Raw genomic sequence first — 70154 nt, forward strand, 5'->3', positions numbered from 1 at the left:
GGACTCGATCCCCGGACCCCGAGATCATGACCTGAGCTGAAGGCAGAGGCTTAACCCACTGAGCCACCCAGGCGCCCAGGAGGAGACCTTTAAAGAGAGAGGAGCCCAGCTGGTGATTCGAGCCCTTGAGATACCTGGGAAGTCAAAATAGGGGAAGCCATGGAGAACCAGCCCCTCACACACCACTGGAACTTCGGGGACCCGTCACCCATCTGAGACTCGGTTTCCTTGTCTATAAAATGAAGGATTTGGCCCAGAAAGATCTCCAGGTGCCTCACAGCTCTAATATTCTCTGGTTTGACAGCTGCAGCCTTCGGCAAACGTGCATAAAATAGATTAGTTTTAAGCAGTAGTAAAAACGAAACTGAAAATCAGATTTATCATTTTAATTAAATATACTTTACACTCTCAATTTCTAGGGAGCCAAATGCTACCCCCCCCCATCAGTTTTCCCTTCGTGGGAGACATTCATGCCTGATGCGCAATTTCAGAAAATGCCGAACCACCTCCTAAGAGGACCCACAATTAACAAGACCCTACCAGGTATTTCTTATCAGGAAAGTGGGAATTGTTGGGGAGAGGGGGAAGGACATAAAAAGGAAATGTCAGGGAGGGGAGGGTCAGGTGGGGTCAGGGTACTGAGAACAACTTGCTTTCGTCTCCTCTCTCCCCTCTAGAAGCCTAGGTAGCCCTGAAACTGGGTGAAGCTGGGATGGGACCCAGGAGCTAGGAGCTGGGTCCCCACCCCCATGACATAAAGCAAATTGCTCCCTGAACTTTAGACAATCAACTATAAAATGGTACTAAAAACACCAGCTTCAAGGAGAGCTAGGCCAGTGTAAGAGAACGTATCTGAGAACGTTTAAGAAAGCGATCAAGTGTAAAGTGTGTGTGCAAACGCTGTATTTTGGAAACTCGAATTGGGATCCAGAATGCCTGGTCCCCTCTGATTAGGTACTATGTCCTCTCAGCATGCTAGTCCTTCCCCCCTGCTAGTCCTTCCTCCCAGCCACACAATTTCTCCACTCAGACACTTGGTCCCCACAGAGACAGAAGAAAGCAGATTCACCCCGAAGGGTGTGTCATTTCCTGGGCTCTGGGCTCTACTGTCCCCAGCCCGTAAATTAACAAATGTGGTTGTAAATTACCAGATGACTCTGGGCTGGGGTCACCAGTGGGATGGACCAGAATCAACAGGAGAGATAAATCTACATCTGCGTGGGGCTCCCTGAGTCACAGGGGAGCCCCAAGATGGCTCAGGGTCAGTCAGGGACTGGGAGTGGTAACAGAGGACTTTCTGTTGTGAAAAACAAAAACACTTGGAAACAAAACTGAGAATCCCCACGCCAACCACTCTTCCCCCCAAAACAGTCCAGAATGAGTCAAGTGCAAGGCTTCTGCCTGCTGTGTGCCACAGCCTTAGCGACACGGGGCATCCCCTCAGTTGCCCACTTCTCATGATGAGAAGAGCAAATATAGATGCTTAGAAAACAGAGGAGAGACTAAGTGACACGAACGGTGTTTAGTCTTTAAAAACAGAGAAATGGCCTTTGCTGAGTAGACACTCCCCCCCACCCCCCCCACCCCAGCAGGAGCTACAGTCCCTCATCATTCAAGTCTGCACTCAGTTAAAAAGGGGAACGTTCTGGACTCTGCCCAACTGGCCCCAATTCCATTCTAATCCTTCAGGCCGCTGACGTTTGTCTGTTTGTCTCTCTTTGACAAAAAGTGGGGGAGGGGCGAATCAAAAGAGAAAAAGGATCTTCCATCCTGCAGCTTTCAGACAGATCTTGCTGAGCTGGGGCACTTGGTCTCTAAGTATAGGGTTGAAAGCCGAATTAATAGGGTAAGAGACAGAACAGGACAAGGAAGGTTTTGCATTTTAGGGGGAGTCCCGAATGGCTGCGGGCAGCACGTATGAAAAGCTGAAGTCACCAACACCTTCTAAAAATAAAAATGACTCTCCTCGGGGGGCGGTTGGTCTCTCTTTGGCCTTCCAGACTCTTGCCAGCATTAGGCTCAACCATTCTCCCTGGGACAATATTCCAGATGAAAGGAGGACTCATGTATTCCGCCTGGTTTAAAAACACTGAAAGGCTAGGTAGGGGCTCCCAGCTGGCTCAGTCAGCAGGTCGTGTGACTCTTGTTCTCAGGGTCATGAGTTTGAGCCCCACATTGGGTGTAGAGTGCAGAGTTTACTTAAACATATATAAAAAACAAAACAGAACAAAATATATATATTGGGGAGCCAGCTGGTTCATTCAGTAGAGCACACAGCTCTTGATCTCAGGGTTCTGAGTTCGAGCCCCACACTGGGTGTAGAGATTACGTTTAAAAAAAAAAAAACTTTAAAAAAAATTTTTTTTTTTTTTTTTTTTTTTTTTTTGTCAGAGAGAGAGGGAGAGAGAGCGAGTGCAGGCAGACAGAATGGCAGGCAGAGGCAGAGGGAGAAGCAGGCTCCCTGCTGAGCAAGGAGCCCGATGCGGGACTCGATCCCAGGACGCTGGGATCATGACCTGAGCCGAAGGCAGCTGCTTAACCAACTGAGCCACCCAGGCGTCCCTAAAAAAATATTTAAAGGCTCTTGACGGGGTTTCTGACAAGTTCTTATACAGCTCCCCCAAAAGATGTCTCCCCAGGAGGAATCCTAAAATCAGCTTCTCCCAGGGATTGGCTTGGCCCCATAGAGGTCACTGTGTCCGTCCCTCTCCTCCTGAGACTATCACAGCTGCCACACTGAGACGAGGGTCTCTCTCAGGAACTAGAGTTTCTCCCTCAGATTCCTGACTTCCAACTCCATCTACTATGGGAGAGCCACCCTGTCCCCATGCCCTGAGAGTCAGGGTGACATGATCACCTTCGATTTCTCCCAAGGTTCTTGAGTATAACCCACCACAATACCCAAGAGAAAGAGAAGCCTGGTCTCCAAGGATTCATCATTTTTTTTAAGATTTTGTTTATTTATTTGAGAGAGAGACAGAGTGAGAGAGGGAACACAAGCAGGGGGAGTGGGAGAGGGAAAAGCAGGCTTCCTGCTGAGCAAGAAGCCCGATGCTGGGCTCCATCCCAGGACCCTGGGACCATGACCGGAGCCGAAGGCAGACGCTGAAGGACTGAACCAGTGAGGAGCCCCTATTTATTTATTTCAGAGAGAGATTAAGAGCAGGGAGAGGGGCAGAGGGAGCAAGAATCCCAAGCAGGCTCCACGCTGAGCACGGAGCTGCATAGCTGGATGCCTGGATGTGGGGCTCGATCTTACCACCCAGAGATCATGACCTAAGCTGAAACCAAGAGCCAGACACTCAACCGACTCACCCAGAGGCCCCTTCTAAGACCTCATCTTTAGGACTTTTCTCCTGAGACAGCTCTCCTCTACAGGGTGCCCTCTGGAATTGAACAAGACATCAGTTTTATCTGTACCTTTCCTCTTAAGCCTGACACGCTCCCAGCCAAGCTGGCTAGAAGGGCTCTCTTTTCTGTGGGGTGTCAAGGCTTCCACTCAGGCTAAGTGGAAGGTGAACATGAGCAAGGGAAGCTGTTACATACCACCCCCACCCAAGCACATCCTCCAGAAATGGTGCCTTTCCAACCATTTTTAAGATCATATATATTGGCAAGATATTTGTAAAGACATCTGCGATGAGCGGTGCATCGGGTGGTTCAGTCCTTAGGCATCTGCCTTGGGCTCAGGTCATGGTCCTGGCGTCCTCGGATTGAGCCCCACATTGGGCTCCCTTCTCTGCAGGAAGCCTGCTTCTCCCTCTCCCACTCCCCTTTCTTGTTTTCCCTCTCCACCTGTCTCTCTCTTTCTCTGTCAAATAAATAAATAATTAAAAAAAAAAAAGACATTTACAATGCCATTAGCACAGTGGTTCTTAACCAGGAGGTGGAGGAGGTGGTGGGGGTTGATCTCAGACCTGCCCGGGTGATGACCCTGATGAAAGTCACAGCCCCTCCCATCTGCAGAGTGCACCAGTATGGCTGTATGGCCGGAAGCCAGAGCAGCAAACTGGCCTCAGCAGGTGGCACATCCATGAATCCAGGCTGCAGACACTCTACGCTTTGGAGGGAGCGATGTGAAAGTGGGACTGGGAGCCAAGGACAAAAGAAAGCCCAGGAGTGGCACTTTGTTTTCGGTGGTCCTGACCCACCAGTCCACGGGGAAGATCCCATCGTTCCCCATCCCTACTGCCTGACCCTGTTCTCTGGTTCATTCCCCCTGGTGACAGATCTAGTCTGGGAGCCACTGAAGGGGCATAGGACACCACTTGAGCCTGTTTATCTCATTCATCTGGCCTTACAGAGTTGTCTCCTTGGGTTACCTCCTGAATTCCACCCTTTATGCCACTGGGACTCCGAGCTCTTCCAGACACTGGGGAAGCCAAGCCTTTGAAGACATTTCTGTCCCCCCTAACAGGTAGACTGAACAGATCACCCACACCCTGCCACTACACTCTCTGAACCGGGCCTGGGAGAGCTGGCTTCTGACCTCCTTGGCTCTTGGTCTTCTTGTCTGACCCAGGTGCCTCTCCCTTCTCATTGTGTCGTTGCTACTGCATTCTGCCCAGCCCTCTGAGCAAGCTCCAGGCTGCTTTTATATGAATATTTGCATATCTAAAACCCACATTGACACTTTATAACTTAGGCTCCTGGGAAACAGGTCAGAGTCCAGCCCCAATATACTAGAAAGAAGCTTTTACCCAGGCGACCTCTTTCCAAGGCGTTTTGGGGGGGGGGTACCTGGGTAATGTTGGGTTTCATCCCGAAGCCGTGTGTCCAAGAGGGGACTTCGAACATCCTTAATCTGGGGAAGTTCACAAGTCCACGTCCTGGCTTGGGAGAGTCCCCCAGCCAACCTGTTGTGTGTTCCCTCAATGTATAGTCCCTGTGACAAAAAGTCAGCTTGGGGTGCTCTCAGCCTGTTGAGTGGACCCTTGGAATGGATGTGTGTTGGCAAGGCCTCAGTTTCCCCATTTGTAAAGTGGACAAGACCCCTTACAGGATCACTGTCAAAGCTGCACGAGTTAATGGAAATCGAGCACTGGACATGATGAGCAGGAAATGTTGCTTGTCATGAAGTGATTACCAGCCGAAACCTCTATTCCTTCCTTTCCCCAAGCCCAGGAAGAGGCTCGAATGTTCCCCCTGGAGATGTCGCTGTTCGGAGTCTGGGTGTTGAATCTGAGGCCAGGTGACAGTAGGGGCAACAGCAGTGAATGGCATTTTTGCCTCACTCAGCCAGCCTGCTGAGCCAGAGCCGGAGGAAGAGCCGGAGGAGGGGGTGGCTCTCAGCTGGGACCCCGGATGGGGAGTAGAAAGGGAATGCTTACTCTCCGGAGAGCTGGGGACTTCCGGAGAAATGCAAAAGCTCAGAACCACAGAGGGCCCTCACCTGGAGCGCCCCCTCTGGGACCCACAGGAATCTTCATCATTGTCATGGAGACTACTTTGGAGCTGCTTTCCTGGAAGAATCCTCTGTCCTCCTCCCCCACTTCTTTTGGCCCCGAGACACAAGCTCCTCCCTAAACTGGTTCCATCCAGCCCAAAGCTGGGATTTGCTGGGGCTTGTCTCTCCTGCTTTGGGCAAGCTTCCTGCTAAGCTCGATTAGTTTGGTCTTTATTGCACATATTCACTGAACTAGTATTTCAAGGGACTCTCCTAAGCATGAAACAGCTAGGGGAAGATTTTAAGAGACAAAAGAGACCTCCTCAGGACCTGGAGAGCTTGCCATACTTCGGGATGATTATGAGGCAGAATGAAAGACATTGACAACGGAGATACAGGCGAGAATGTTGTGTGGGGTCCTTAAGGAACTGACTCGGGTTACCTGGAAAGCTTCCTGGAGGAGAGAGCCAATAGACATGAACCTCAAAGAATAGTTCCTCAGAGAAGAGAGAGAAGTTTATTTTCATGTGTCCACGATGATCTCCTGGAATGAACACTAAATAAAATAAATAGCCCTAGATGCTAGAGGTTTGGTGTTCAAGTTCCAGTTCTAACACTGAGCAGCCTAAAGAGCTTACCGGTATCATTTCCTTCTCTGAAATGCCACTGCCTCATTGTAAAGTGGAGGTGTTAGATTAGACAAATTTTGTGGTTTATTACATAAACTCTCCAGACAACATGGGGTCCAAACTCACAACCCCGAGATCAAGAGTCCCATGCTCTAAAGACCGAGCCAGCCTGGCACCCCAGGTTAGATGAATTTTGAAAGCAGCCCCAACTGGCCTGCAGTTCAGCTATTCTCTAGTGTGTATCGCAAGTAGGCAGGGGGCAAAATCGGGTTCTCCTCAAGGGAGTGTATGGACTGTAGACCCCGAGATTGTCTCAGAAAGAGGGCCTGGGGGACTTCATGTCCTGTGTGCCCCTAAGGCTACGGCCTAAACAGCCCAGCTCTTATTGAAGGGGTCTCTCTTGGTCACAGCTTTCTGCCTGGCACCCAGCACTGTGTCTGGCACAAAAAAAAAATGTTTATCCAACGAATTGGTGAATGATTGAGGGACTAGAGACTATGACCAGCTTTTTGGCTACACTGAAACCAGTCCTACCCCCCAGGTCATCAGATGTCTTAGGGCTTTTCTCCCTAAAACCCTGTGTTTGCGCTCAGGATTAAGAGGAAAGATGGCTGAGAGGGAACTGCACTTTCAGAGGTCCATGCGGGACGAGGTGGGGGGGGTGCTCTGGTTTCTGCTGCAATCAACAGAAAGTGGGTCACAGAACAGCTCTGCTGAGCAGACCCTGGAAGAAAAGCCTGGATTCCGTGCTAACTTACATTTATTGAGGGCCTACTGTGTACCAGTTATTGTCACAAAGGCTTAATTCATTTAACTGTGGCCTCAAGGGGCGGCACAGGAGAAGGTGGGAGATTGGGGGCTGTAAACCCCAGCTGCCTGAGTAACGGCAGCCAAGTCACCACCCCTTACTAAGCTTTCCTTCTCAATCTCTGTAAAATGGAAACAATAGAATCACTTCGCCAGGTTATGGGAGTGAAATGAGCACGTGGAAGCGGAACGCTTCATAAACGCTAGTTATTATTGTTCCTCTGGGCACAAGTCCGCTCGCCTCCCCGCAGGGCGCACACACAGACATGTTTACACTCCCACGTACACGCAGATGCAGAGACGTGTGCAGGCGCCAGTCGGGTCAGCCCGAGGAGCTCGCCGAGCCTCACACCCAGGGACACCGCGGAGCCCCGCCACGAAGCCGTCGGGTTCTCGGCTTCGCTCCTTTTCTCCCAGCTCTTTATGAATGAACTCCGGCCGCTGAGGAGTTTATTTTTTTATGAATGGGAGCCCGAGCCGTGAATGAAGCCGGGAGCCAGCCCCTACGTTCTGATTGGCCCCCGCGTCTGGGAAACTCCGCCCCCCACGGCTCGGCCGGGCGAGTCTCCGGATTGGCGGGCGTGCCCGGCCCTGGGGTTTCATTCACAAAAGTCAATGAAACAAAGGGAAAGGGGTTGGGGCGGGGGGGGTAAGAGAGCAGAGGCTGAGGCGGAGGAAATGCACCAATCAACGGCTCCCCCGGGCTCACAACTGTCGGCGGCGCCCGGAAAACAAGCGGGTGCGCGGGGACCCGGGGCCGGGGCCGCCTCGCTCCGGCCTAGCCCCGCGGCCCTCGGTGCGGCCCCGGGGCAAGCTCGCGAACCCCGGCGGCTCCAGCTCCGACGCCCCGGCCTCAGGTGAGGCGCGGGAGGGAGAGGGAGGGAGAGCCTCTGTGACTCCTCGCCTCGCCTCCAACACACTCTACACTCTCTAACCGCCGCCTCCGCAGATCCTAGGGCGGAGGGCGGGGTGGGAGGCGCTGGGAGTCCGGGTTGGAGGGGGCGCGGGAGTTGTGGGCGTGCGAACGGTGCGCGCCTCGCCCGCTCCTCCGCGCACGAGCGCGCGCGCACACACACACACACACACACACACACACGTCTTATGTAACCGAGCTTGGGCAGAGCAGGGCTGCAGAAAGCAGCCGAAACGGCGAGCCCGGCTCCCAGGAGCAGGTGGGACCTCCTTTGGCGGGAGGGGAGTGGTGGCGGCGCTCAGCTCAGCAGGCGGAAACCTTCCCATCGCCTGAGTGAGTCGGAGAAGTTTTGCTGTCGGACCCGGAGCCTCGGGACTGCCCCTCCCTGCTGCCCTTCTTACCCACCCCCACCACGCTGCCTTCCCTGGACCGTGTGCGAACGCAGCCCACCCCCCACCAGGTCTCTGCCCCCGCGCGGGGCCCAGGCAGTGCGGCCGGAGGGAGCGGCCGGATGGAGCGGAGGATGAAAGGCGGATACTTGGACCAGCAAGTGCCCTACACCTTCTGCAGCGTGAGCGGCGCGCCGGCCTCCACGCTCGCCCCCGCCCTGCACCCCGCCCCACGGCCCCTTCCCCGCTGCCCCCACGGGGTCCAGCACAGCCCAGGCCCTGTGTCACCCCGGGACCCCAGACCCGGCGGCCTCAGGGTGACTCGGGGGCATTCTTCCCCTTCCCCTCAGAAATCGCCCGGAAATGGGAGCTTGCGCGAAGCGCTGATGGTCCCGCAGGGGAAGCTCATGGACCCGGGCTCCCTGCCGCCCCCCGACTCCGAAGGTAAAGAGCCAGAGAGTCAAACCGTGACCCTCCTCACCTCCCACACCCCGAGGGCCGATCCTGGAGCCGCCTCCCTGTTCTCCAAAAGACTCCCCTCCAAGAGACTCTGATCATTCTTGAGCCCCTAACACCAAGGCGGTGGGGGGGGGTCACCACCCGGATCGTTAGGGCTCCCTCGGTCTTACCGTCGCCCCCACCTCACCTCCAATTCCATTATTCACTCCGCAGATCTCTTCCAGGATCTCAGTCACTTCCAAGAGACGTGGCTCGCTGAAGGTGAGTAGTTTTGTGACCTTTTCTATTATCGGGGTGGGGGATCCTCTCTACTCCTGGTATTCCAACCCCACTTCTCCTCTCTCCCAGCCTCAAGGAACTCTCCAAAGACCCCCCCCCCCCAGTCCCCTTACTCCTAGCTCTCCGCAGCGCCCAGTGTGGACACTTATATTGATACTTATTTTCTCTGCCCTGAGCCAGGCTTGTGTAACTAGGCCTGGGGATGAATCAGACCATTGTGTGGGGTATTTGCTTATTTGAATGGAACTTGGCCCCAGGCCCGTTTTCCTGGTTGAAATTTTCATTTGCAAAGTTTGTTTGGCAGCAGCATCCCGGCCGAGGTGTGTGTTGTGTTTGTGTGTTGGGGGGGGGGGTGCGGTGTAAGGGACTGGAGGACGCGGAGAAAGAGCAATTAATTTGTAACCTGTCTTCAGGAGTTGCCAAAACATTGATTTTTCACCCCTTTGGTTTCTCTTCTTCCCAACCCCCAGTGCTAAACAATTTCCTTCTGAGCCAAAAACACAACAGAAGTTTAAATAATTATCTTTTGCAGCACTTTGGCAGAGAGGGCCCAGGGCTTCTCCCCCCAATAGCCCTGATTGTAATTCTGATGGCAATCGATCCTCCCTCCCCCTTCTCTCCCGGAATACTTCTGCCCCAGGCAAATTCCCCCTACTTTGGCTAGGGTGTTTGCTGGTGGGTTAACTTCCAGCCGGCTGGTGTGGGGTCAGGAGCTGGGCCTCCTCTGGGTTGGGAGCTGTGTTCTCAGGGTCTTCTGGTTGGATCTCTCAGTGCGTTTTGGTGGGGCCTCAGGGTGTCGCTGGTAGTGGTAGGTAGAAGGCTTATGGTGTTTAGACAGTCTGAGAGGGAAGGGTTAATACCCCCATCTTAAGGTCCCTTTATTTTAACACTCAGAACACCAAGAAACCACACACTAGGAACCCCTTACTAAAGGCTTTTCTTTAGAATTTCCCCATCCCTTCACCCGGGTATCTTAGGTGATTTTTTTTTTTTAAGCTCATGCCCAGCTCCTCTGGAACCATCTTTAAACGCTTGAGGTAGAAGGGAAAGACCCCTGACTGGATCCTTGGAGTGAAACTGTCTGTCTTGACTACCGTGGTATCCCCAAAAATATGTGTATTAGCAAAATGGCTTTTTAGCATATAGCAAACACTCGAGACACTTTGTGGAATCCTGGAATCCGTGACCGAAGGGCTGTATGGGTGCTGGAGGGATCTGGGGTTCCTGGGGAGGGAACGATCACATCTTCCCCGACTCTGTAAGCCCTGTGTGCCCAGCTCTGAGTTATGGGCAGAACATATGCCCAGTCTGCCCATCCTCCTCTCAAGGTTCCGGAGCTGGACTGGAGCTGAAGAACGCAGGGGTGTCAGTTTCCACGGTCTCTCCAAGACTTCCTTTCCCAGTGCCCGATTTCTGTCTGGCTCGCCAGCCTTTTTGTCTGTCAGCAGAGGGTCCCTCTGCTCCCCTCAACGGGCAGCTCCCAGGGCTGTGTTATAGGGGGTAGGCTCAGAGGTTGGCATTTTGGCAATAGCTGGTCCATTTGTGCCTGGGTCTGGAATGGGAAGGGGAGGAAAAAATTCTCTCTCAACCTTGGAAGCCCCACCCCTAGGCGGTGGGGGTCTAGAGACAGTACCGGTGTCTATCCGCAAGTGTCAGCGTGAGGACGAGTGTGTGCTGGGAGTCCCTGTACATTTAAATCCAGTGGGTGGGGAGGTGGGGGTGGGGATCTCCTTGGTTCCCTCTCCTTCCTTCTGAGGGAGCAGCTCAGGTTCCCAGCTGGCGATGGATGGCCAGGCCTGAGAGGGGGATGCTGAGCCCACTCGCTCCTTCTCATTCTCTCTGCGGAGACAGATGCAGCTGCCGGGGCCCTGTCCCCCTGCACCATCCCAGCAGCACCCCAGCCTCCTCTCCTGCCTCTTCCCACCAGGTCAGTGACCCCAACAGCCCAGAGGGAGCTTTGGGGTGGTAGGGAGGGGACTAGCTTCTTTGGAAACTTGCCAGTGGTGGGGTAGGTACATCAGGAGGAATGGGGGCTGGAACCCAACCTCCCCACCGCAAGTTTGATTTTTTTTTTTAAAGGCCCAATTTGGAGAGAAGCAGTGGCTCCTTGTAGTGTGGGTGGGGCTGTGAAGAATTGGGGGGATGCCAGGTTAGGTCTGCAAGGATGGGGTTGTGGGTCAGTCTGATGTCTGGGCTTATTTATGGGTATAAGTGGGGCTGTAGAGACAGCTTAGACATCTTTGGATTTTAGGTTTTTCTAGATAGTGTTTGTGTCACGGTTGGGGGGCGTTGTCTGTTTCGGGTGCCTGGGGATCTGTTGAGTTGCTACAGAAAGAATCGGTCTGCTGTAGGGAGACCCGGGCTCAGGCAGGCTGGGCTCGGGATGTGTCTGGTTAGGGTCAAAAATGTGCTGCTTCTGATCGAAGGTTTCTTTCTGGGCTTGTTGGGAGCTCTTGGGAGCTCTCAGGGACAATGATTTGGGTGTAATTGGTAGAAAGGAACATTGAGTCTGGGCCACGTATGTCCTTTGTATGAGGCTGGGGTCTATAATGGAGAGTCTGGATTCACAGAACCTCTCGGTACGTTGCAGGGGTCCTTACGCCCTCCGATATCGTGTGCAAAATTGTTAGGGGTGCACCATACACAAAGGAATGTGGATTTTTCTAGGAAGAGAAGGTCCATAGGTTTTTACGGGATTCTTAAAGGGGTGGGTCTGTGCTCCCCTTTTCAAAAGGTTTACTGCTCTCAAATATTCCTCTATGGTCTTCAGTCCCTTTGCCCTTTGGTTCCCCTCCTAACCATCACATTTGCAAGTCCAGAAAGAAAGCCAGTGTGTGAAGGTTGTGCATGGAGAATATGTTTTACCCGTGTGCTGCCATGTAGTAAAAAGGAAGTAGAGTGTGTGGGAATCTGTGTGTATGCATGCCAGTGCCTCGGTGTGTCTGTGGGACGAGATGGGGTTAATCCCCTCCCCCAGTTTCTCCTAGCTACAATGCCTCCTTCTACATCTTTCTGTCTCCTCCCCTTCCAGAAGGCTCCTGTGGACAAATGTCCCTCCATAGATAGAGAACTGGTTCCTTCCAGTACAAGAGGCTGCTGGGGTGGGGCAGGGTTAGGGTGAGAGAGACAAGGCTAGTGGTGACACAATGGAGCAGAAACTCCAGAGAATGTCTCCCCCGCCTCCACTGGAACTCCTAAAGAGGCCCCCTCACCCTGGGATCGGACCCCAGGAAGGGGAGAAGGTGATGGGGTACAGATGGTGTAGGTAGATGGCCAACCTGGGGGGCGGGGGCTTAACTGCTTCGCTGCTTTAACCTCCCAGTTCTCTCGGAGCCCAGCTTGGGAGGCTCCCAAGCCCCTTCTCTTCTACTGACCACCCCCTGTTGGAGGGACTTTCCCTAAAATTCCTCTCTGGCACGATGCTGGCGTGGCACTTTTCTCATCTCCTCCTTCATCACATACCATGTCCCCAGGCAGATAAACTCCATCTTCACGCCCGGATGGAGTTGGGGGGCAGCCCCTGGCACACAAGCTTGGCAGCCAAAATTCAGCCAAGTCCACAAATAAGTAGAGTGGCATGTTCTTAAGATGGAACATGGTAATTAGAAATTCTCCTGCTCTCCAGGAACTCGGGGCTCAGTGTCACTGTTCCTGTTTCTGTTCTTGTTGGCAGTCTCTGAGCCAGGCCCTATCCTGCCCCTTTGGTTTGAGAAGCCAGTATTCTGGGGAGGGGCCAAGCAGAGACTGGGATTCATACCACAGCCCGTTTTTGTCTTGACTGCCTTCTCCTGGCCCTGGGAAGAAGATGGCGCCTCTTATGGGGTACGGTCTGTGTGCCGGGGGTAGCCTCCCCTGGGACCACTGGAGGTGTGGGGGTTCTGGTCAGACCTTCAGGCCTGAGGTGGGAGGAAAGGCAAGATGACCCCTAGGGCTCTGTAGCCTATGACTGGCCTGTGACGCCAGCAGGAGATGCCCCCAGCCCATTACCTCAGTGGAAACCGGCAGTTAATGAAGCCCCAAAGGGGGCCCGGAATGCGTCAGCCTCCCCCATGTTCTCCACCTCCCCTGCCCTTGGGACCCTCCTTGTCTAGGTAGCAGGGATAGAAATGTTCATCCTGCCAGCTTTAGGGGTATTGCCTGTGGCTGGACCAGAGGACACATCAGGGATGAGCTTGGCCCTTGTGCCCCTGAGAGTGTCCCCCACCCCTTATCTAGTGTTTCCCAAACCTGCCTATTCTGAAGGGCCACTGGGGATACTTGTTAAGAATACCTCGGCCTGGAGCCCAACCCATGCTTATGGACTGAGGCTCTGCAGGGGTGGAGACTGTGAAAGCCTGCGTTCTTTTTAAGTAACTTTGATGATCGAACTCATCACCCCGAGATCAAGAGTCACATATGCTGTACCTAGGGTCTGAGCCAGCCAGGCACCCCAGGAATGTGTATTTTTAACAGTATCTTGGGGATTCTGGATTTGGGTCCGTTTAGGGATGGTTGCCTTTGTGCCTCAGCTTTGCTCCTGAACAGAAAACACGCTCCTGTTTTTGCCCGGGAACTTCGTGTCCTGCTCATTCATTCCATCGCTTTAGAATAGTTTTCTGATGGTTTTTCGTGAGTTCTTCTTTAGCTGCTGGTGGCTTCTGATTCTTAAACCCCTCAGTCCCATCCCTCTGTCAAGAAGTCTACTCTCTCTAAATGAGTATTTTAAAGCTCTTGGCCCTTCTGATAGTCAAAGCAAGTTGAGGAAGAGTTCCTGCTAAGCGACAGCCTGATGTATCTCTTGTGAGATGTAATTTCTCTGGAGGGAGGACCTGCCCCCACAATTACCATGGTGGGGGGGGGGGTGCGGGGACAGGGAAGCCCCCAGGGAGAGGGAAGAGCTGGTTGGTTAGGATCCCTTCCACTCCTGCTCCCAGGTCTGCAGAGAGGACACCCACCAGCCTGAGGACGGGGTCATTGTGGTCATTGTAGGGGTCATTGTGGTCATTGTATGTTTATTCACGTAGCCAACAAATAAAGCAGCTATTCTTAGCCAGACCCTGTTTTCCCTGTGCTGGGAAGATAAAGCCCCTGCCCTCAGGGAGCTTGATTTTCATGCAGAGAAGGTAGACAAGAAACACATAAATGTAAGTAAATGAAGAAGATGCATAGGTAGCAGTATATGCTCGGGCAAAAATAAACAAGATGTGTAAATAAGGGCACCTGGATGGCTCAGTCATTAAACCTCTGCCTTCGGCTCAGATCATGATACCAGGGTCCTGGGACACCTGCTTCTCCCTCTCCTACTCCCCCTGCTTGTATTCCTTCTCTTGCTGTCTCTCTGTCAAATAAATAAGTAAAATCATTTTTAAAAAAAAGAAGAAGATGCATAAATGAGTTAGCAAGAGGCATCCAGGTAGCGGTGTGGTACATGCTAGGGCAAAGATAGCAGCCGAGAGGGACCGCTTTGGTGTGGGTGGTCAGAGTTGTCTGAGGAAGTGACAAAGTGAGCTAAGACTTCAGTGGCCAGAAAAAACAAAAAAAACAAACAAACAAACAAAAAAAACTCAGGCAGACAAAGGTCTGGGGAGGAGGAATCAAGAGCTCTGGAGAGGCAAGTAGGAGATGTGACCTGGTCAGACAATGGGGGGGCCTCAGGGGCTGACCAAGAGGAAGAGGTTGGGGTTCGAGGTTTAAGCAAGGAGAGAAGGGAGTGGACTCCTTGCAGAAAGCTGTGTGGAGAACCACCTGCTGTAGGAGGTGAGCAGGGAAGGAAGGAGTTCCAACAGAGGCTCTGGCTGAAATCCCAGGAAGAAACTGGAGCCTCTGCTGATGGGGAAGCCGTAGAGGCTGGGGTGTGTTTGGGTAGAGCTAGGCATGGAGCTATTCCCCAGCCTGTGTCCTGTGTCCTTCATCCTTACCGGCCTTTCTCAACTCTGGTTGTTTTAGCCATCAGTTTCTCCATCATTGTCTGCTCTAAGAGTGTTCTCTTTGTCTTCCACCCCTCACCTTCAAGCCACTCTCTTCCTGGACTCTCAGGAAGTCCTTCTTGGTGTCTACCCTTCCCCTTCCTACTTTGATCTATTCTGGAGAGAGGGGCCAAAGATTCTGAGGTCAGGAGTGGTACTTAGTTGTATGCCCACCTGAAGGAGTTGGAGAAGCAGGGTAAGAACTAGAAATCAAAGTCCAAAGGTCCTATGGCTGCCTCACCCCCAAACCCAGCTCTGCCCACGCTGGCACCCTGGGAATGTTTCTCAGACCTTGCCCTTTCTCCTAGCTAAACGCTGAAGACATGAGGCATGGTGACCTGCCCATGTCCCCAGCCACTTTCCTCTCCCACTGTCCTCCTATTCACCTCTCCTGATCCGCCCCCTTTTCTCCATCCCATCTTCTTTCCCAAGTTCTCCACTTCCAGAGTTCACCCAGGAGGTTGTATAAAACACCGATTCCTGGGCCCAGCCCGATTCAGAATCTCCAGCAGGTTATCCTAGGTTTCATAGGATGTCAGTGTAATGCCTACGCATCCCAGATGTGACTGCTGAGAGCTGAGAGCGGGAGCTTTGTGAACTCCGCAGGGCAGGGCTGCCTTCACTTCCAAAAAATGGAGGGAATAAAGACAAAGCATCTAGGAAAAGACTCTGGAATCTGCTCAGACAGGTTCTGGGAACTTACAGCGTTGCCTCCAGGGTCTTAGTGGAGTCCAGACATGGAGGCCTCTAGGACCTGGGGTGGGGCTGCTTTCAGTCCTAGGAAGGCTGTTTTCCCCTTCGGGCCAGTGCTAATCTGCAGGGCTGCCTTAATGGTGGGGGGGGGGGGGGGGGGGCCGCGGGGGGGGGGCCCACCCAGACTCATCTCTGACTTCTCTCTGCAGCCCAGGTACCCGACAGTGATGAGCAGTTTGTTCCTGATTTCCATTCAGAAAACTGTGAGTGGAGGGCCCTGGATTGAGGGACTAGGGAGTTGGGGAGGGCAGGAAATGAGTCACAGGGATAGAGAATCACAAAAGATCAACTTGTTCTCTCCTAAAGAAAAGGGGGAAGAACAGGGCTCCCCATTCTTGGATTTGGATGCCAAGACCAAGGCAGTAACTGGGAACTGGAGACCTTGGTTCAAATCAGGGTTTGCACCATCCTTGCTGTGTGCCCTGCGCGTGGACATTTCCTCCCCTTGCCCCCCCATTTCCTGAAATGAGGGGTTTGGACCAGTTGAGCAGGGCCCAGTTCTACCCTTTTAAGTTACTTTTGTGCAACTTGGGGGTGCGGGAGCAATCTTGCCCCGCAGGAGACGTGTGGCAACATCTGTAGACATTTTTGGTGGTTGCGACTGAGGGTGGGGTGCTACCGGCTTTTAGGGGGTAGAGACGAGAGATGCTGCAAACACCCTATAATGCTCAGGACAGCCCCCCCACAAGAAAAATTATCTGTCCCAAAGGTTCTCAGTGCACTGTTGAGAAACCCCGCTTTAATGTCACATACCCCGTTCTCAAGCGTCTTCGTCGTTGAAATGAACTAGGGCACAAATAATGGGAAACAGACCATAACCGAACAGCCCATCACTGGCGTTGGACTCAGCGCAGTAGGACAGGACCTCACGCTCGCTCGAAACCAGCTCCGCCGCTCAGTCCAGTGGCTGGAGTTTTCGGACCCAGCAAGGGGCCACAGGAAAGACCAATGTTCTTCACTGATAATTAGGAGCATGTGCTTAATGGTAGTCAGCTGACATGCCAGCAGGCGCATATCCAACCTGCGCCAGAGAAAGAAAGATCCTTTATAGCACCAAAGAAGAAAACATGTCTCTCCCTTGGAATTTTCCAGGGCATGCAGGAAAACCACAGGCCCTAGGTTGGAGGTGCTCACGCCTCCAAAGGTGTTTTTGGGGGTTTGGGGTTGCATTAAGTGTTGAATTTTAGACGGTCTCTTCGGTTAGGATTGGACATTAGCCCGATGTATAAAACCAGACATAGTGTAAATAGCCAAACTGCCCTTAAAAGTGTCTGACCGAGAGTCTCTGAAAATGGAGCCCCAGGGAATCACCCGGCTGGTCCGCAAAGAGCAGAAGGTGTCAAAAAGCAAAAGGGGTCAGGAGCTCCCCTTGCCTCCTCTGTGACCCACTCTGGCCTCGCTCTGCCTGCTCCCCCTCCCGCAGTAGCTTTCCACAGCCCCACCACCAGGATCAAGAAGGAGCCCCAGAGTCCCCGCACAGAGCCGGCCCTGTCCTGCGGCAGGAAGCTGCCACTCCCCTACCACCATGGCGAGCAGTGCCTTTATTCCAGGTGAGCCCCAGACCGGCCCTGGGAAGAGGGGAGGGGAGAGGAGGGAGCAGTTGGGCAACAGTGGGATGCAAGTTACACAAGACAACAAAAGGTTTTCTGAGCCCCTGTAAGGGAGCCGCACAGGCTCAGGATTTCCTCTGAGTGGTTGGGAGGGCAAAGCCTTTCCACTGGAGGAAGCCATCGGCTCACCCAGCCCACTTGCTCTGGCTACGGAGAGGCATTCTCAAGATTACACCCATTTTCAGGATTTAGGAGAAGGGAAAAAAAGAGTTCACTCAGGCCATTTCTTTCCCAGCACCCTCTGCTCCTCCTCCTCTGGGGATAAAGTGTTCAAAGATGCTCGCCCAGCTTCTCTGCCCCCTCACCCCTGTCTCCCCCTCAACTCCAGTGCCTATGACCCCCCTAGACAAATCGCCATCAAGTCCCCTGCCCCCGGTGCGCCCGGACAGTCGCCCCTGCAGCCCTTCCCCCGGGGAGAACCACGGAATTTCCTGAGATCCTCCGGCGCCTCCCAGCCCCACCCTGGCCACGGGTACCTCGGGGAGCAGAGGTAAGGAGACGAGGAGACCCACAGATCTGTGGGCTGGTTCTTCCTCGGTCCCTGAGTGTTCTCCAGCGGCTCCTAAGAGACCTGGCGTGGGGCGGGGGGAGTGGGGGGACACAGCTTAAATTAATCTTCTCTTCCTTCTCCTTCCAACCACATCCAGCTCTGTCTTCCAGCAGCCCTTGGATATTTGCCACTCCTTCACCTCCTCCCAGGGAGGGGGCCGGGAACCCCTCCCAGCCCCCTACCCACACCAGCTGTCGGAGCCCTGCCCACCCTATCCCCCCCAGAGCTTCAAGCAGGAATACCTCGACCCCCTGTACGAACAGGCGGGCCAGCCCTCGGTGGGCCAGGGTGGAGTCAATGGGCACAGGTACCCAGGGGCGGGGGTGGTGATCAAACAGGAGCAGACGGACTTCGCCTATGACTCAGGTAAGAGATGCTCCTGGGGAAGGGGGCTGGAGGAGTTTTGCTGGGATTGCTGGGGAGGATGGCATTGGTTCCATTAAACCCAGGAGGTCTCCCTACAAGTTTTTTACCTTCCCACCCAGATACCTCTTCCTTCATCCAGCCCACCCAGACGCTCCCTTTTTGTCATAGATTCCGAAGAATTGTCATTTTTCAGTCAGCAAACTTCTACTCAGAGGAAAGATAAGGGTGTGCAGCTCCTTGCTTTCGGGTGGCTTGTGGTTTAATAGGAAAGTTGAGGCATCGCGTCTCTTTTCTCTTGGCAAGTGGTTACGGGGGTTACCTGCTAAGACCCAAGTGCTGGGCAGGACCATGAGTTGTGTGGAGCTGTAGGACACAAAGATAAATAGGATGGGTCACTGGGCCCAGTCCCCACAGAAGCTCACACATATTAATGAATTTGGGGGCGCCTGAGTGACTCAGTTGGTTAAGCATCTGCCTTCAGCTCAGGTCATGATCCCAGAGTCCTGGCATCGAGCCCCGCATCTGGCTCCCCTGCTTGTGTTCTCTCTCTCTCTCTGACAAACAAATAAAATCTTAATATATGTGTAAATGGATTTGAATGAAGAGAAACAAGAACTTGAAAGGAGCCAGGCTCCTAGTTCCCAGTGGGAACGCCGAATTACTGAGTGGTTTCCACGCTCTGTCCCAGCCTCCAGGCTGGTGGAGCTGGGTACGAAGTAGGGCTGCTTCAAAATCTAGTTCCACCTGACCGTTGACAAGAGTGAGGGGCACTCAGCCAGATTCTTGGCCAGCAAGAATGTAAAGCCTCTGTTGCCGAGGGAGGGCCATTCGCATTTAGGAGAGACCTGGAAAACCTTGGCTTCTGTTACATTGTCACCATCCCCAAATTTGAGTTTATCTGCAAGCTTGTGTGAGAAAAGAAATACTGGGATTAGAGTAGGCTCAGGGCAGGCTAGAGCTTTCGGATTTCCCATTTCCTAATGTGCCATCTTTTAGGGGCAGGGGGGATGAACCACAAACCCCCAGGCTGCCCAAGTGAGAACCACAAGGGTGTGCCTGCCCTCCAACTTGGGGCAGACGCTGAGCCATGCCTGGCAGTGAGGTGGAGGAAGGAGGAGGGAAACGCTCTTGCTGCTGACCTTCAAAGGATGTAGACCGGAGGAGATCTTGTTTCATGCCCTTGAACTCCTGCCCCCCCCCCTTCGGCTTCCTCTCAATGGAGTCAGGAATTCCATTCACAAAATGGAGGCACGAATGAGCCCACCCTCCCGCCTCCTCCCAGAGGTGTCAGGTTTCACCATCTCATTCATAGGTGGGAGTGGAAGGGATAGGGCGAGAAGGGGCTGGAACTTGAACGCGTGGCTTCACACAGCCCGCCTCCTCCAGGTGGAGTAGGGCTATTTCAATCCTAAGGAATGGAAGGGAAACGGAGCAAATGGGCTTTGCTGTCAGACCTGAAAAAACACGGCCCAGTGCCCACCGCCTCTTCCCCAGACACAGATACGTTCTGGTGTGCTCTCGCTCTCCCTCCCACCTCTCTCCCTACGGGTCTTCCCCCAGCCCCCATCCTCCTCCGTTTCCTCCCTTTACACACACACACTCACTCACTGTTACACTTTTTTCTCTCTCCCCCTCTCCTTCTCGGGGCTAGGAACCTGACCTGCTGACCGGAGGTTAGCCCATTCCAAAGGAGTCTTAGGCATGGACACTGAACCCTTTCCCCGGAGGTTCATCCCTCCCCTCCCTCCTCCCCCTGAACTCACAGGAAACAGCTGTTGCCTGGAATCCTGGGCCTTGTGCAACAGCTTTGCCGGGCCCAGCTGCTGCCGCCCAGGCCCTCTGGCCCAGACTTCAAGCTGAGAGGTTCAAGCCTTGCGCTCCCTCTGGGTGAACTTGCCTTGGGATTTGGTGGTTGGCAGGCAGCCGGGGAAAGAACCGGAATGCAGGCTGGCAGGAAGAAGTTCTTGAATGTGGTCAGGATTGCCACCCCCCTCCCCCTGCAGCCACCTGTAACATCACCCTTCCTTTCCTCCCCTCCCAGATGTCCCGGGGTGTGCGTCCATGTACCTTCACACTGAAGGTTTTTCTGGGCACTCTCCAGGTGATGGGACCATGGGTAAGGCAGACCCCTCCTCTCTGCCAAGCTCCCCACATTGGAGGGGGGAGTCCTGCTGTCCGGGAGGGTCCTCTGGCCAGGAGTCCCTCCAGGAGCTGGGGGCTTAGCGGTGAATCCCCTCTAGATCTGAATGACCCCCAATTCCTCCCCAAGGTTATGGCTATGAGAAACCTCTGCGACCATTCCCAGATGATGTCTGCGTTGTCCCTGAGAAATTTGAAGGTCAGAGAAGTGACTGTTTGTGAGAGGGTCAGGGTCTTCGCTGTGCCCTCTGTGTCCCCACCTCTCTCTACCCCCCCAACCCAGGAATCCCATTACCCCTGGGGCGAGGAGAAGGGGTTGCTTGGGGGACCAGAAGGCACAAACCTGACGGGTCCTGCTTCTGGTGTCCCCAGGAGACATCAAGCAGGAAGGGGTGGGTGTGTTCCGAGAGGGACCGCCCTACCAGCGCCGGGGGGCCTTGCAGCTGTGGCAGTTCCTGGTGGCCCTGCTGGACGACCCGACCAATGCCCACTTCATTGCCTGGACCGGCCGGGGGATGGAATTCAAACTCATAGAGCCTGAGGAGGTGGGCCTGTCAGAGTCCGTGCCTCTCCTCCCTGTGTCTTTGGGGCCTGGAGATACTGGGACGTGGGAACATAGCAGATGCCTCCCCCATCAGTTAGTTTACCTGAGCTAAATTCTTATCAGACCTGGGTCTGCGGGCTGCTGCATAGCCTGTAGGACCAGCTTACCATTTTGTACGGAGAATCTCAGGTGCTCTTTCTGACCTGCCCTCCCACCATTTTTTGTGTGCTGAGCTAGCACCCCCATTCCAGAACTCTGTCCTTTGTTCAGGTTGCCAGGCTCTGGGGCATCCAGAAGAACCGGCCGGCCATGAATTACGACAAATTGAGCCGCTCGCTCCGCTACTACTACGAGAAAGGCATCATGCAGAAGGTGGGGGGCCAAGGGCCCAGGAATGGGAGGGGGCGGGGCAGCAGCTGCAGGAAGATGGTGGGGACAGGGGAGCACTTCTCAACAGGCGTATGGGAGCAGATAATGAACCAGAGGGAAGGAGAAATTGCAGACAAGTTTTCCCTCTCCCAGAAAAGTGCCACATAGAAACTGAAAAGCCTGAAGTTTGGAGAACAGGAAGTGTGTGGGGAGCTGGCCTCCGGAAGGGACCAGCACGGGAGAGAAACACGTTGGGCTGTGTCCCTAACCCTCCTGGAGGGAGCTCTAGGTCCACCCAGCCCCTCTCTTCCCCCAGGTGGCTGGCGAGCGCTACGTGTACAAGTTTGTGTGCGAGCCTGAGGCCCTCTTCTCTCTGGCCTTCCCGGACAATCAGCGTCCAGCCCTCAAGGCCGAGTTTGACCGGCCGGTCAGTGAGGAGGACACAGTCCCTTTGTCCCACTTGGACGAGAGCCCTGCCTACCTCCCAGAGCTAGCTGGCCCTACCCAGCCCTTTGGCCCCAAGGGTGGCTACTCTTACTAGCCCTGCCGCCGGTGGGTGCTGCCCTGTGTACATATAGATGAATATGGTGTTGGGGAAACCCTCACTCTGAAACCCACAGATATCTTTGGAGCAGATCCCCACTGGTCCTTTGGTTGCCCCTGCCCAGACTCTGAGCTGCCCACCAGAGTTGATGGGAAGGAAAAATGGAGAACACTGCAAGTGTCAAGGTGGGCTCTAGAAGCTCCTCCGGGGGTGTCACCTTCAGCCTCTTTCCAGGTCCTGCTTAGAGGCCCAAGCCACACCCCTCTCCCCCCACACAGGGAACAAAAGTTTGGTCTGTTCTGGGGACAGAGAAGGAGCGTTCCCACTTTGTCCTGGTAGAGAGGGGTGCATTGAGCTCCCCAGATCTCCCCCTGTGGGCAGAAGAGGCAGACAGAATCCTAGATCCTGCATCCCACTCCAAGCTGTGGCCCTGGAGGATCCTGCTTGTCCATTCTTGGTGCTCTGTGTTCCCAGAGGCAGGGGGAGGGTGGAGTAAGGAACCTGGGGTGGGGGAGGGGCTGCAGAGTGGAGGCAGGGAGGGCTGGGTTCCGGCTCCTAGGGCCCTTTGCCTCTTCTCTGCCTTTTCCTAGGCCCAGGCCTGGGATTCCACCTCCACCTCCAACCTCCATCACATCTGCCAGACCCCAATAAAGGCCCCTGCTTCTCCTGTTAGTTGTCCCATGTCTTCTTTGCTGCCGTGGGAGGACCTGGGGTTGGAAAGAGCCTTGGCCTTGGGGCAGATGACCAGAGTCTGGGGCCTGGCCTTGATGCTTAGCTTCCCAGATGGATTTGGAAAAAGACAGTTGATCTCTGACTTTTCCTCTGAAAAATGGACTCAGTGATACCTGTTCTTTCCCCTGTTCTATCCCCACTCCAGGATTATTGTGTCAGAATCCGGAAATAATGTTTGATGGGTACTTTATAATCTGGCCTGGTGCCCCCAGGCCACTGGCTGTTCCAGCCAGGCAGGAGCCAGACAGGGCTAGCTTGGAGGCCCTCCTGGGGCTTCCTCAGGCAGAGTTTGGCCTGTGGTTTCCATGATGCTCTTCCCATGACCACACTGTCTGTGTCTATACCCCAGCTGTGTGTCCACCCTCCTGCTGTGGCTCCAGGTTTGTTTTTGCTAAAGGGGGGACAAGAGTTTATATGGAGAGGATCTGGAGAATGGGGAGAGAAAAAAGGCCCCCGGGGCAAGAGGGTGCAGGAAGAGCTCTGTGTTCTCGTCAGAGAAGGTGAAGGACACTGGGTCTTCTGGGTCTTCAGGGAGAGGGGAATAGAAAACACCGGCTCCTTCCCCAGATTTAGGGGAGACCAGAATGCTGGGGCTGTTCTCCATGCGTAAATGGGAAAGGCAAAGCTGAGAAAGTGGTAACACCTAGGGAGGGAGGAGACCTGACAAGGAGTAGCAGTGCAGGTGTGAGGGGCAGAATGGAAGGTTCTAGATTCAGGCTCTGGTGAAAATGCACTCTCCAGTTAAACCAGAATTGCTGCCTTCGGAGCCTGCAAAGGCTCAGCCCTTATTAAGGCTGGAGCAGCTTGGGTCCCCAGCCCCTGAGCCCTCAAAGGAACAGATGCCTGTCAACCACTACCCACAAATGAAAAGCAACGTTATTGTTTTCCTAGAAACTGAAAACATCAACTTAACTTTTATAATTGAGAGCAAGGAACAGGACATTTTAAAATATAATTTTTTTTAAATATACATGTTTTCTTAAAAATACATAATTTAACTCCACATTAAAGCCAGACCATCTGGGTGGGAAGCTGTAGACGTCGGTGGAAACCCTGAGGTCCTGAATGCGTAAAGGAGTGACCAAGATTTGGGTGAGGAGTGATATCCACCCACCCCCCCAGACCTGTGACCTCTACCCTCTGGGACTGTTTATTAACATGCCACTCCTCACAGCTCTTTGTTCAAATCCCTCAACTTGGAGGGCCACTACTCAGAGGAGGCAGGCAAGCTCTGGACTGGATGAAGGTGAACCCTGGACCGAGGAGTTGAGTTTACATGAGCAGCACTGGGATCGTCCCCCACATACACAAGCACATACTCGGCACATGCACAGGGACAGGGAATCCCTAAGTCAGGCTCCTGCAGGGGTGGAGTGAATGGCCTAGAAGATTCCAGCTCCCTGTAGGAGACCCACAACCTCTCCCGGCCTGTCACTCAATCTTGGGGAAATATTGTTTCAAAGAAGAGAAACAAGGGCCCCATTGTGTGGGAGCAGCCGTCAAGTCCTCCTTCCCAATCTGGCCCCTTTCTCCCTCCGAGCAGGCCCAACAATGCTGCTTCCATGTTGTTTTCTGACGGACAGTCTGAAGGTCAGACCCCTAGCCATACCGACAGAGCAGAGAAATAACCATAGCTCTCGGAGTAGATGTTCAAGGAACACCCACAGAGCTAGGGTCCTTTTTGCTCACCTAACCCACAGAAGATGACTAGCCCTGCTGTCTCTCACCTTGGCCTTTTAAACATGTCCTTCTCAACCTCAGCTTAAATCCCAAACCTCCCCACACGCCCCCCAGGGCCTTAAAGATCTCCTAGGTGCCAATGCCTCCAGGGCTGGTCACTCAGTGGGGACTAGGGAGCTGGATGCCCAGCCCCTGCTTCACGTGTGGCTTCCTCTGCAGGCCCCTCCCTGTCCCTCCCCTTAAAGGGAAACACACAAACATATTCCACCCCCCACCCCACCCCTGCCCTGCATATAATGACTGGCCCCGGGCTTCCTGAGGAGCATTCAGAAGCGCTCAAGGACGGGGCAGGGGCCTCCGCCAGCAGACGCCCTGGCCTGTATTCCTCTCTGCTGCATCCTCTCTGAACTGTCTTCAGGGTGGTCAGTTTGCTGCCCAAAGCCTACATTCTTTCACATCCTAGAATGTCTCAGCACCTGGTATACAACTCAGCAGTTCTAGTAGTCACATCACTAAAGAACTTACTAGAATAGGGATGGAAGAGGCAGCGCAGGCCCCCAGGGGCTTCTCAACCAGCTCCACACCTAGACCCGCTTTCCAGAAGCTCCACCACCCGGCCTGGCAGCATCTGTCTGATGTTCTTCCCAGTTGAGAGCTTCCTCAGGCACTATGAGGGGGACACTGGGAGGTGGCCATTCCCCAACTAAATACTATGAGAAACCCACTCAGCGACAGCGGCACAAACTGGCTCTGAGAGTTCTGTGGGTTTTGTTTGTGGTGGGGGACGAGAGGCTTTGATCAGAAAAACCCTTTGTTAAAGCCCATCGAGGACCCCAGGGGAAAAAAATTAAAACAAAATCAAATAAAATCTGTGACGTGGCCTGCATGTTTCAGAAGGAGAAGGGACATGTTCCGTACCCAGCGCGCTGCGGCTGTGGCCACCCAGGCCCCCAGACCGGGGCAGGGGATGTGGTTCATCCTGGGGCCCGGCAGCGGGGCCAGGCTCGCTCGGGTGTCGACTGCAGGCCTGGGCGATGCGTCACCTCCTAGCCCAAAGAGGCCCAGAGCTCTGGTTACAGGGGACTCTCCACCATGGACACCAAAGTCACCCATCTCCCCACCCTGAGCCCGGGCCAATATCCTAAGCTTCCAGCCAGAAGAAACACCCACAGAAAACCGTTTGTTTTCTTAAGAAAATAAATATTTCTAGGAGGTTAAGCCAAAGTACAAGGGCTGGACAGGGGCAGGAAATGGAGGTAATACGGACAGTGAGCTTCGTGGCTCCCTCCTCCGGAGTCCCAGCTAGGGCATCAGGCCCTCACTGAGTCTGGAGGTCAGGTGCTCGCGACTCCCTTTCCCATCCCGGAGTGACAGGAGTTGCCCACTTCGTGGAGATGATGCCCTGTGCTCCCATGCCAGCTGTGAGCCCCCACTGGCCACAGTGCCTCAAGGTGGCAGGGGCTGGAGGCTCAGGTCAAACCAGGCGGAAATCCCTGTTCCTTTTTTACCACCAGGGAAGAAGTAAGAGTCAAGTTTAGAAAAGGCCCAGGGGGCCTGGTTAGTACTTGGATGGGAGAAAAGGCCCAGGGAAGACATTCGATCACCGGACGGCTGTATCCTCAGGACTAGCCTTTCCTCTGTAACATGAGTCCAAGCCCTGGGCCACTGCTGCAGGCCAGGCAGATGAACCAGTCTCGCCTCTCAGCGCCGGCGGAAGGCCCGGGATATTCTCCATGCGTTGGGCTCCTCATAGCGGTTGTACAAGGGCTCAAGACGCTGCTGCTTCTTCTGCTTGCTCAGCTTGGTTGGGTCGGAGACCTTGAAGAAGGCTGGAGCAAACTCCACAAGCCACCTGGGGTCGATAGTGGTGACCTCACGCATGTACTCCTTTGTGGTCAGCACCAGCTCGTGGTACACCACCCTGAGTGGGCATAGAGAGAAGGCTGCAGACTCCCACGCAGGCCCCGCTCCACAGTCCCCGTGGGCCCTGGCGGGCCTCAGCTGAACTTACCTTTTACCCCCTTACCTCCCCTGAGGGGCCCCTTGGGAGGATGACAGCCACGCTCCAATACCGAGGAGCTGCACGTGTCTCACTGTAAGAAAGCTGTTGGGAGGTGTTCTAGTCCCGGCTCTAACTAGGTAAGTGACCTGAAGCCAAGCACACCCCTTCTCTGGACCTGGGTTTCCTGCTCTGTGGGGTGGCAGCGTGGTTTTTCTGGCTGTCTCCACAGAATTCTGGGGCCCTGAGGCAGCGTCCCGGGGACTGCTGCAGGGGCAGGGAAGGCCGAGCAGCAAGGCTCTGCGTCTCTAACTCCTCCTAGCACGACAATCCATGGTTTTATCGTAGTTTGATATTAGGGTGGGTAAGAGTCCAACTTTTAAGTGCTACTTTTAAAAAACTTGCTTAAACCGTCCCACTAGACAATCTCTAAGGTCCTCTTTGGTTCTCACTCCTATGACTTTATTTCTCAAAATGTGCCGGACACTGTGCCCACCTCTGGCTTCCGCTGCTTTAGAAACAGAAGTGATGCTAGAGAAGGTAGTGCCGGGCTGGGTGAAGAGCCAAATGCACAGTGCCAGGAGAGCTGCAGGTCCTTTCTGCCCACGAATGCCCCCCAGACCCGGCTCCCGCCCACCTACCACTCGGGCTGTCTGTTGAAGAGAGCGCTGGAAGGGTGGATGTAGACCACCTGCTGGTCGATCAGTGTCCGGTAGCCCTCCTGTGGGTCTTTCTTGGCAGCGTTCCGGAAGAATCCACTGCAGATGGCCTTTTGCACTCGCACCGTGGACTTGCCACAGGAGACCACATCCAGCTTGTGTCTAGCAGGAGAAGAGATCAAGAGAGGATAAAGATGCGAGACTACTCTGCGGTCAGAGGTTCTATCTTCTGGTGAAGGGGTCAAACACCCCCCCCAACCCACTGTGGGTCCTCAGAGTCTGCGGCTCCCCTCTTTCAGCCCTAAGTGCACCAAAGGGGCAGCTCTACAGTGGGCAAGATGGATGCAGGAAGAGCCAGAGATTCTACCTGATTCAATCTACAATGTTCCGCATGCTTATAAACAAAGCATTTTACAATTACTGAGAAATAAGCTTCTTAGGAACTTTCTGAAATGATTCTCAGCTGCACCCTTGCCTGGGGAGGGGTACAACAAAGATGGAAAAGTTGGAGGAAAAGGCATGTGGGAGAAGCCTGTAACCTCTCAGGTGCACGGAGAGACAAACAGATAGGATAGTCCACACAGACACGGGGCAAGTCCCCAGACGTCACCTGTCCATTATGCCTAACATCTGCTTGCGAATATCCTGGGCCCGGCGCAGAGAGCGAGCCTGGATGAAGTTCTCATAGCACCACGGGTTGGAGAACTTGTTGTTCTTCCAGGAGTTGTACACAGCCAGCAGGGTAAGGTGGTCCCCTTCGGTCTGGTGGAACTTGGCTTTCTTCTGGTCGGCGAGGGCTTGTTTATCCTGCCAAGAAGTGGGACAGAGGATCAGTTTCCGTCCAACAGCGACTAAGTGAGCACTTGGCAATTGCAGAGCCCTACCCGGCCCCAACAAGTGTCCATATCAAGCACTACGGTGGCAACAGGCCGATGTAACCCAACATCACCACACCCTGTACCTGAACGTGAGTCTGAACTCCCTACCTTGGGCCTGTAGAAGACGTTCTGCACCGACAGCATGGACACGATGGTCAGCATCTCCTCACTGCAGCCCAGATGAACGGACATGATCAGCATTTTGCACAGCATTGGCTCCAGGGGGAATTCTGCCATCTAGAGGGAGAAGTGGAGACTACAGCTGCTGCGAAGCAGAAGACCCACCTGTACTGGCCAGTGGCAGACCCTGAGAGCCCAGTGGGCAACAGACCACAGGACCTTTACCTGGGCATGATGATGTGAGCTGCCGGTCTCTATCAGGAAGAATGTTGTTTTCAAATTTCCCAAATAAACCTCAATGAAATGCATGTGACTGAGAACATAACTCTTGTTGGGGGTAGATGGGAACTTTGCATACATCTTTCAAAATTAAGCCTAGACTTAATCGTGTATCCCGAAGTAAAACTGACTGTGGATGGAATTCCTTTTGATGTAAAGAAATAATTTTAGGGGCACCTGGGTGGCTCAGCAGGTTAAGCCTCTGCCTTCGGCTCAGGTCATAATACCAGATCGAGCCCCACATCCAGCTCTCTGCTCAGCAGGAAGCCTGCTTCCCTCTCTCTCTCTGCCTGCCTCTCTGCCTACTTGTGATCTCTCTGTCAAATAAATAAAATCTTAAAAAAAAAAGAAAAAGAAAAGAAATAATTTTAAGTGATAGGGGACAATCCAGTTTAAAAACAGGCATCTAGAATTCTACTCAAAGTTGACCCAGGGCCTCAGAGTTTGATTTTGCACAGAACATAGCGTTCAGAAGGCTGGCTGCTCTCACGGCAAAAGCACTGTAAGTTCAGTCTGGCTCCTACCCTGCGGCCCAGGCGAGTGAGCAGGCCCTCGTCGTCCAAGGCCCCCAGCGTATACAGCTGCTCCATGGCTGTGATCAAGGTTTCCATTGGAGGCGCATCCATGAAGTCAAAGGACAGCAGGTCATTGATGCCCATGGCCTAAAAGAGAAAGGAAGAAAATGTGTGACGAGAGGGTCAGCCCCACCAGCGTTAATGGAGAGGGACAGTCCTTGTCCACTTCTTTCCTGTTTCTTCTGCTGCAGGTAGGAAGTCACCAGTAAGCTTAGCAGTCATCTCCAAGGCTGGGCCACACGAAACACTCAGACTAGTAGAAAACATCTACTTTCTCTGGAAACTTGAACAACTGCTCCTTCCAGGTAAACGCAAATACAACTCAACACCGAAAAGACGACAATTTAACTATGGGCAAAGGGAGGTGCCTGGCAGGCTCAGTCAGAAGAGCTTGCAACTCTTGATCTCAGGGTGGTGAGTTCAAGCCCCACGCTGGGTGTGGAGATTACTTAAATAAACAAATAAATATATTTTAAAAATAAGTAAATACAGATAAAAATGGGCAGAGGACACGAAGAGACATTTCTCCAAAGAGTATGTTATAATAAAGATGGCCAAAAAGCACATGAAAATATGCTCAGCAGATCTGGTAATTAGGGAAATGCACATCAAAAGCACAAGAAGGGGCAACTGGGTGGCTCAGTCGTTGAGCGTCTGCCTTCGGCTCAGGTCGGGATCCCAGGGTACTGGGATCCAGCCCCGCGTCAGGCTCCCTGCTCAGCGGGAAACCTGCTTCTCCTTCTCCCACTCCCCCTGCTTGTGTTCCCTCTCTTACTATGTCTCTGTCAAATAATATATAAAATCTTTAAAATAAAAAAGCACACGAAGATGCCACTTCACACCCGCTAGGACAGCCACACTAAGGAGGGCTGGCAAAGATGTGGAGAAACAGGGACACTTGTGTTGCCAGTGGCAATGTAAACAGGTGATTTCTCGGTGAGTTAAACATACAATCACCCTATGATCCAGCAATTCCACTTCTAGATATGTCCAAAAGAACCAAGAGGAGGAACACAAGCAGATATCTTTGCACTCATTTTCATAGCAGCATTATTCACACCAGCCAGAAGGCAGAAACCACCCGATTATCCACCAACAGATGAAGGGACAAAGAAAACACAGTGTATGTACACCAGGAGTATTACTCACCCTTAAAAAGGAAATTCCAACACAGGCTATAACACAATGAACCATGAAAACATGATGCAGAGCAAAAGAGGTCAGACACAAAAGGACAAATGCTGCATGATTCCATTTACATGGAAATTAAGTTCACAGAGACCAGAAAGTGGACTAATGGTCCTTTTAGAAAATGCTTCTAATGGTCACCAGGGGCTGGACGAGAGGAAAAGAGATGGTTCGATGTAACGGGGACAGAGTTTCTGTTTGGAATGATGACAAAGTTCCAGAAATGGACAGTGGTGATGGCTGCATACCCGGGAAAGTTAATGCCACTTAATGCCACTGAACTGTACATCTTAAAAAGGTTGTAAGGGTAGTATATTGCATATTTTACCAAAATTTTTAAAAAAGGATAACACACCAGCTTGTCCTGTCTCTTGCATACATAATTTCTGCTATGCATCAAGGAAGTGCCTTGTGGCAGGTAGCAGGGCTGTGCAGATGACTAAGATATGGTCCTGGCCCTCACAGAGTTCACGACGGTGAGACTCATGGATATGAAACCACAGTAACACAGCGCAATCTGCGTGCTGGGCAGAACAGGCCTTCGATGTGTCTGTTAGCTCATCTGATTAATAGAAGAAACAGAAGAGTGATGCACTATTCAAGTATGTATAAGGGAGATGTGGTGGGACCGAAGCCTTCTATTTCTTTCCCCTAAAGTGATTGTGACCATAAACACAGCAGGAGTCCAATAAGTGCTTATTGTATGAATAACTACAAGAAATTATGTTAGCAATCAGCAAGCACTGTGGCAAGGGCCTTTACCTGTATTATCTCATTTATTTTCACAACAGATACTATTAATAGCCCACTTCTGGAAAGGAGAATATAGAACAGAAGGCTGAGCAGATAAATTTGCCAAGGGCAGAGAGCTCAGAGCTGAAGTTTGAGCCACAGATGCCTCTCTGTTCTCACTCCAGAGACTGGAGCAGGGTTTTTTTTGTCTGCAGCTCTGTTTTAGCCCCTCTTACAGCAGATGAATAATAAATTACAACAGAGCACTCCACACCAGCAGAATGCCAGCGCCCCAGGGCAGCATCCGTGTCAGGGGTGGGGATGCCATCAGCTGGGAAATTATTCATGCAGCTCCCCCTGCCAAAAGAGAATGAGGGTCCTCACTGGGGACTGACAAAGGAAGAGCAGTGATTCAGAATGAAAACCCAGCCCCCAGAGGGTCAGTGTGAAACCTGTACTGATAGTTCCCTTACAAAGTTTTTAGACTGGGAGTTTCACTTCCATTCTAAAAGAAGAGAATAAGATGGGGGTTGAAGGAAGTGTGCCTGTCCATGGTTTGGCACCAATTAGATTTTTCTAATATCCTTTTAGAAAATGCTCCTAAACCCAAAATCTCTTATAACCAAATATCCTGCTGGTTATTATGGTAAGAAAAAAACGCATGCTCACAGCAGTCATGCCAACTTAGCCTCAGAAGGCAGTGGAGTGGCTGTTATCACAGCTATTTGCATTCCATTCAAAGGGACTGGTTCCGCGAAATTACTGAAGTATTTAACAAGGTTGGTCAAACCGACATTCATTTACGATGGACACAGGACTGGACTGCTCCACCAGCCCATTCTAACAGGACAGTGATTTCTACCTTGAGTGAGAGCACTGTGCTTGCTAGGTTGGTCCTCTGAATTTCCGGCACGTTGGTGGTCAGCATTTCATCTCTGTAGGCACGTTCGGTGTACAGCCTGTAACACTTCCCTGGGCCTGTTCTCCCAGCTCTGCCAGCTCGCTGCTTTGCCTGAGCCTAGAGGGGCGGGCATATAAAAGTAACATATCTGTTAAACATTGCTCAACAGTTCTACCCAGGAAATCTGCTAAAAGGGGGGCACTGAGCAGCTGGCAAAACCCGAAACGGGATTTATTTCACTTCCTTTAGGACCATTTCCAAGACTATCAATGCTCTTATCATCCCCTCTCTAAAACTCGGCATGCCAGGAAAGTTTGTTCAAGTGAGGCAAATATTAGCAACATGAATGGAAGAAATACCGTAATTGTAGATTATGTTTGTAGAAATGCACGTTCCAAATAGCGTGCCACAAAAGAAAAGAAAAGGTATAACACAATCTGAAAAATACCATCCCCACAGTCGTGACCAAAAATGTAAGTGAACTAAAGAAACGTTATGTTAATCATACCAGTGATGACTCTGCAGCTTGTGTGTGTGTGTGTGTGTGTGTGTGTGTGCGCGCGCGTGCGCACACACGCGCACGGATGTGTAGGCTCTGCTTGCAAAAGAATTCTGAGCTCCACTTCATGGCTCAGCATGGAGCCTAACGCAGGGATTGAACTCATGACCCTGAGACCAAGACCTGATCGGAGACCAAGAGTTGGATGCTTAACCCACTGAGCCAGCCAGGAGCCCCTCCCAAATCAGGTTTGAGACTCTCAATAACAGAAGGAAATGTTCATGCACACAGGTGAAAAAGCAAGTTATAGAACAATACTAATTTTGTAAACAAAACAAAAATACTACCAGAAGGAAAAACTAGGAAAAAATGCCCTAAAACTGTGGATAACTCTGACGGTAGGCTTGCAGACCGGTTCTACTGATTTTTATCAAAGATCTGATGTTGGACATTATTATACCTTAATAATCAATAAAGTTAAATATTTAAACAAAAAATACACAAAACCATACGCTTAGTAGACCACTAGACTTGCAAACAAGAAACAAACAAAATGATGGGCAGGAAAAGCATCAAAATGATGACAGCTCTGGTACGAGGATTATGAGCAATTCAAAATTTTTTCTCCTCTTTCTCCAAAATAATGTAATGCTTCTCTGCACTACTTAGGGGAGAGGGGCATTAATTTTTAAAGTATTTTTTGGGGGGGTGCCTGGGTGGCTCAGTGGGTTAAGCCTCTGCCTTCAGCTCAGGTCATGATCTCAGGGTCCTGGGATCGAGCCCCGCCTCGGGCTCTCTGCTCAGCAAGGAGCCTGCTTCCCCCTCTCTCCCCCTACTGCCTCTCTGCCTACTTGTGATCTGTCAAATAAACAAATAAGATCTTTTTAAAAAAAAGTGGTTTTGGGGGGTGCCTGGGTAGCTCAGTTGTTAACGTCTGCCTTTGGCTTGGGTCATGATCCCAGCGTCCTGGGATTGAGCCCTATATCAGGCTCCCTGCTCAGTGGGGAGCCTGTTCCTCTCTCTCCAGCTCTCCTGTGCTTATGTTCCCTCTCTCACTCTCTCTCTGTCATAAATAAAATCTTTAAAAAATTAAATAAAAATTTAAAAAAAAATAACTAAATAATAAATAATAAAGCATTTATGTGTTTTTCTAAGTAATCACTACACTCAGTGTGGGGCTCGAACTCATGGCCCTGAGAGCACAAGTCACATCCAACTGGGCCAGCCAGGTGCCCTGAGGGGCGCTAATTTTTAAGTTAAAAAAATATACGTAGGTTTATTTATTATTATTTAGCCATAGGTTCCTAGGAAACAGTGACTCGCAATCTGAAGAGGGCCATTTGGTGACAAAACCATCTGTCTTACAAATGGCACCAGGATTTTACAAATTCCTATTCCAGCCCCAAACCAAAGGATAGAGTATGAAAAGTCACGAAGCACTGAAAGGCAGGAAGAAATCGCGTACTGTACGGCATTCTACAGAGAGGACACACATAGCTAACTTCTCAACCACTGCAGGCTGCCCGCACCACCCCGAGACAGGGCACAGAGCATACATGCAGGGGCCAGACCGCCCCCGTTCAAATCCTGGCTCCACCCACTGTGTGACCTTAGGCAAGTCACTTAACCCCTCTGTGCCTCCTTCTCATCTGTGCAATGAGAGTACAAACAACATCTATCACTAAGGACGGATGCGACGATGCAGTGAGCTCATGTACGTGCAAGTACCTCGTGCCTGGTTCTTAGTAAGCACTCTGCAGACGGGAGCTAGCATTCCTTAAGGTTCAAAATGACAACAGCCTTTGGATTTCTATGCATGACGAAAAGTCACACATCCCTCAAAGAGGAAAAATGCACTTCAAACCCAACACAGGAACCAGCAGCTCCACCAACAAGCCCAACTCTACTGTGCTGACTACACCCTGTACACAAGCACACACCATTTATTTTTAAACAAAAGTTGGAGTCTACATGCTATGTTTCAGCTCACTTTTTTCAAATAATATATCATAATTATATGCTGATGTCATTAAACATAGATGCGCACCACCACATTAACACCACAAGACATTCTACGGCAGGGATACGCCATATTTTATTAAACAGCTTCCCTTTTGGAGTTCATTTAGAATTTTCCCAGGTTTCCTTTCATATAAATAATGCTTCGGTGAACATCCTTTTTCCCTTACCTTCAGATGTGTGCTTACTATAAACTTTCAGATGTATTCCTGCAAGTGGAACCATTACGTTCAAAAGATGACCTTTTTTTTTTTAAAGATTTTATTTATTTATTTGACAGACAGAGATCACAAGTAGGCAGAGAGGCAGGCAGAGAGAGAGGAAGGGAAGCAGGCTCCCTGCTGAGCAGAGAGCCCGATGTGGGGCTCGATCCCAGGACCCTGGGATCATGACCTGAGCCGAAGGCAGAGGCTTTAACCCACTGAGCCACCCAGGCGCCCCAAAAAATGACCTTTTAAATGTTTGATGCCTTGTAGCCAAAATGCCCTCAAAAAAGCTGATCAGGTTTTTCTTTTTCTTTTTTTTTTTTAAAGATTTTATTTATTTGTCAGAGAGAGAGAGAGAGAGAGAGAGAGAGAGCGCGCGCGCACAGGCAGACAGAGTGGCAGGCAGAGGCAGAGGCAGAAGCAGGCTCCCCACAGAACAAGGAGCCCGATGTGGGACTCGATCCCAGGACTCTGGCATCATGACCTGAGCCGAAGGCAGCTGCTTAACCTACTGAGCCACCCAGGCGTCCCTGGGTTTTTCATTTTTAAATATAATTTGGGCAGGAGATTATTCCACAATTACCAAAGAAATACAATAACATCTCATGAATTATTACTATCTCAGATGTCTGTGGCTAAGTACAGTATCTTTAAAAATATGCCCTTATGGGCTCCTGGGTGGCTCAGCAGGTTAAACGTCCGCCTTTGGCTCAGGTCATGATCCCAGAGTCTTGGGATCAGACCCACGTCAGGCTCTCTGCTCAGCAGGGAGTCTGCTTCTGCTTCTGCTTTTCCCTCTTCCTCCATCCCTTCCCCTTCCCCCAGCTTGTGTGTACACGGGTGCGTGCACTCTCTCTAAAATAAATAAAATCTTTAAAAAAAAAAAAGTATCTCTTTAAAATAAAAAAAAAAAAAGAAAAACAATAAAGTTCAAAATATAAAACCAAGCCCTAGTGAGGATTTTTAGGACAGCTGTGGGTAGAAGCTGCCATACCTGAGAAATCGGAGTGACCACGAGCTGGTCGATGCCGGTCTTGGAATTGTAAACTTTCTGCTTCACAAATCCAGGGTCCACCACGTAGTAGATGCCATCAATAGTCAGTGAGGTCTCTGCAATGTTGGTGGCAATCACGACCTGCAGATAAGAAGGACACCGCTGGATTGAGCTGCCCAGGCACAGCCCTGAGGTGTGAATCAAGACATTGGACCTCAGACATTTTCCTGAACGAGTATGCCACTCTCTGCCTCTCTATGTGATTACACAGCACTTAATCTGTTTGGCCTCAAATGGGTGGAAGGGGAGGTGCCTTCATCTTAAAGGTCAAGTTGGGAACGGGGTGGTACCTGAAAGGAGAAGGGGAACACGAAAAAGCAAAGGCCAATCAAAGCCAATTTCATTTGATGCAAATGGCTACATATCTCATTTTCTAGATCCAATGTTGATTACTACAATTTTAATTTTCTTGCACCCTGGGAAAGCAGAGATTTCCTGGCATCACATGTGCCAGTGCAAAATGAGATTTTTCTTCCCCCATGGGGACATCTGGACTACAAAATGGGCTGTTTGTGTATGTGGAACGAGAGATTTTTTTTTTTTCTTCTGATCATAAAATGAACGAGGCGGCAGAGGAATTTCATGGTTTATGTGTGTGCAGCCGTATGTGTGATCTGGAAGAGTATTGGTCTCGGCTTGGCACTGCCACTGTTCTTCCACCCAGAGGTTCAGCTAATAAAACACAATTGCTTGGAAAAATCATTGCGAGGAAGCACCACAACATTCCACATTGTGCCAGCATCTCACTGGCCCTGAAAGGCTTCCACCTGCCACTGAGCCGCAGAGCCCTCCTGAAAAGAAGTCCATGGGGCGCCCAGGTGGCTCAGTCGGCTGAGTGTCTGCCTTCGGCTCAGGTTATGATCTCTGGGTCCTGGGATCAAGCCCCACATCAGGCTCTCTGCTCTGCAGGGAGTCTGCTTCTCCCTCTCACTCTCCCTCTGTGCACTCTTCTCTCTCTCTCAAACGTTATCTTTAAAAAATATTTTAAAAAGAGGCACCTGAGTGGCTCAGTGGGTTAAGCCTCTGTCTTCCACTCAGGTCATGATCTCAGGGTCCTGGGATCAAGCCCCGAGTCAGGCTCTCTGCTCAGCAGGGAGCATGCTTCCCTCTCTCTCTCTCTCTGCCTGCCTCTCTGCCTACTTGTGTCTCTCTCTGACTTGTGGTCAAATAAATAAATAAATAAAAATCTTAAAAAAAAATTTTTTTTTATTTTTTTAAAAGAGTAAGTCCAGGGCGCCTGGGTGGCTCAGTGGGTTAAGCCGCTGCCTTCGGCTCAGGTCATGATCTCAGGGTCCTGGGATCGAGTCCCGCATCGGGCTCTCTGCTCGGTGGGGAGCCTGCTTCCCTTCCTCTCTCTCTGCCTGCCTCTCTGCCTACTTGTGATCTCTGTCTGTCAAATAAATAAAATCTTTAAAAAAAAAAAAAAAAAGAGTAAGTCCAATCATCAGGAACAGAACAGAGGAGGAATCACTATCTTTCCCCTCCCCAGGCACCCTCTTCCATCAGCTGTCCAAGCCAGAAAGCTGGGAGTCATTGCTGACTTCTCCCTGCCCTTCCTCCCCACACCTCCAGGCACCCATTATGGCATCCATTCTAATGATTCAGTGTGATTCGAATCCATCTGTCTTGCATTCCTAGATATGTACTCAAGAGAAATGAAAACATATGTCCGCACAGAAACTTGTAAACAAATGCTCACGGCGGCATTATTCATAATAGCTAAAATGTGGAAACAACCTGAATATCCAAAAACTGGTGAATGGAAAAACAAAAATGCGGTACATCCACATTCTGGATACAGACTATCACTCTACGACAGAATATTGTGCAGCAATTAAAAAAAATGAGTACTGAGGGCGCCTGGGTGGCTCAGTTGGTTAAGCGACTGCCTTCAGCTCAGGTCATGATCCTGGAGTCCCGGGATCGAGTCCCGCATCAGGCTCCCAGCTCCACGGGGAGTCTGCTTCTCCCTCTGACCTTCTCCTCGCTCATGCTCTCTCTCACTGTCTCTCTCTTCTCTCAAATAAATAAATAAAATGTTAAAAAAAAAAAAAAAAAAATGAGTACTGGACACATGCTACAACGTGGATGAAACTTGGAAACATACTAAGTGAAAGAAACCCAGCCACCAGAAACCTCTTATTATATGACCCCATTCTATGAACTGTCCAGAATAATCAAATCCAGAAATACAGAAAGCAGATTAGTGGTTTCCAGGGGCTAAGCAGAGGGGTGAGGGGGGGTGATTGTTAAGGGGTACCGGGTTTCATTTAGAGTCATGAAATTATTCTAAAATTAACTCTAGTGATCAACAGTTATGATTAATTACCATCAGTAATGGCAATTAATGATCAAACGATTCTGTGAAAAGCCACTAAATTGTATGTTTTAAAAGCTTGAATTGTATGGTTCGTAAATTATATCTCAGGAAGGCTGTTATTTTATTTTATTTTATTTATTTATTTATTTTTTTTTTTAAAGATTTTATTTATTTATTTGACAGAGATCACAAGTAGACAGAGAGTCAGGCAGAGAGAGAGAGAGAGAGAGAGAGGGAAGCAGGCTCCCTGCTGAGCAGAGAGCCCGATGCGGGACTCGATCCCAGGATCCTGAGATCATGACCTGAGCCGAAGGCAGCGGCTTAACCCACTGAGCCACCCAGGCGCCCATGGAAGGCTGTTATTTTAAAAAGCCCATCTGTCTCCTCTCTCACTGTCTCCTACGCACACCCACACAGTGAGTTTCAGCTGCTAGAAGGACGCAGCCCCCTGAGATGGCCACACTTTCTTGTCCCAAGGCTATCACAGACTGTCCTCTCAGAATGCTTGTCCTCCTGCCCTTCCCGGCTAGAGGAACAGCCACACGCTCTTCAGGATGAGCCTAGGTCCTTATTTCCTCTAAGAATTCTGGGCAAGGGCCTCCCCCTTGGGGTATCCACAGCCCCAGCAGCTCTTTCACACCATACGTTCAAGGCCTGTCTACCGCTGGGTGCCCCACAGCAGAGAGGCCTGGCCTCACACCGCAGCCCTGGTGCACACCCTAAAGCCTGGCAGAGGCTCAAAAAATATCTGTCGAATACAGAAGATGAGGAGCTAAGGCCACATACAAGATCCTTATTCCTTAACAAACTGGTCTGACTGTTTTCTAAGACATAAAAAAATCAAAGCTTGCGTGCACCTTAGGCAATCCCCATTAGGGCCAGGTGCATAGGCCACGTGGTTCGGGCACACAGGAGCTTCACCTCTGCCTGCTGTTACCTTTCTGCTGCCAGGCGGAGCCGGGTCAAAGATTCGGGTCTGCATCTCACTGGGAAGAGCAGAGTACACTGGCAGGATGATCAGCTCTGGAACATCCGGTCCCAGGGACTTCATTCTTTCATAGAGGATCTCACACGCGGTGTCGATCTCCTCCTGACCAGTCAGGAAGACCAGGATATCACCTAAGAAGAAACCATTGACTTCCTGTGTGTGTGCTCCACAGAAAAGACAGACATGAAAAGAACGCCAAATGATAGAAGATACACTCCTCTTTTGACCTCTAACAAACCAAGAGGTTTTCATCCGTCCATGTTTATTCTGGGTTTTCATTTTTAGTGTGTTCTTATTTTTAATATTTAATTTTTAAAAAATTTTGTGTCTATATTTATTTGTGTGTGTGTGTATGTCTATGTTTAAACAGATGCATTTAAACCCTGCAGGCCGGGCGCCTGGGTGGCTCAGAGGGTTAAGCCTCTGCCTTCAGCTCGGATCATGATCTCAGGGTCCTGGGATCGAATCCCTCAGCGGGCTCTCTGCTCAGCGGAGAGCCGCTTCCCCCTCTCTCTCTGCCTGCCTCTCTGCCTACTTGTGATTTCTCTCTCTGTGTGTCAAATAAGTAAATAAAATCTTTAAGAAAAATAAAAATTAAAAAACAAATAAATAAACCCTGAGGGCCATTATTTATACCTCTACCGCCCCTTCAAACGTATAAGGCATTGGCTTAGAGAGAGACTGATATTTAAAAGACTTTGTTTTATAAGATGAGAGAAAATCGACCCACGTCGGGACTTCTGGCCTAAGAGGGGAAAATGCTCTTTCCTCCCACCTGGTGGTTCTGTTAAGTGGATCTGCATGACAGTGATCAAGCTGGCGTCCAGATAATCTGTCTCCGGTTCCTTCGTGTACAGTATCTCCACCGGGTATGTTCGACCAGGGATGGTGAAGATGGGCGCTTCGTAGAAGTACTGAGAAAACTTCACTGCATCCAGTGTGGCTGAGGTGACAATCAGCTTCATGTCCTGCCGTTTCTGAACCGTCTAAAGGGAAATGCAACGTGGCTAAGAAGAACTAAAGCAAAAAGGCAAAGGGACTCAAACCTGATTCCCAGAACTGAGTCCCTGACAGGTGGAAGGGTCACCAAAGAGCACCTAGCTACCTTCTTCAACAACCCGAAGAGCACGTCCGTGTGAATGGTTCTCTCGTGCGCCTCGTCCAACATGATGATCGCGTACTGTGTGAGGTCAGGGTCAATCAGGCACTCTCGGAGCAACATCCCGTCTGTCATGTACTTGATCACTGTCTCTGGGCTGGTGCAGTCCTCAAATCGAATGGTGTAGCCCACCTAAAGCAGAAACAAAGCTGAAAACCTGAGACACAAACCTCCCCTTTCTGCAATCACCAGGCAAGACTTCAGCCCAGTGAGAATGTTCCCTGCAATCTTAATAGGTAAGAATTCAACCAAGACATGCAGTGACTTCCTCACAGTAAAATCTGCCTTGGATTTGACCCTGAACAGATCAATGATGACCATGAGAACCCTCTTCCCCACAGGAGAAACATGAAGGAAGACAGTACCATTCCCATTTCACAGAGAGAGATCTGGGCCTGTACACTCTCTTCAGGCATTTCCAGAACAGCTTCACGACCCACTTACCTCTTGGCCCAAGCAACAACCAAACTCCTCTGACACTCTTTTGGCCACTGACATGGCTGCTACTCTTCTGGGTTGGGTACATCCAATCTTGCCCCGGGACGTGTAGCCTGCCTCCGCCAGGTACTGGGTGATCTGTGTTGTCTTCCCAGATCCTGTCTCTCCAATAACTATCAGGATTTGATTGTCATGGACAGCCTGAAAGCAACAGAATATAAATACGGTCATTAAAATTTCCCACACGTTACTCTAGAGGAAAATAATCAATGTTTACATTCTAATACTAAAGAAGAAAAAGGGGATATGATAATAGACATATGACAGGATTATAACCAGAATCTAAAGTTATGCATAGAAAAAAATATCAATGGTGATTTTCTAGGGTAATGCTCTTTCTTACTTGAACTACACGTATAACTTAAAAACTTGGAACTTTATGGATATTCTTTTTTTAACTGATTCAACTCTACTTTTTAAAATTTTATTGGTTTTCTTAAATTCATAAGAACATAACGGTTGAGGCTAAAACCATAAACTACCTGATAGGTAGTTTCCCTGATATCCCTGATTTTACGTATTTATTTTTAAGTATTATACACACACAGTTGAAGAATTCAACAGTAAATAAAAAAGGTATATAAAGTGTTCCAGGGGCACCTGGGTGGCTTAGTGGGTTAAGCATCTGCCTTCCACTCGGGTCATGATCCTGGGGTTCTGGGATCGAGCCCCAAAACAGGCTCCCCACTCACTCCACTGCCAAAACTCCAATACCTTAGCCCAGAAGTCTTATTTCTACACCATTTATAACAGTAAAGGATGGCCATCAACCTGTATGTCTATTAATACAGGATGAGTTGGGGCGTCTGGGTGGCTCAGTTGTTAAGTGTCTGCCTTCGGCTCAGGTCATGATCCCAGCATCCTGGGATCGAGCCCTGCATCGGGCTCCCTGCTCAGTGGGAAGCCTGCTTCTCCCTCTCCCATTCCCCCCTGCTTATGTTCCCTCTCTCACTGTGTCTCTCTCTGTCAAATAAATAAATAAAATCTTAAAAAAAAAAAATACGGGGCGCCTGGGTGGCTCAGTGGGTTAAGCCGCTGCCTTCGGCTCAGGTCATAATCCCAGGTCCTGGGTTCAAGCCCCACATCGGGCTTTCTGCTCAACAGGGAGCCTGCTTCCTCCTCTCTCTCTGCCTGCCTCTCTGCCTACTTGTGATTTCTCTCTGTCAAATAAATAAATAAAATCTTTAAAAAAAAAAAAAAAAAAAAAAATACAGGACAAGTTAAATAAGCCAGAGCACATCCACAAAAAAAAAAAAGAAAGAAAGAAAATTTTTCTGAGCTTATCATGATTATCATGAAGGGGAAAAAGCAAGATGCAGAACATATGCACCGTATGCTGCCACCTAGAAACAGAGAGCAGACATAAAACATAGAGTATTCATGCATGTACTTATGTATTTGTACTTGCTTGTGTATGTTTGAGATAACACCAAAAGGATTCATTAGGAACCAGTAAACTCGGCTGCCCAGGGAAAAGTTTGCTGGTCTTCAAATCCAATCTCCAAAAAAATGGAAAGAAGTTCCCCTAGCAAAGTCTTGCCCAAATGGGATCCCTGGCTATGCATCCCCATCTCTCTTACTGGCCGGGAACGCTGCTCTGGGCCACACAACACTCAGAACCATTCCAGAGGCCCCTCGTTCAAACAGGTTTATTTCCTCATTAGGAAAAAGAAAAATGCAGGGGCGCCTGGCTGGCTCAGTCAGCAGAACATGCAACTCTTTTTTTTTTTTTTTTTTTTTTAAGATTTTTTATTTATTTATTTATTTGACAGACAGAGATCACAAGTAGGCAGAGAGGCAGACAGAGAGAGAGGAGAAAGCAGGTTCCCTGCTGAGCAGAGAGCCCGATGTGGGGCTTGATCCCAGGACCCTGGGATCATGACCTGAGCCGAAGGCAGAGGCTTTAACCCACTGAGCCACCCAGGCGCCCAGAACATGCAACTCTTAATCTCGGGGTCATGAGTTCAAGCCCCATACTGGTGTAGAGATTACATAAATAAATCTAAAAAAATGTACAGACTAATGAATATATATATTGCATATGTATATATATGTAATATATATAATATGTATGTGTATATATGTATGTATATAAAATATATAATAAATATTTTATATGCAAGTGTGTGTGTGTGTGTGTGTAAAGTTTTTTAGAGTACTTGGGTGTGTTGTTTTTTCCTATCCTCTTTAGAAGAGCCACCTCAAATGTACACATATCCATGCAACTAATTTCTATTCAAACACGTCCTCCTTCTTTTAGAAAACCTCGCTACTCCCGCACCGACACATCATAAAGGGGCTTCTCACCTGGACCAGCTGCTCCTTCAGTTTGTAGATGGGCAAGCTCTCTCTCTGCTCAATGATTGACATCTGGGTTTTCTTCCCATAAGAAGCTTTGTTGCCCCCAAAGGCATGCTTCTTCCACTCGGGAATGTCATTGGGCATCATCCCAATACCCCTCATATTGGCGGCAATCTGCCTGCCTTCCGCTGCAAGGGAAGACACACGACTTAGTATCATCCTCAAGCTACCCCGGTGCCCCCGCTCCCAACATTCAACAAATCCCATTTCTCCAGTGGATCCCTCCTGTCTGCTACCCCTGCGTTCAAGCCACCATCCTCTCCCGTTAGAAAAGTCTGCTAGATCACCTCAAGTGTCTACACTCAGCCCATCTGATCCATTCTGCTGGGCAGCAACAATCCCTTGGCAATGCAACTCTGATCACGCCCTTCCCCCGTTTAGACCCAGCAGCACCTGCCAGTGGACTCTAGAATTGCGCCCCAATTCCTAAGTCCTGGCCGCCCCACCTCACAGCCCCAGCCCAGGCTACTCCTCAGCCTGGGACACACGCCCCAAGCCCACCTCATCCCCTCTGACGGACACAGTCCTATTTATCCTCAGGTCTCAACTTTCTCAGGGAAGTGACCCACATCACCTGTACTTCACACAGCACTGGTCGTGATATGGTTAGTTAGCTGGTAACTGTGATTAATCTTCATTGTCCCCACTAAACTGTAAGCCTTGGGGCGCCTGGGTGGCTCAGTGGGTTAAAGCCTCTGCCTTCGGCTCGGGTCATGATCTCAGAGTCCTGGGATCGAGCCCCACATGGGCTCTCTGCTCAGCAGGGAGCCTGCTTCCTCCTCTCTCTCTGCCTGCCTCTCTGCCTACTTGTAATCTCAGTCTGTCAAATAAATAAATAAAATCTTTTAATAAAAAATAAATAAATAAATAAATAAAAATAAACTGTAAGCCTTGTGAGAGAAGGGATTATGTCTACTTACTTCACAGCATACCTCAAGCTCCCCAGTTGCCTCACACGAATAAGACTCTATCTGGCAGTTACTTAATATTGACTACACAAACAATTATGTGAAAAAAGAAGCTTCAAAGCTGTATTATCTTTAATATAGGAAATTCTTAGGGCACCTGGCTGGCTCAGTTGGTAAAGTGTGCGACTCTTGATTTTAGGTTTGTGAGTTCAAACCCCACATTGGGTATGGAGACTGCTTAGAAATAAAATACTTGGGGCACCTGAGTGGTTCAGTTGTTAAGCATCTGTCTTCAGTTCAGGCCATGATCCCAGGGTCCTGGGACCAAGCCCCTGCATTGGGCTCCCTGCTCAGCAGGAAGCCTGCTTCTCCCTTTCCCACTCCCCCTGCTTGTGTTCCCTCTCTTGCTGTGTCTGTCAAAAAAATTAACAAAATCTTTAAAAAAAAAAAAAATCATAAAATCACAAAATAAAATACTTAAAAAAAAAAAAGTTTTGTCTTTTCCATAAGCTCTACGCCCAATGGGGGCTGAGATCAAGAGTTGGATGCTTAACCCACTGAAGGATCGGATTATTTCTGAACAGTCCACATGCCCCTCCCAGGGTCTTACCATCAGGCAGAGGATCAACCCAGTGTTTGTTGAGCCCCATGGGAATAGAATCCATCTCCGCTTCCCTCTGGGCCTGCTTGAGTTCCCGTCTTTCTTTGGCTAAGGCACTTTGCATCATTGCTGCTTGGGAGAGGGAACCATCCGGGTTCTAATGCACCAGAGAACAAACAGCATCACAGTAAGACCTCAGCATGCAGTAAATATCCGGGAAATAAAACATAGAGGTTAAGCCCCCGAACCTAAGAAGGACATTCATCTCAATGTACCAGACTACACTGGAAGAACTGGGGCTGTTGGCTTGAAGATAAGAACCCCAAGAGAGGGGCGCCTGGGTGGCTCAGTGGGTTAAAGCCTCTGCCTTCGGCTCGGGTCATGATCCCAGGGTCCTGGGATCGAGCCCCGCATCGGGCTCTCTGCTCAGCGGGGAGCCTGCTTCCTCCTCTCTCTCTGCCTGCCTCTGCCTACTTGTGATCTCTGTCTGTCAAATAAATAAATAAAATCTTTAAAAAAATAAAAATAAATAAAAATTAAAAAAAAAGAACCCCAAGAGAGATGGGACACACAGGAGGGGTAAGACTTCTTCTGTATTTACAGAATGTGGAACTAAAATTAGGACTAACATGGCTGTCTTGGTAAGAGACATCTCAGCTTCTAAAGAAGAGCTAATGATCAGATCCCTCTGAAGATGGGAGTGGATCTCCTTAAGGGCTGGCAAATTCCCTGTCACCAAAACGTCAAGTAGACAGAAAACCACAGAGGAGGAATTGTTGCAAAGGCTATGTGAACGAATTACTGGGCTGGGCTGGAAGATCTTTAAAATATCCTTTTCCAAACCTAAAAACATATCATAACTTTCCATGAGTTCTTCTCTTCACAGCCCTGCCACCCGCAGCACTCAGCGCTATAGCTTCTACTAAGGGCCCGCCCCAACTGGTCACGTGAGCCCTTCAAAACTGCCTTGGAATCTGCAAGGGCAAAGGCAGTAATAGTAGATCAACCACTCCTATTTCCTCCTTTGTTCCCAAAACAGAGCAGAATGAGAGCAAAAGAAGCAAAAAGGCCAAAGTAACAAAGCCAAATCAATCACCGTTTAAAACAAAAACATTCTAGACCCTGACCAACAGTCAATAATACTATCTTCAGCCTAACTTCTGCTTCTGCATATGTAATAGACTGCTCTGAGAAACTAACTGAACAGTTACATCAAGAAAAGAAATTCGCTCGGCACACCCAGGTTAGAGGCCCAGCATTTCTCACCTTAACGATTTTAATAGGGCTCATGTCCATGCTTTGCTTGGTGTGCCCTCTCAAGAATGGAGGCTCTTCCTCAACCAGTTCGATCTCAAGATCTTCATCTAAAAATCCCCCCAAAAGAAAAATTAAGAAAAAAAAAAGGAGAGAGAGAGAAATAATCAATCATTTTTACCAAAACAAATGATTTCCATGGCACCAGTGATCTTTAACAAAGACAGCTCACAAAGTCAAAAAGATAGCAATTCAAGTGAAACTCTAACAGAAAGGGCTGTTTCCCCTGCCCCCAGGTACTTCTGGCATTTATACTCCGACAAAAGAACTGATCAGAGAAGCTACTTTCAAAAGAAGTTAAGGGGCCCTTGGGTGGCTCAGTGGGTTAAGCCTCTGCCTTCAGCTCAGGTCATGATCTCAGGGTCCTGGGATCAAGCCCCGCATTGGGCTCTCTGCTCAGCGGGAAGCCTGCTTCCTCCTCTCTCTCTCTGCCTGCCTCTCTGCCTATTTGTGATCTCTGTCAAATAAATAAATAAAATATTTTTTTTAAAATCATCATAGATAAATATCAAAAGAATAATAATAAAAAAAAGGAAAAAGTTCAAACCAACTAAATAAGGCAGTGGTTAGGGACAGATATATAGATAGAAAAATGCTAAAAAAAAAAAAAAAAAAAAAGGCAGGGAAATAATTAACACAAAATTTAGGACGGTGGTTATCCAGCAGAGCAAAAAAGAGCATCTAATCAGTGGGGGACATGTAAGGATTTCAAAGGTGCAGGTAAAATTCTATGTAACCTGGGTAATTAAGTATATAGTGTTTACTTATTACCGTTACATAAATTTATGTCCCACTGTTGAATTTCACAATTTTTAAAAAACTGTTAATAAGCTGAGTTGAAAGTTATTTCCATGGCAACTCAGAGGTAGTCTAATTGGACCCACAATTTTCAGAACAATTACTAAGACTATCAGATGAAATTTACTACCGAAAATACAATACAACTTTTTATAGCCTGAACATGTGTCATAAGGGCACCTGGGTAGCTCAGTTGGTTGTGTCTAACTCTTGGTTTTGGTCCAAGTCATGATTTCAGGTCATGAGATTGAGCCCCGATTTGGTCTCAATCTCTGTGCTCAGCAGGTCTGCCTCAGATCCTCTCTCTCTCTCCCTCTGCCCCTCCCCCAACCTGCTTGGTGCGTGTCCGTTCTTCACTCCCTCTCTAAATAAAATCTTTTTTAAAAAAGTATCATCACCAAAAAGTACAATATATAAATGTCTGTCAGAAAAACGCATTTTCTGCTTCCATCCTGGGGGGATGCAGGGATGAGAACCACTCTGGTTCTGAGAGATAAGGAGTGGTAAGACCTAAGGAACATACGAGCTAAGGCACTCCTTAGATGTAGATGAAGGTTAAACGACATCTAAGCCCCCCATCCGACGGCTCAACTTGCCACTGTCTTTCCAGATCCACGATCCTGCTCAATCCAAGCAGCCAGTTACCTTCTTCATCATCCACTTTAGGAAGAATGCCGGTCTCTTCATCGAAGTCCGGAAACTCTTCTTTGGAAAGCACGTTGGCAGCAATCATCTAATGGAAGGACAGAAGGCAGCGTCCGTAACCCACTAGGATCGCAACTCTTCCTTCGTAGGAGTTAACACAGAAGTTCCCATAGGAGGCCTGGGTTTTTTTGTCTCTTCTGACCCAGGACTGTGGGGCATCAAACACCATCTACCGCACCCCTGGGCACATAGGGCCTAAGGAGGGCTCAAGAGTCTCACCCCCAGGAAGTGTAACCTGCTCCCTCCCTGCTTTTCCCAGCACAGCCCTGTGCACATTCCCCGTTACGTAACATCCAGCTGTGACAATGATGTTTCCATCTGGACTCAAGGGTAAGGAACCATGATCCATCCGTCTCTGCAGCCCTAGCATCTACTCAGGGCCTGGCACCACATGGCGCTGACATGCACTGACGAATGGTGAAAACAAGAACCTAAGCGCTCCACTTCTGCGGACTCATTTAACCCCCACAACGCCACCACTGCCCTGTTTCACAGATGACGGCACTGAGGCACAAAGAAGGTGAGTAGCTTGGCTCAAAATCGCACAGCTAGTAAGTGGCCAGAAGTCACCCTGGGCCACTGGGCTCCAGGGTCCACCCTCCTAACTACCGTAACATGCACAATAACTCCGTGGCCATAAAGGCAAACGGCCCCAACCTGTTTGATCTCCCACTTCTCCGGGTCAGAGATGCGGGTAAGGCGTTTGCGCTCCAGTGAATCATCCTCTACTTCGGGGGCACTGACGAGGGAGAGGTGAGTCGGTCTGTCTGGATTCCTCATTGAGGTCTCCTCATTGGTCTCCCCAACAAGATTCCGTCGTCGGTTGGGGTTTAGATCTTCTCCAGTCTCTTGATCCACATCCTAAAACACATACAAAAAAAGGGAACTCACTCATTCTCTGTCCTCTTAGGTTTCCCTGGCCATGAGATGTAGAAACTGACTGGGTATCTCACCTACCTTCATGCTCAGACTGGTCTTGGTCCCAGTGAAGGACAGTACTTTGACTTTCACCCTCTGGCCTTTGCTCACCACATCCGCCACATTGGCCACACGGCCTTCTCGCCGGAGCTCAGAGATGTGCACCAGGCCTTCCCACCGCTTCCTAAGGGAGAGTCACACACATCTGGAGAATGCCTAAAATACCTTTATCCCAACAGATTTATTGTTGAAACTCAACAAAAGGAAATGGTCTTAAACTCCAAAACTTGAAAGTACCAAGAAGGCGGTCAAAAAATAAAATAGTGGGGCACCTGGGTGGCTCAGTCAGTTTAAGTGTCTGACCTCTTCAATTCGGCTTATGTTGTGATCTTAGGGCTGTGAGATCAAGCCCCACATCAGGCTCCACACTGAGCATGGAGTCTGTTTGTCCCTCTCCCTCTGCTATCCCCGCCAGCCCCATGCACTCTCTCTCTCTCTCAAATAAACAAATAAAATCTTAAAAAAAAAAAAAAAAAGTCAAATTCTAACAACCTGATATGGTTGACTTCATTAAAGCAACATTAATCATAACTTTTTAGAACGTGAAAATCCCCAGTGATAAGAGAAATTCTGCACATCACAGGTGTGAAAGAAGAGTACCAGCCATTACCTTAATCCCTCCAGCTGCACAAAGCATCCAAACTGCATGATGCTGGTAACTTTGCCATTGTAAATGTCTCCGATGGCAGGCTCTTCTGGGGGAGGGCGGTCCACATGCTTATCCCGCCATCTGTCCAGATTCCTCTCCCCATACTTGTCCCGGTCCTTCCTATCTTTGGGGGGACTCTGACTTCTGCTCCTGGACCGATACCTAGACTTCCCTTTATTCCTTTCCCGGGTCCTGGAACGTGACCGGGAGCGGGACCGGTGTCTCCTCTTGTGGTCTCTATCACGGTCTCGGTCTCGCTCCCGATCTCGGTCCCGTTCTCGGTCCCGGTCGCGGCTCCGGCTCCGCTTCTTCTTCTTCGTCTTGTCCCTAACAAATCAACAAACACCTGTTTGAAAAAAGAAACCAGCCCAATTTCATCTCTCTGCATCCCAAAGCACCCAGCACAGTGCTGCACACATCAAGTGCCTACTGAGCGCTGAACAGAATTAGAGTTTCTCTGTGACACCCCTGCAGGCCAATAAAAGAGGAGATCACAAACATATTCAGCCTCCTTCAACCCAGACTTCTACCTTATGAACGACTTAGCACTCGCTGTGTAAATACTCTTTGCAGGAGGCAATGAAGGCGATCTAACAATATGGGACACGGCCGGTCTAGATTCTGTAAACTTGCCCAAAATTCTGCTTAGCGGGTCCACGAAATTCAACTACGGCGATACCCTAAACCTCCAAAGGCCAAGACACTAAAGACGAACCGGTGCTCAGCATCTCGCTGCTTGTCCGGGCCGGCAGCGCTGGGCATTAAGGCCTCTAGTTCCTTCAGCACATCCACAGCGACTTTCACATCATCCTCATCCAGCATGGTCTGCAACAGCCGCAGCCGGTGAAGTTAGGAGGAGAGGGGGAGAAAATCGTGAGCATCCGCACTCCAGATCCCTCTACATCACTCCAGCCCCTACATCACTGACCACTTTATGCGAAGAAAGCAGAGGCAGGTGGAGATTTCCAGCAGAAAGAATGAGCAGAGGCTCTTGGAAATCACTGCTACGTTTGGCAAATTCCCTTTGTCCTTCATACAAGCCTACAGAGGGCAATTAGCTACCACCCCTCCTGCAAAAGCATCCAAGGTATTACTATAAATAGAAAATAGATGTTAAGGGGGCTCCTGGGTGGCTCAGTTGGTTAACTGTCTGCCTCTCAGCTCAGGTCACGATCTCAGGGTCCTGGGATCAAGCCCCGAATCGAATCAGGCTCCCTGCTCAGTAGAGAGTCTGCTTCTCCCTCTCCTTCTGCCCCCGCACTGCTTGTGCACTCTTGTGCTCTCTCAATCTCTCTCAAAGAAATAAACAAAATCTTCAAAAAAATAAATAAAAACAAAAACACTTCTAACATGTAATAGAGCAAAAAAAATCTAATTTCACATATCAGTATCTGTTCTAGAACCTTAAGCTATTCCATACCTATTTCATATCCCTAATCACTGCTCCCCACAACTGTCAATCCCATTTCCCTCAAACATCATTCTCTGAACTGTAACACTATTCTAGGCATAGTGCGCATTCAGGGAGTTGACCAACACTTTCAATTTGAAAAATATTACAATGAACACAAACTTAAAACTAGGAACTAATGAGACAAAAAGCAAAGAGACAGAGATGGAGGAAACACCACAGTTTAGCAGACTTTCTCAAAATAGTATCAGTACCCGGACAGAAGGGTTGTCTGGTTGGCAAAGGACTGGGAAGAGTTCCTTCAGCTTTTCTTTTCCGGTTTTGGGTTTAACAACTGGATCTTGTTTCATCAAAGAGCATCGAGGGGTTAAAAATATAGAAAAAGAAAAAGAGAAAGACAGATTTCATATTTTTAACAAAGAACCTCAATATCAGATTTGCATCAAACTAAAAACCGAACATGGCATTTTTCTTTCTACATGTAAGTCGTGTACATTAATATAAACATAATCTGATTTCCTAAAAATAACACTTTTGACAAAACCCTCAACAAACTATCTGGGCATGTGGTAGGGTGTGAGGGTGGGGGAAGAGATACATAAGAGTTCATTTGATTAGTTATGTCTTATGAGTTTAATTTTAAGTCATCTGGGAAATGTTACTAGACTGTGAACTTGGCTCAGGAGCTGCCACAAGGGAAAAGAACACAATTTACAGGATGCTCACGCTCTACAGTGTTCTGGAAGCTAAGCACGGCCAGACACTCTACTCACCTTTGCTAGTAGAAGGCTTTGCTGGAGGCCGCATGGTTTGTATGAGACGCAGCAAGTTACTAATAAGAGAATCCTGCGAAAAGAAACAGAACAAAAATTATCAGCCCCTGAATTAGTGCTTAAAACCACTAGTTTTAGGGGCACTTAGGTGGCAACTGTCAGTTGAGCGTCTGACTCCTGGTTTCAGCTTAGGTCGTGGTCTTAAGGTCATGAGATTGCGCTCCATGTCTGGCTCCATGCTCAGCTTGAGCTTAAGATTTTCTCTCCTTCTGCCACTCCGCCCCCCGCACACATGCACTCTCTCTCACCCTCTCTAAAAAAACACATCTTATTTAAAAAAAAAAAAAAAAACAAAAAACAAAACACTAAGAAAAGCTGGTTGTACACCTGAATGGAGCTAGGTGGAACGAAAGAAGCACAGAGTATCTATATGATGGGCATGAACCTAGCAAAGTGGCTTCAGAGAAAGCTGATATTTAGGACTCTTTGGGGGGAAAAGTACTTTAGTTCCATTCAACCATTTTTATTTTCCACTGTTCAGAATTACTTCCAAAACCTAGACTCTTTTGCTTTTGACTTCGGATTCATAGAACAAGACTATAAACACTCATAAAGACTTAATGATGGAAATCCTGCTCCACTTTCCTAGAAAGGTATCACAGGAAATCCACTTATATCACCGCTGCCCCGTGGCACGAAAACATTACACACTTACTGGTTTCTTTGTTTGGTATGTACAAGTTATCTCCTTTCTCCACCTAAATCCTATGTGAAATCCTATCAAAATAAAATTTTGATAGTGACATTAAAATAAAACAAGGGTCCCTAGGTACACATACCGTGAATTCAGCGCCATTTTTGACCAGGGAAGCCTTAAAAGTATCAAAGGTGGTATTCTTCTCAGCAAGACTGATCACAAATTCAGCTGCAAAGGAGAAAAGGGATTAAAACTGGAATGGAGACTAGTAAAAAAATCACTTTCAAGTACATTAAAAGCCAAACCAATTAGCCTACCCAAGAGTCATAAAAACCAAAGAGCACCATCCAGTGAGAGTAAAGAGAATTTAGAGTACCAAGATTATCCAGGTATGTTCCAGTTCATTTTTAGAAATGCAAAAAAGTGGGACGCTTGGGTGGCTCAGTGGGTTAAGCCATGCCTTCAGGATCATGGGATCGAGTCCCGCATCGGGCTCTCTGCTCAGCGGGGAGCCTGCTTCCCTCTCTCTCTCTCTCCCTGCCTGCCTCTGTCTACTGGGATCTCTCTCTGTCAAATAAATAAATAAAATCTTTAAAAAAAAAAAAAAAGAAATGCAAAAAAGTTATTACTACAGAATAGTTCACTGGGCCCTTCACGCACCAAAGGGAGAAATTTCTCCCTCCCCCAGATCATCATACTCTTCTTTTTTTTTTTTTTTAAAGATTTTATTTATTTATTTGTCAGAGAGAGAGAGGGAGCACAGGCAGACAGAATGGCAGGCAGAGGCAGAGGGAGAAGCAGGTTCCCTGAGGAGCAAGGAACCCGATGTGGGACTCGATCCCAGGACGCTGGGATCATGACCTGAGCCGAAGGCAGCTGCTTAACCAACTGAGCCACCCAGGCGTCCCTCATCATACTCTTCTCATCAGACTAGTAGCTGCCCACATTGCCACAGAGACTCCAGAGGTGACTGTACCCAAAAGCAAGAGCCCTCCTTCCCCCTTCCCTCCTCCCCCCATGGACGCACGTTAGTAGGATGCTTTCTACAGTTTCAGGAAGGTCAGACCCAATCCATCTACGCCAGCCAGGCGGCTGCTGGGCGATACAATCTCCAAGTTGATCAAAGACTCACTTGCCCCCCAGATTTTTCTCTACAAACCTGCCCAGTGTTGGAAATTTCTAATATTAGAGCTATTTATCAAGTAAGAGACTTTCGGGAGCAAAGTGCATTTTTTGAGGGGCTGAGATAGTAACATTCACGCTGTGAACCCCACAGGAAAGCGGTAATGGTTTCATCTGGATTTTTTTTTTTTTAAGATTTTATTCATTTATTTGACAGACAGAAATCACAAGCAGGCAGAGAGGCAGGCAGAGAGAGAGGAAGGGAAGCAGCCTCCCCGCTGAACAGAGAGCCAGACGCGGGGCTCGATCCCAGGACCCCGGGATCACCACCCAGGCCAAAGGCAGAGGCTCAACCCACCGAGCCACCCAGGCGCCCCTCATCTGGATTTTAAAGCTAAAACGTAACAATAATAGCATGGGAGATTTGGACAACTAACATCAACTAGTGCTCTCATACCATTTCCGAGCTGGCATTTCTGTGCCTTTACCTTTTGGATGCCATTAAGTAAAAGCCAAATGCCATCAGAGTACAGGGACAGAGCTTACACTTAACAATGCCAATGGTCAAGGCTTTGTGACCGCCCTGTCGTGCCCAGCAAGCACTATGCTAAGTGCTTCAGCAGAGTTATCCCCATGAGTCTCACAACAGCCCCCATCGGCAGATGCCATTATTGTGTCCCCCCCGCTTTTTTTTTTTTTTTTTTCAGATGAGGAGGCTGAGGGTTTGAGATGCTGACCTACCTACAATAACTGGTGGAGCCAGGAGTGGAACCGAGGCAACCTGACTTCTGGGTCCACATTCCGCAGAGAAATGTGGAGGGAGAAGTCAGTCGCGTGGTGCTGGGCATGCAGGGCTCGAGAGACTACTCCAAAGCAATCAGCAGCATATTCACACTGCGGCTGTCATTAATCACGGGCTTTTTCTTAATTTTCAAAATTATATGGGGACATCATTAAATTAAGTCAACAATCAAAGATGAACTAGTGAGTCAGAATTTTTTTTTTTTTAAGTGAGTTCTACACCCAGTGTAGGGCTCAAATTCACGACCTGGAGATCAAGTCACATGTTCTACCAACTGACTTAGCCAGGCACCTCAAAGATGAATTAGTGATTAAAAACAAGTTTGGTGCTGGAGCGCCTGGGGGGGGCTCAGTCATTAAGCATCTATCTGCCTTCAGCTCAGGTCATGATCCCGGGGTCCTGGAATCAAGCTCCGCGTGGGGCTCCCTGCTCTGCAGGAAGCCTGTTTCTCCCTCTCCCACTCCTCCTGCCTGTGCTCCCTCTCTGGCTGTCTCTCTATCAAAGAAATAAAAATCTTAAAAAAAAAAAAAAAAAGTTAAGTGGTGAAAACAGGAAAAATAATGAAACAGATTTAAGTAATAGTACATCAAGGTGCTTGGGTGGTTCATTTGGTTAACCATCTGACTCTTAGCTTTCAGCTCAGGTCATGCTATCAGGGTGGTAAGATCGAGCCCTACATCAGGCACCCAGGTGGGCATGGAGCCTGCTTAAGATTCTCTCTCTCCTGGGGCGCCTGGGTGGCTCAGTGGGTTAAAGCCTCTGCCTTCAGCTCAGGTCATGATCCCAGGGTCCTGGGATTGAGCCCACATCGGGCTCTCTGCTCAGCAGGGAGCCTGCTTCTTCCTCTCTCTCTCTGCCTGCCTCTCTGCCTGCTTGTGATCTCTGTCTGTCAAATAAATAAAATCTTAAAAAAAAAAAAAATTCTCTCTCTCCCTCTTCCACTGTCCCTCCCCCACCATCTCCCTTAAAAAAAAAAAAAACCATTAAGGCCAAAATCAAAAGAATCAAGTCAATAAATAAACATAAGAGTAACAAATAGGGTGGCTCAGTGGGTTAAAGCCTCTGCTTGCCCCTCAGGTCATGATCCCAAGGTCCTGGGCTCTCTGCTCAGTGGGGAGCCCGCTTCCCTTCCTCTCTCTCTGCCTGCCTCTCTGCCTATTTGTGATCTCTCTCTGTCAAATAAATAAATAAAATCTTTTTTAACAATTAAAAAAAAATGGGGGCATCTGGGTGGCTCAGTAGGTTAAAGCCTCTGCCTTTAGCTCAGGTCGTGATCCCGGGGTCCTGGGATCGAGCCCCACGTCAGGGTCTCTGCTCAGTGGGGAGCCTGCTTCCCCTTCCCTCTCGGCCTGCCTCTCTGCCTACTACTTGTGATCACTGCCTGTCAAATAAATAAATAAAATATCTTAAAAAAAAATTTTTTTAAATGTAAGAGTAGCAAATATAGGGGCGCCTGGGTGGCTCAGTTGGTTAAGCAACTGCCTTCAGCTCAGGTCATGATCCTGGAGTCCCAGGATCGAGTCCCACATCGGGCTCCCTGCTCAGCAGGGAATCTGCTTCTCCCACTGACCTCTCTCCTCTCATGCTAATACATAAATAAAAATTTTTAAAAAGAAAAAAAACGAGTAACAAATATACACCTTTTAGATATTAAACCCACTCTGGCAATTTAGTTTCAAATGAACAATACTATCTCATTTTTCCAACTTTAATAACTTTTATGTTACTGGTTTTATAATTTGTGTACAACACTGTGATATTGTGATTTATAAAAAGAAATATATGTTTGGTCTCCATCGTCTTTTGTTACATTAAGGAGATGACTTTAGGAAAGCTCCTCAAAAAGTGTAAGGCTGGGGGCTGACTGCCTGGAAACCAACCGTGTGTTTACAGGCTGGAACTTGCAGTCCCACCCCTGACCTCTGGAGAGGGGTAAGAGGCTGGAGATTGAGTTCATTTACCAATGGCCAACAATTTAATCAATTATGCCTTTTTTTTTCAATTATGCCTATTATAATAAATCCTCCACAAACACCCAAAAGGACTGGGTTTGGAGAGCTTATGGTGACGTGAACACATGGAGATTTGAGGACAGTGGGCACTCAGAGAGCATGGACACTGGTCAGTCTTTCCCATATACATGCCCTACACATCTCTTCCATCTGGTTATCCCTGAGTTATATCCTTTTATAATAAACCGGTAATCTAGTAAGTAAAATGTTCTCTGAGTTCTAGGAGTCGCCCTAGCAAATTAATCAAACCCAAGGAGGGGGGTCATTGGAACCTCTGATCTATATATAGTGACTTGGTCAGCACAAGTTGACAACCTGACCTTGCAAATGGTATTTGAAGTTTGGGGTGGGGCAGTCTTGTAGGTCTGAGTCCATAACCTGTGGGATCTGATGCTATCTCTAGGTAGACAGCATCAAAACTCAGTTCAATGTAGGATTAGCACCCAGTGTCACAGAACTGCTTAGCAGGACTGGAAAAAACACACATTACAAATGGCGTCAAGGGACCCTCGCTGGCTCATCTGGAAGAGGGTGCGACTCCTCATCTCAGGTTCGTGAGTCCAAGCCCCATGCTGGCCACAGAGATTACTTAAATATTTTTAATAAATAAAAAAAACGGTGTCAGAATTACAAACAGAAAAAAAAATATTTGTGGTCTACTTGCAGATTAAATGGAGTCTTCAGTCATATATAGGCTAGAAAATTATGGCGTTTATACCTCATTTTATTTTCGTACATAATGAGATTAACATCAAAACGATTTAACACTGGCTCAGTAAATGTTTGCTGAATGGAGGAACATACAACCCAGACAGCAAACGACAAGAGTGTCACTCATTACCATCTAAAAGAGAAGGAGAATGAAGACAGATGATACAGGACAAGCTCATCTTGACTCGGAAGCAAGAAAAAGGTGAACTAAAACATACTGGCGGCCACGCATCTCCCTAGGTGTCACATGATAACCCCGGAAAAAACACCTTATCGTCCCCATTTCACAGATGAGGAAAACAGCTTCAGAGACATATCTTAATCTAGATCACACATCTAACCTCCCTGACCCCTTTTGTCACATGCCCTTTCCCCTCCATCTCTTCAGTTGATGGCTTCATCTTCATTTAGAAAAGAGACCAATTAAATGGAAGTCTCTCCCTCATCTTCCTACCACCAGTCCCTAAACCTATCTGCATCTACAACCACATTCTCTGTCCTCCTTCCTATTAAAATGGATCAAGCATCCCTGTACCTATCAAAGGTGAACACCTCCACAGACGCTTTTGATCCCTTCCTCCCTTTGCTTGCATAAGGACTCCACCTGCCTGTGGCCTTAGCTCTAGGCCCCTGGCTCTTTTTAGTTCCACCTTTTGGTACATTCTGTCCGTAAACGCCTAATAAGTGGTTGAGAACAGTTAAAGGCAGACTTCGAAAGACTTGGGATTCCAGATTAGGCTCACATTTGATATGTAACTTTGAGGGGGATCACTTAATTACTCGATCCTTGGGTTGGGGGGGTTTCTTTTACGTTTGTATTTATTTACTTGACAGAGAGATCAAGAGAGCGCACAAGCAGGGGGAGCGGCAGGCCGTGGGAGGGGGAGACGCAGGTGAGCACGGAGCACCACATAGGGCTTGATCCCCGGTCCCTGGGAACATGACCTGAGCCGAAGGCAGACGCTTAACCGACTGAACCATCCGGGAGCCCAAGACCCTTGTTTTCTTAACCGAAAAACAAATATTATCTAACACGGTCGTGTGAAGACCAAGTAAGATAATGTAAGTAAAGCCTTGTGCATAATATCTGTCCTGTCAATAAAGGTCGGCCATCATTATCATCATTACGAAGCGGCTGCTGCTGCTGCTGTTGTTAACGCTGTTTAATTAACTAAGGCTGGGGGTGGGGAGGGAGCAGGAGGGATAGCCGCTCCGGGTTTCACTGATAGCTCTGGGCAATGGTCTCTTAACACCTCAGCCTGGAGGGTTCTCAAGCGGGGGTCAAGGCCGCTGCTTCCCTGGGCCCAAGTATCTGCGACAGAGAGGGAAAGGGACTCACAGGAACACAGGTACTCAGCCCATCAACCCCATTTCTCCTTCCGCTTCCCTCGACCCAAGCCCAGAGGCCGCGGGGGCCTCCTCCGGCTTACCCAGATCCTTGTCGTTAATCCCCAGGTGATTGTCCAGCTCGGTGCAAACTTTCGACACTAAAGACAGATACTCGAGTTTGGCGAGTTCTTCCGCGGGGCCTAGTTCTGTGGTGGTTACTGCTCCCGCCAGGGCCACAGCCACCGCCATGGCTAAGGCCGCCGCCACCCAGCTTTACTGCCGGCCTTCAGAGCTACTCCCGGCCTGCTCCAGTATCCACTTCCGGGTCGACGCACGTCCTTTTTGTTTACAGTAAATTGAGAACGAAAGGAACTTCCCGTGATGCAGCCTACGAATCATAGAGATCAGACAGGAAGTGCTTAAGGAAGGGACGGCCAAGTGGGTTACTCTGTACGCCGGCAACGCCCTCTACCGGCCAGCAAGCTTCTCAGGCCGCTCTCAGGCCCGGAAACGCTCACTCTCAGCGCTCTCCCACTTGACGTCGGCAGAGGGCGACCGTAGCCTGCGCAAAGGACGCCGGGGAAGTTACGACCCTCGCGCCTTCTGCGCGCCTGCGCTTTGAAAAATGAATCCGAATTCAAGCCTAGAAAAGGCAAAACTTGCTTTATAGCGGTTCCTTCTATCCCCGGAGCTTTACCTATTCGTGGCTCGTGACTAGTATCTTGAGCGATTCTGTAACAAACCACTAGGCGATAGTCTAATTCTGTTATTAATTCATTTTACAGATAAGGAAACTGACACTTCCGCTAATCTAAGTGACACTGGGCAAATTAATCTTTGGGGATTGCGTTTTCTTATCTATAAAATGGGATAATGTTGCTGTAAATGGGCTCAGGTGATAACTAAGACAATTGTGCAAGGAGTCTGACGCATAGTAAACACACTACGAATGCCAGTTACTATAAGCCTGAGGGTGAGAGAATGGTCAGTGTTAAATTCATCTGTCAGGTACAGGTCCCCTCAGTCTGAGACCCCAGAGAGCCACCCAGCTGTCTTGTGAAAACCACTTCTCAACTCCGAATTTTCCCCTGCCAGTACCCTCAGAACTTGTGCCCCTAGATAGCAGCCGTGATGTGAACCTAAGGTCATAAGCTCGGGTCTCCCAACTTGTATTTCTGGTCTCCCGTTTCCTTTGCAACAGTCCCAAGGTGAAGTAAGGATTCTCCCACACCGCACCGCTCTGTGTAACGCATAACGAAATGAAGGCACCCTGGCGTAAGTGACCCTCCAATCAAGCAAAAGGGAGGATGTCAGACCCTTTTGCTTTTTAGCTTCAGGCTACATTACAGTGCTGCACCTTTGGACTCTGTCCCTCCAACATCTCACCACGGACTGAAAAAATGACAGAGAAAACCAGGAGCATTAGCTCTCACTGACTCCAAAAGCTCCATGTTTCCAGGTTCCTAAGGAATCAATACTGCTCGGATTCTTTTTCCTGGTGAATGGAAAGGAAAATTCTGCTCTCAAGTCAATGTGCTCAACTTGCCAACTTAGAGTTAGGATATTAGGGACTTAACCTGTTTGACTTCTTTTCTCGGTGCTTCTCTGCCTTTAGAAATTTTAAATTTATATTCTGCTTTTCCCTGATATTTACCTGGAAGGAGGGGGGAACATGGAGTTTGTTTTGTCTTCAAAGGGCTGCGGGGGAAAGGGATATAGAACCACAATGGGTAGTAGTCAGTAGTAGTAGTAGTCGTAGTAGCAGTAAATACTGTAAGATCTCTTAGAGATGGGGAGCCTGGATGGCTCAGTTGGTTAAGTGCCTGCCTTCACCTTGGGGCTTGATCCCAGTGTCCTGGGATCAAGCCTCTAGTTGGAGGGGGGGGTTCCTGCTTGGTGGGAGGCCTATTGCTCCCCCTACCCCTGTTGATGCTCTCTCCCTCTCTCAATCAAATACATAAATAAAATAAAATAATTTTTTAAAAAGATTCTCTCTCTCTCTCTCCCTCTGCCTGTACCCCCACGTGCTCTCTCTCTCAAAAAATTTTTAAAAATAAAGTTTAACTTTAAGCACTCTTGGGATTATTTGGAAATTATTGAACATGCATCTCAGTAGTAAATATTAACAGCAAAACTTACTAAATTTTATTTACATATACATGTTTTCAAGAGTGCAAGTTTGTTACACAATACACATATTTCCTGTAATGCCAAGGTATTTTTTTAAGCCAAAGGAAAAGAAAGAAAAGCAAAGATAATGGATAACTTGACAGCCCAAAGATGCAGTGAAATCCTCTTCTCCCCTAAGATACACTGAATCAAATGCAGCCCAAAAATGAATGTATTCTAATTGTCCTTTGGCTAATATATATAATATTATATTAAACAATAATATTATAATACTATATTAAATATATCAGATACTTCTAATTGCCCATTATTACTATATTGCTTTCCTTGGACAGCTTCCATGTGGCCCTTACAACACAGCCATTGACAGTTCCCAGGAAATAATTTACCTTCACCAAAAAAATACATTAAAACAAATACCCTAGGCCTCATCACCACCCACACCACCACCCATTATGGGTAAGAAATGATTTCCCACCATCCTCTTTGTAGTAACAAGGACTTCGCTTTGATGCCTATTCCTAGACTGATATATGTGTTCGGCCCTAACCACAATCCCCGCATTATTTCTACTCTGTCTCAGAGACTAGTCATAGCTGCTGGCATTTGGGTAAGAAGTTGGGGAAGGTAGGAAGCAGAGAAGAAAGTACTGAAGCTCTTTGCAACCCTAGATTGGATGGGGGATGGCAGAAATCACCCAAGAGCATGTAGCCAAAAGGTGGCATCCTCAGAGAAGTTGGTGAAAAAAATCACAAGACTTCCGGTCACCAAAACAAGAAGGAATTGCTGCGACCAAGACAGCCCTAGCTTTTTCTGTTGGGGGGAAACTCAGCTCTTGGGGGAAACACCTCTGCCCTGGAAGGCAAAAATCAGAATGATTTGCTTCTAAGTATATAACTGCCACTCGGCTATGATTGTTATTAATGCCAGGGAACTTTAGGAAAAATGGGACCTCCTTCACTGCTCCACTGGGGCCCTGACCCAACCTAGAGACGTTGACAAAGATGCCCTAAACCCTTTCATCTGAGGTCCTCCCTGATCGGGGCAGGACCCCAGAGAAAATGAAGCAGTAAAAATGCCTCTTTGACTTTTCCCCCAAATTCTTCTCCAAATCTGAATCAATTCATCAAACTCATATGGAACATCTACTTTGGACCCGGGCACTTTGATAAGTTCTGCAAAGGACACTTAGGGATCTGAGAGGTGGTGGGAAGCTATCAAGGAAGAATTAGAAAACTATAAATACTGCACTGGTGGCTGGTGGCAGAGCTGTGTTTATTAATTCTGCTCTCTCTGCTGCCTAAACATGAGGGCAGGTGATTGGAAGACAAAAAAACAAAGCAGGACTGCCCCCTGTCATCTGGGGGCAGCTGGAGGAGGGGAGGAGACAGACCAGGGCCAGGGCCATCTCGCAGGACAGTTTCTCCAGCTGCAATCCATTATTTGTCAGCCTTATCTTTTTAAACCCAGGCACAGCCTCGATTTTGCCCTAAATGTCCCTGACCTAAAATTCCCTCTCATGTTAGGCCATCAACCTACCATCAGTAATAATGGATGTTTGGGCTGCAAATTCTCCAAAGCTTTATAGTATTAGGCAAAAAACATTCCTCCCATGTGGCGCCTGGGTGGCTCGGTTGGTTGGGTGACTGCCTTTGGCTCAGGTCATGATCCTGGAGTCCCGGCATCGAATCCTGCTTCGGGCTCCCTGCTTGGCAGGGAGTCTGCTTCTCCCTCTGACCTCTTCCCTCTCATGCCCTCTTTCTCTCTCATTCTCTTTCAAATAAATAAATAAAATAAAATCTTTAAAAATAATTTAAAAAACACATTCCTCCTCAACAGGGCTTTTTTTGGGGGGGGGGCACAATCAAGTTTCCTCCTTCCTCACTTTCAGGGCTATCTTAAAAATATCAGGAGAAAAGAAAAAAAAAATCAGACATCCAGACATGCTTACAAGGTGAACTTTGTAAAGAAAAAATTAGGGGCGCCTAGGTGGCTCAGTGGGTTGAGCCTCTGCCTTCAGCTCTGGTCATGATCTCAGGGTCCTGGGATTAAACCCCACATCAGGCTCTCTGCTCACCGGGGAGCCTGCTTCCCCCTTTCTGCCTACTTGTGATCTCTGTCTCTCTGTCAAACAAGTAAATAAAATCTTTTAAAAAAAAATTATTCTCCCATTTCCACTTTCCACTTCCTCATCTTCTGTGAGAATGGTAAGGAATTTTCACATATTTATTTATGAGTTAATCATCCTTTAAATGACCCTGCTTCTTAAACTTGATTTAAGTTAGTTTTATCTTTTTTAAGTGTATTTATTTATTTTTAGTAATCTCTACGTCCAGCCTGGGGTTTGAACTCATGACCCGGAGATTAAGAGTGACATGCTCTTCCGACTGAGCCAGCCAGGCGCCCCTAGGTTGGTTTTCTTTAAAAAACAAATTTTTTAGAAGTCAATATTGCAAGCATGGGCAACAAAGTGACAAGATACATTCAACTTCTTTTTTTCTCTAGCGATTTTTGTAGCCTCTGGTTTCTATTCGAGGTAATTCTTTGGGAACTTTTAAGGCTTTCCTCAGGAGAGATGCAAAAAATAAGCCCAACCAAGAAGTGTGTTGATGGGAAGAGACCAGAAATAAAAGAGGGACTGATGTTCCATTTGCAAACCAAGCATGTAAACGGCCGTCCAGTTAGTCGCAGACCAAAGATCTGGGTGCATCTTCTTGCCACTAACTCAAAAGGAACTGGTCCTCTGGAAACTCCGCTTCTTCCCCCAACAGAAGGAAGATGAGTTTCCAGGATGGCCTCCATCCAAAATCTGGAGTGCCCCGCAGAGCCACACAAGACCTCTTCTCCGGCTCTCCAGGCCCTGAGCCGCAAGGAACAGAGCTTTGGTGGTAACAGGAGCTGCTGCTCCTGCCCGCCCTCCACCCCCCATGCCCAGAAGATCTGCCCCTCCATTTTGGGTTTACAACAATTATGGTGATTTATGCTTCCAGAGTGAAAATTAGCAATCTGGTGAGGTAACTAAAAATGAATGCGTCCCTTCCTGGAGTTCACTCCACCCAGCTGAGCCACCCAATAAAACCAGCATATGTGGCAATTAGAGAGCCCAGCTCCTGCTTTCAGGGCTCAGCAGAAGGAGGCAAAGTTCAGGGGCCCCTGCCTGGTCCAATAATATCACAGGTTCTAACAAGTATCCCCTCTGTGCCTCTTTAGTGCCCCTGGTCCTCTTGTAAACACAAGCCTGGGGGTCCACCTTTCCAAGTTATTTGTTCCTGGATGGCTATTTTACACTTTTTTGTTGCAAACTGGGCTGAGAGAGGGAAGGGGGGAAGTAAGGGTAAACCTCTATCACGTGGGTATGTGTGGGGCAAAGACATTTTTTTTCTCCCTAGTTATATATTTGCCTTTACATGACCCAGGAAGACCAATCTTCCCTACTCAAAGATTCCCTACTTCCCCACTCAAAGATTGGTGTGAGTGGAGCACCTGGGTGGCTCAGTCAGTTGGGCATCTGACTCTTCTTTTTTTTTAAGATTTTATTTATTAATTTGACAGAGAAAGAGATCACAAGTAGGCAGAGCAGCAGACAGAGAGCGGAGGGGGGAAGCAGGCTCCCCACTGACAGAGAGCCTGATGCAGGGCTCAATCCCAAGACCCTGAGACCATGACCTGAGCTGAAGGCAGAGGCTTAAACCACTGAGCCACCCAGGCACCCCTGGGTGTCTGACTCTTGATCACAGCTCAGGTGTTGGTCTCAGGGTCGTGAGTTCAAGCACTGTGTTGGGCTTCATGCTGGGTCTGGAGCATACTTAAGGAAAAAAAAAAAAAAAGTCCAGGGGTGCCTGGGTGGCTCAGACGGTTAAGCGTCTGCCTTTGGCTTAGGTCATGAGCCCAGCATCGTGAGATCAAGCCCTGCGTCGGGCTCCCTGCTCAATGCAGAGGCAGCTTCTCCCTCTCCCTCTGCCATTCCCTCCACTTGTGCTCTCTGGCTCTGTCAAATAAATAAATAAAATCATAAATGCAGTATTCAGGGGCACCTGGGTGGCTCAGTCAGCTAATCTGCCTTCAGTTCAGCTTGAGGCACGATCCCAGAGTCCAGGGACTGAGCCCCACATTGGTCTCCCTGCTCATCAGAGACTCTGCTTCTCCTTCTGCCTCTCACTTCACTCGTGCTCTCTCTCTCTCCCTCTCTCAAAAAAGATAAAATCATTTTTTAAGAATTTTTTAAAATTTTATTTATTTATTTGAGAAAGAGAGGGCAAGTGAGAGAGCAGGAGTAAGAAAACAGAGAGAGAGAGAGAAGCAGACTCAACATAGGGCCGGATCCCAGGACCCTGGGTTCATGACCTGAGCTGAAGCCAGATGCTTAACCGACTGAGCCACCCACCCCAATAAATAATTAAAAAAAAAAAAAAAAGCAGTATTCAATTATTTGTATTACTCGTGAAATGTTCGAGTTGGAAGGGATTTAAGAAATAATGTAATCAAACTCACTCTGAGATACTGAGTTAATTGACCTGAGTGTGACAGGGGCATCAGGACTTGGAAAAGCTCCCAGACGAGTCTACTTTGTAGCAAAGTTTGGGAACCACTCCCCTAGTCCCCCAATGCAAGATTTCTCAACCTCAGCACTACTGTCATGTAGGGTCAGATCACCTGTTGTTAGGGATTTTCCTCTGCATTTTAGGGTGGTTGGCAGCACCCCCGGCCTCTGCCTAGTAGATACCAATAGCATCCCCCGCCCCCAGCAGTCACAAATGTCAAAAATGTCTCCAAAGGAGCACGAGGGCGGCTCAGCGGTTAAGCATCTGCCTTCAGATCAGGTCATGATCCTGGGGTCCTGAGTTTGAACCCCGCATTGGGCTCCCTGCTCAGTGGAAAGCCTGCTTCTCCCTCTCCCCCTGCTTGTACTCTCTCTTTCTCTTTCTCGATGTCAAATAAATAAATAAAATCTCTAAAAAAAAAAAAAAAAAAAGTCTCCAAAAATTGCCAAATATCCCCTGGGGAGCAAAATCAGTCTGGTTAAGAGCCACTGCCCTAATGTCCTCAGTTCCCATCCTCCTTGACCTGTGGGTAGCATTGTAAAAACCTTCCTTAAGGAGACCCTCCTTAACGTGGCCTTCTCAGCACTGCCCTCTGACTCAGTAGGGAAGGACATATTCATATTCAAAACATGTTTACAGAGTGGACCTAGAAGTTGCTCACAAGTCTTTTGCTCACCTCCCCTTAACCAATTATCTTCAAGGAAGACAAGAAATGTGACCTTCCTTGTGGCAGCCACGTCTAGCTAAAGACTGGGGCTCTGGTCCTACAGTACTTTCGGCTCCTGTCTTTTTCCCACTTTCCCCCCTTCCCACTGACTGGATGTGCAGATGTGGTGGTGTTGAGTGAGCCATGGACCATATCTTGGACCATATGAACTACGTCATGACTCTGGGGTTGTTGAAGCAAAATGACCGAAGGACCCTAAGTCTTTAACCTTTCAGAGCCACCATACCAGCCCAAGACTGCTTACTCCTGAATTGTTATGTAACGGAGAAAGAAATATACTTCCAGGGAGACTGGCTGGCCACTCTTGAGTATACAACTCTTGATTTCAGGGTTGTGAGTTGGAACCCTATGGTGGGCATAGAGATTACTTAAAAATAAAATCTTGCAAAAAACCAAAAAATGAAATACACTTCTGTCTGGTTTAAGGTACCATTATGTGGGTGTCACTATTAAATCAGCTGAACCTACAACCTCATTAATAAAGAGTCAGTCAAGTTCAACTATCACTTCCAGAAATTCTCAGCTCTGTCTCCAGCCACTGCAACTCTCCCAAGCTCTGAGCCCACATTTTAGTTACCTATTGGGAGCGGCAGCTGGGGACCCAACTAAGATCTTTAACTTTGTATGTCTAAGCTCCCCACTAACCGTTCTGCTATTTTCCCTGGTGCTGCTTGAAAGGCATCCCCATTCTCCAAGTTACTCAGGCTCCAAATCTTAAGGGCACGTCTGAGTCATCCCACAGAAATCCATCCCGAAGCCTTCCCTGTGGTAGGCACAAAAATGTTCCTCAAGTCAAAGGGCTCAAGCAGCTTTGCCCAAAGCCACACGTCTAGTTAGAAGTGTTTTGCTAGATGATGGACACTGCACATTCAGATGACAGAAAACTTCCTGTTGTTGCTGTTTTTTTTTAATGGGGCTGACAATGTCATGAGGACACGGGCTTCTTAAGAAAGGGTAGTGGTTTGAGAAATTCTAAACTACAATTTAAATAAGTGTTCTGCCATTTTGAGCCTTTGGCATACCGTGCACTGTAATTATATCCATGTCTCTATGTAATACAAGATACAATACAAGCATTTTGTGTATTTTCATGGAGTAGATGTGACTCTTCCCCCCAACATGCTTAAGCCTGCCTAATTCATTGTGGGCCAGGAAGTATTTAGAATACTGAGATACTTTTGAATTTAAGAATCATCATGGGGTCCTCTGGGCCACTTTTAAGCAAATCAGAAGATACCATAGTCAATATTTGAGCTATATGGCCTAGTTTTACAATTGAATGTCTGTAGCCCATCTTGTTTATGTGCCCATGATTTTTTTTTTTTTTTTTAGATTTTTGAGCTATAGAAAGAGAATCAATATCCATTGAGTATCTATGTAAGCATGTGGCTAAATGCTCTAGTGGTTATCATCACAGCCCGAGGAGGTAAGTAGGGACTGCAAGATATGGGAAACTGGGGAGACAGGCAACAGGACCATTTGGCCAGGCCTCAGATGATGGCGCTTCCAATTTTCTCTGCTTTTCAGAAGCAGATCTGAACATGGCCGGTTTAAGCCTTGAACTATATCCTCCAACTCTTTCTAAAAGCCATTTGCCCCAGTTGGCTTGGGCTGGACTAGTCGTTCACAGCTACGTGTAAATTCCATCTGAGTTTGTGATCAAGAAACTCTTCCCCTGGCCACTTAGGAGACAGGGCTCATGTTACTATCACTCCGGCAATTTCTTCCTCCAGAGCACAAGGGAAGATCCTCTTTGGGTATCACCTAGCTATTTCTGTGACTGTAATAGACAGATCGATTAATGACACATACTCTTGTAAATTATAAAATTTGTATATAATAATCCATATTAGCAATATACTTGCTTATTATAATTTTAAATTGCTGATTCATAAAAAAGCTATTCTTTATCATTTTCTATGTTTTGCCTTTCCCTTTATTCATTTTAAACCTGGTTTACATAAAACAGAAAGATTTCACATTCAGTTACGTTCTTTGAGGTCTACTACACCTGCTTTTTGTCTTTTCGCCCATTCTGTAATAATACGCTTCAGATCAGTTTGCATTTTTTTTTTCAAAGATTTTATTTATTTATTTGTAAGAGAGATAGAGAGAGTACAGGCAGGCAGAATGGCAGACAAGGCAGAGGGAGAAGCAGGCTCCCCGTGGAGCAAGGAGCCCAATTTGGGACTTGATTCCAGGATCATGGGATCATGGGATCATGGGATCATGACCTGAGCCGAAGGCAGCGGCTTAACTGACTGAGCCACCCAGGCATCCCAGTTTGCATTGTTTAATACACAATTTCATTCACCATTTTAAAAGGTATTATTCAATTAAACACTGAATTCCAGAATTTAGGTCTTGCCTGGGAAATTTTTTTTTTTAAGTAACTGCTTTGCATACTTTTGGTATGTGAAAGTAAATACTGCATGTCACTAAATTTCTTTGTATTCATACGTTAAACATTTCCTGGTTTGTCTCATTATTTTCCAGCCCCCAGTACCAGCTAGATCTAGGGGCAGGATGGAAGTGTCAAAATGTCACCATGGCGCTAAGTGGTATGATCAGTTTCATTTTACATACAATCAAAGTGAGTCTCAGAGGTGAAGTAACTGTATCATTGGGTTATCAGCCAAGCTCACCGTGAATCTCCCCGATCTCTGGGAATAGTTTTGTCTCTGCTGCCTGACACCCTCCCTCCCTCCCTAACTCTGCCACATTTGATTGGTCTAGAACCACACCAGACCCATGCCAGGCCAATCAGACTTCTTTTCTAGGATATTTGGCATTGGAATAGAGGAAAGAGACCAGGACTTCTCTAATGGTAAAGTTATGATCCATGAGACCCAAGAGCTACCAGAAGGCATGATCCCCTCTCTGGAGAGAAAGCCAAACTAAAAGAATAAAGCCAAACACAACAGGGGGGGGGGGGGAATAAATACACTGGGAGAGAGTGTCCTGGAGGTATTTAAGTCCCTGACTCCAGTTATCTCTGATTCTAGATGCTCTGGGATCCTTCCACTAAATTCCCCTTTTCGCCTAAGCTGAGTCAAGTCATCTTTATGCAACTGGTAATGGGAAAAAAGAGGCCCAGTTTGGAGGAGGTGACTCCTGAGCCCGAGTTCCTTTTGCCCCAGTAGATCAAGTTCACGGAATGGCTCAGATCTTGTTCCTGACAACGTGAGAAGAACAGCACAAAGGCACCAAACCCAGCCCTGCAGCCTCGTGTGATTCGCACACATATTCAGCTTCAGTTTCCCACGGTGTGTGGGAAGCCGATGTTCCCACTGATGTATATTTAAAAGTGACACGCGCACCTTAGGGCATGGGCTCGGAAGGAAATGTTACACTCCTAGCTATGTGTCTGCACTGGACTTGGGTGGCCTGGTGCATAGTCAGCCCTATGAAGCCACACCCAGACAAACTCATGCAGGGTTGGAAGGATGGGAAGGGGAAATACAACAAGTAGAAAATGTGAGCTAAAGGCAAAGATAACAGGCCTCTCCATGGTTATATGCTTTGCTGCTCCCGAAGTCCCTTCCCACGCATCATCTTATTTTGGGTCCCATGGCAACCCAAGAGGGATAGAGAGCAGGTGCTGTATTAACCTATATTTTACAGAGAAGACTGTGAAAAGATATATAACCCAGTGCCAGAGTTTAATGAACATAATAGGTGCTCATTAAACTCATCCCTTCACTTCACACGTTACCGATATTCAGATGTTTGGTGACCATTGGATGAATGAAAAATGTGGGGCAAAGGCATGAAATGACTTGTCCATCTGTGACATGACTGATTAAGGGCAGAGGAGGCACTGAAACTTGGGTTGCCTTGCTCTGCATCCAACTACGAGCTGCTGTGAGCATTTTCTAACCCCTCCATGAATTCATGGAGTACAAGTTCAGAGACCTTAATTCTCCACCGCATGAGAGAGGCAGTGCCCTTTGCCACTTCCCAGGCTTGCCAGACACAAGTCCTTCAAATAAATGCTTGCCGGCTGTAGACAGTATTAGACCATTTAGCACTGAAAAGCCTTGCTTCCCAAGCAAGCTGTTTCAGAAACCAAGGATTCCAGCACAAAAATGCTCAAGAAAAAAAAAAAAAAAAAGAATTATTTCTATAGGAGCTAGTGAGTGATTTATGGATCGGACGTGCAGTCCCAATTCCCTTTTTACCACTCTCCGTGGCATGCGGAGCTAATTCGAGGAGGCAGAAGGACAATCCACTGCCCAAGTTGTGTAAAAGGGAAGTGGAAAACCTGCCCTTCTATATCAGGCAATCCCAGTGGGAGAAAACGTGATTTCTCCCGCTGAGCGCGTGAAGATGATTGAGATCTGTCATTGTTTTATTCCCTCATCACCAGAAGAGTATCAGTTCAGAAATCACATGCAGAAATTAGATCAAAATTTAAATGGGGATGAAGGCGTTGCTGTCACTTGGGGAATCTCCCCCAGCTGAAGTTGCAGAAGCTCTTCCTATACCCCCTGGGAGCCATCTGTCACTGACTCCCCCAACACCCGACAGATGCTTCTGTTCCCTGGGTAGGCAGACTCAGCTGGGTGTGAATCTCCAACTCAGATCTCTCTTGGACAATCCGAGCTCCTGGCTAGATTCCAGCCAGACCTGATCCCGAGGAAATAAATAGAGCAAGTCCCAAGGGAAGATGATTTGTTTCTTAGGGCAGCCTCTTTGGGGTCAGTCAGCCACAGTCAACTCGGCATCCCCTTGGGCTCCAGAGAAAATGAGCGCCCGGACTTATCCCAGGTCCCAGGATGGCTCCAGGAACCTGGTAATTCGAGCCAGCAATGCAGCAGAGTGCCTGAGCGAGGCAGGATCCGTGCTTAGTGGTTCAGCTAAGTTAATGAGCAGTATCCAGAGAATTTATTAATACCAAAGTAGGGCGGGGCACCTGGGGAACTCAGTGGGTTAACCGTCTACCTTCAGCTCAGGTCATGATCCCGGGGTCCTGGGATGGAGCTCCATATCAGGCTCCCTGCTCAGACAGGAGTCTACCTCTACCTCTCCTCTGTCCCTCCCCACCCCACCCCACTCCACCCCACCCCACCGCTCCTGCTCTCTCTCTTCTCTCTCAAATAAATAAATAAAATCTTTTAAAAGATCAGGTGGCTCAGTCCTTAGCAACTGCCTGTGGCTCAGGTCATGGTCTCAGGGTCCTAGGATCGAGCCCTGCATGGGGCTCCCTGCTCAGCAGGAAGCCTGCTTCTCCCTCTCCCACTCCCCCTGCTTCTGTTCCCTTTCTCACTGTGTCTCTCTCTATCAAATAAATAAATAAAATCTTTTTTAAAAAAATACTCACCAAAGTCACCAAGAGACTGACTTCATCAGGCCACATTGACCCTTGACAATGAGCACACGCCTTCCCAGTGCTAGGAGTCCTTCTGTCTGAAATC

General features: G+C 48.7%; 2 protein-coding genes across 6 annotated transcripts; one reads left to right on the forward strand and one right to left on the reverse strand.

Moving 5' to 3' along the window:
• Positions 1–7633: 7633 nt before the first annotated feature.
• Positions 7634–22195, forward strand: LOC111158096 (ETS variant 4). Of its 4 annotated transcripts, none has more exons than XM_022519936.1 (13): positions 7634–7679; positions 8196–8306; positions 8475–8568; positions 8797–8844; positions 15710–15763; positions 16984–17110; positions 17499–17660; positions 17818–18086; positions 20128–20202; positions 20356–20424; positions 20598–20770; positions 21040–21141; positions 21455–22195. In XM_022519936.1, exons 2-13 carry the CDS (start codon positions 8247–8249, stop codon positions 21677–21679), a joined length of 1458 nt encoding a protein of 485 aa, XP_022375644.1. In that variant the 5' UTR covers positions 7634–7679; positions 8196–8246; the 3' UTR covers positions 21680–22195. The 4 variants fall into 4 exon arrangements, with proteins under 4 accessions (XP_022375644.1, XP_022375645.1, XP_022375646.1 ...); XM_022519937.1 differs by having other exon boundaries at positions 17517–17660; XM_022519938.1 differs by having other exon boundaries at positions 16987–17110.
• A 3600-nt stretch (positions 22196–25795) lies between these two features.
• LOC111158115 (DEAH-box helicase 8) lies at positions 25796–57597 on the reverse strand. Of its 2 annotated transcripts, none has more exons than XM_022519972.1 (23): positions 57441–57597; positions 51506–51591; positions 50667–50739; positions 50148–50233; positions 49198–49307; positions 48444–48809; positions 47813–47957; positions 47513–47716; positions 46796–46883; positions 45305–45402; positions 44048–44195; positions 42476–42657; positions 40115–40309; positions 39617–39802; positions 39287–39497; positions 38461–38642; positions 35144–35284; positions 31387–31542; positions 28554–28691; positions 27739–27867; positions 27363–27559; positions 26735–26914; positions 25796–26015 (listed from the first exon to the last, which is right to left on the reverse strand). In XM_022519972.1, exons 1-23 carry the CDS (start codon positions 57586–57588, stop codon positions 25796–25798), a joined length of 3669 nt encoding a protein of 1222 aa, XP_022375680.1. In that variant the 5' UTR covers positions 57589–57597. The 2 variants fall into 2 exon arrangements, with proteins under 2 accessions (XP_022375680.1, XP_022375681.1); XM_022519973.1 differs by having other exon boundaries at positions 48444–48802; positions 49194–49307; positions 57441–57588.
• Positions 57598–70154: the final 12557 nt, after the last annotated feature.

This window comes from Enhydra lutris, unplaced genomic scaffold (genome assembly GCF_002288905.1).
Source record: "Enhydra lutris kenyoni isolate GAN:26980312 unplaced genomic scaffold, ASM228890v2 scaffoldscaffold57, whole genome shotgun sequence".
In the NCBI taxonomy this organism is placed as follows: Eukaryota; Metazoa; Chordata; class Mammalia; order Carnivora; family Mustelidae; genus Enhydra; species Enhydra lutris.

Bases quoted from the DNA above. Each gene is read 5' to 3' on its own strand.
- LOC111158096 (XM_022519936.1), top strand. From the start codon at position 8,247: ATGGAGCGGAGGATGAAAGGCGGATACTTGGACCAGCAAGTGCCCTAC. The intron at 8,307-8,474 runs GTGAGCGGCGCG...CCTTCCCCTCAG, and splicing joins TGCCCTACACCTTCTGCAGC to AAATCGCCCGGAAATGGGAG. The intron at 17,661-17,817 runs GTAAGGAGACGA...AACCACATCCAG, and splicing joins GGGTACCTCGGGGAGCAGAG to CTCTGTCTTCCAGCAGCCCT.
- LOC111158115 (XM_022519972.1), bottom strand. From the start codon at position 57,588: ATGGCGGTGGCTGTGGCCCTGGCGGGAGCAGTAACCACCACAGAACTA. The intron at 49,308-50,147 runs GTACTGATACTA...CGGCTGTTGCAG, and splicing joins CAGACAACCCTTCTGTCCGG to ACCATGCTGGATGAGGATGA. The intron at 44,196-45,304 runs GTGAGAAATGCT...CTGGTGCATTAG, and splicing joins GCCCTATTAAAATCGTTAAG to AACCCGGATGGTTCCCTCTC.